Here is a 60,948-nt window from a genome sequence, read left to right on the forward strand (position 1 = left end):
TTGCCTATGTTCATATTCTGACCATTTGAAATCATGTATTTTAACTGTCTTCTGGTGGTATTAATATACAAGTTATTGGAGCAGTATCCCTGTGTCAAGCAAGAACACATTTCACAGGCACAAGTTTCTTTATATCTTTCACACCTCAGAAGTCTGATAGTATATATTATCGGGATATATTTTTTTTTTTTTAAGAATAAGAGTTTGATGGAGGATATGAATTTGTTTTGTTAAAAGTATTGTGGACACATAATCAAATAATTCACACACATACATTCACCTCCATACACACTCCAGCCTTGTAAAGACTAAGAATTGCTGCATTGACCAGAGAAAGAAAATTAACAAAAGCTATGGAGAACTCAACCCAAGTCAAGTTATTTTATCTCTTTGGCTTAAAAGAGACATTTAACAACAAATCGGTCTATTTTATCTTGTCTCTTATCACATACCTTCTCATCATCACTGTGAATCTGCCTCTGATCATAACAATCATTCAGGAGAAAGGCCTCCATGAGCCCATGTATATCTTTCTGTGTAGTTTATGTGTCAATGGATTGTATGGAACTGCTGATTTCTACCCCAAGTTGTTACTGGACCTTCAGTCAGATGTTCAGGTGATATCTTATGGTGGATGGTTCACTCAAGCCTATGTAATATACACATCTGTCATGTGTGAAATTTCTATTCTAACAGTGATGTCTTACGACAGGTATGTGGCAATATGCAGACCACTACTATACCATACCATTGTGACATCTTTAACTGTTAGAAAGTTACTCTTATTTTCTTGGTGTTATCCTTTATTTATAGCACTGATAAAGGTAGTCTGGCAGTTAAAGTAACTGTTATGTGGATCTCACATTGATAAACTCTTCTGTGACAATGTGTCTATAGTAAACCATTCATGTTTACCCATAACCATCAATCGGATTTGGGGCTATTGTATAATAGTGGTTAAAGTTTTACAGGTACTCATTGCCCTTTCTTACTGTCAGATTGTAAGGACTTGTGTAAAGTCAGCTAAGGGAAAGATTAAATTCAGACATGTGTGCCACATTTATTGACAATGGTTATTTTCATCACAGTGACCCTGTTTGATACTTTGCAAGGGTGGAATAGTAATATAAATATTACTCTAAATATGCGTAATGCAATGGCTGTACAATTCCTTGTTATACCACCTGTCTTTAACCCTGTCATATATGGACTTAACCTCCAGCAGATTCGAAGAGCAGTTTTTATAAAGTGAAATAGACATAAAAGCATTGACGTGAGAAGTTAGTTACATGATCTTACACAACAGGGAGACTTCCTGATATCAGAAGTCAACAAAAATAAAGTTAAAATCTGGCAAAACTGTTGCAAGGTTAAATGGCCCCTTATTTGTTTAATCTACCGCCCTCCTCTGGGGAAATGATTTACAAATATTCCAAGAATAGAGTAATTGTAGCAAATCAAAATGTATTGCTCACATTCACATATTTAGCAGATGTTATTGCTGGTGTAGAAAAATGCTTGTGTTCCTAGCTCCAATAGTGCAGTAATATCTAACAATACACACAAATCTAAAATAATAAAATAATGGAATAAAGAAATACAGAAATATTAGGACGTTCAATGTCAGTGTCTGGAGCATAAATATATATGATTTATACAGTGCATTTGGAAAGTATTCAGACCCCTTCCCTTTTTCCACATTTTGTTATGTTACAGCCTTATTATAAAATGGATTTTTCTTTCAATCTACACACAATTCTCCATAATAACAAAGCGACAACAGTTTGAGGGAAAGATGAACGGAGCAAATTAGAGAGAGATCCTTGATGAAAACCTACTCAGACTTGGGCGAAGGTTCACCTTTCAACAGGACAACGACCCTAAGCACACAGCCAAGACAGCGCAGGAGTGACTTCGGGACAAGGAGTGACTTCCCACTATAAAGGGAAAAGCGTGCAATCAATAGTGCAATTTTGTGACTCCTTATGGAGGTATTTACTTTCCAATGAAGAACAACAATATGCAACGCTACTCTTCAATACACACACTACATAATCAAACGTAGCCACAAGAGCATTAGTGAGGTTGGGCACTGATGTTGGGCGATTAGGCCTGGCTCGCAGTCGGCATTCCAATTCATCACAAAGTTGTTCGATGGGGACAGGGTTCTATGCAGGCCAGTCAAGTTCTTCCACACCGATCTCGACGAACAATTTTAGTATGGACATTGTATTGTGCACAGGGGTGTTGTTCTCCCGTGTGGCGCAGTGGGATAAGACACTGCATCTCAGTGCAAAAGTGGTCACTGCAGTACCTGGTTCAAATCCAGGCTGCTTTACATCTGGCTGTGATTGGGAGTCCAATAGGGCGGTGCACAGTTGGCCCAGCATTGTTCGTGTTTGGCCGGGCTATGCCGTCATTGTAAATAAGAATTTGGTCTTAACTGACTTGGCTAGCTAAATAAAATATATGTATTTTTTTTAAATTAACTTTCATGCTGAATTAGGAAAGGGCCTTCCCCAAACTGTTGCCACAAAGATGGATGTAAAGAATAATCTAGAATGTCATTGTATGCTGTAGCGTTAATATTTCCCTTCACTGGAACTAAGGGGCCTAGCCTGAACCATGAAAAACAGCCCCAGACCATTATTCCTCCTCCACCAAACTTTACATTTGACACTCTGCATTCAGGCAGGTAGCGTTCTCCTGGCACCCACTAAACCCAGAATCGTCCTTCAGACTGCCAGATGGTGAAGCATGATTCATCACTCGAGAGAATGCGTTTCCACTGCTCCAGAGTCCAATGGTAGAGAGCTTAACACAACTCAAGCCATTGCGCAGTGTAATCTTAAGCTTGTATGCAGCTGCTCGGCCATGGAAACCCATTTAATGAAGCTCCCAACTAAGTTATTGTGCTGACGTTGCTTCCAGAGGCAGTTAGGAACTAGTAGTGAGTGTTGCAACCGAGGACAGACAATTTTTACTCGCTACGGGCTGCAGCACTCTGCGGTCCCGTTCTGTGGGCTTTAGTGACCGACCACTTTATAGCTGAGCCGTTGTTGCTCCTGGACGTTTCCAATTCACAAGAACAGCACTTACAGCTGACTGGGGAAGCTCTAGCAGGGCAGAAATTTGACAAACTGACGTGTTGGAAAGGTGGCATCCTATGATGGTGCCACGTTGAAGTCACTGAGCTCTTCAGTATGGCCATTCTACTGCCAATGTTTGTCTATGGAGATTGAATGGCTGTGTGCTCGATTTTATACACCTGTCAGAAACGGGTGTGGCTGAAATAGCCGAATACATTAATTTGAAGGGGTGTCCACATACTTTTGTATATATAGTGTATTTTCCCCCACTGGGTGCTTTATTCTAAATACTCTGAAAATAAAATGATGTATATAATGTTGTGGTAACAGTACTATAAAATCATTTACATTTTAGGGGGTTGTAGAGTTATAACATATCAATGTTCTTAAGCAGGCCTCTTCCTCAGTGTATTTCTCAAAATAAATGGATCATCACAACCGCTTTTGAAGGCAATTTATTACTTCATTAATGCAATAACAAGAATATGTATGTAACAAGAAAGCATGGTTGAATGTAGCCTACACATTTTTTGTGATATAAATTGCATAAAGAAGATACAAGAATACTGAACAGAAATATCTTATTCAGAATTTCTATTTAATTGAATCATGACACAAACGTTTCTCAAATTTGAACATATATTCTCTATTCATATTCTGACAAAAGGATTGTCTATAATAACATTCTGACTGTCTTATAGGCTGTGTATAGCTTCACTTAGTAACAGTAACAGAAACAGAGAAACTTCCAAATATGAGGGACTAACCTCGCAAATGATTTACACTTGTGATTGGATAAACCTTGCATTTTGAGTTGGATTGACATATTGACTAGCCAACCATTGATTGTAGCTTTTCTGTTCCTTCCCTCTGTGATGAAGTAGTGTTATGATTTTTCTATTAGATTAGGAGGACAAAAAATATCCTACTATACAGATCTACTGTAAGGTTCTGGGTGTAGCTGGTGCAGAGGAGTCAGGCGCAGGACAGCAGAGATGAGTAAAACAAAGAACTTTACTCAAAATTTCCAAATACATGAAGTAATACCAAGCCCACAAACATCAGACCGAACTTACAATAAAACAATCACTCACAAAAACCATGGGGAAAACAGAGGGTTAAATAATGAACATGTAATTGGGTAATTGAAACCAGGTGTGTAAAACATAGACAAAACAAATGGAAAATGAAAAGTGGATCGGCGATGGCTAGAAGGCCGGTGACGTCGACCACCGAACGCCACCCGAACAAAAGAGGGACCGACTTCGGCGGAAGTCGTGACATCTACATTTTGCAGAACTATATAATTTCAGTGCCAGGGGTAGCTATGTTTGTTTTGCAACAATAGAGTAGCACAAGTGCAAGAAAAAGGTTGCCAGTTCTCTGCATTGAGTTTCTTGTGAAAGTGAACATTTTGTAGTAACTCACCTGTATTCAGCCACCCCTGGGGGATCTAGCCTTGAATGGCAAGATCCTCCAACAAAGACTTCAATCTGTACGTAAAATGCTCACATGCCATGCATGCTCACCTGCCATGCATTTTGCCTGCCATATGAGTTATGTTATACTCACAGACATCATTCAAACAGTTTAGAAAACTCCAGAGTGTTTTCTATCAAAATATACTAATAATATGCATATATTAGCATCTGGGACTGAGTAGCAGGCCATTTACTCTGGGCACCTCTGCGCACCTTATTCATCCAAGCTACTCAATACTGCCCCCAGCCATAAGAGGTTTTAACATCCAAAGAGGTTTGTGTATTGAAGGCGTGCTTTGGTGTGGGTGTTTCTTGTGCATGTCTTTGCAAGTGGGAAGCGTTTCTACATGCAAAACAGTAAAACGGTTATGGTGACTAACCTGTCTAGATAACTTGAAAACTAGTCTAAACAGCTCTGCTATGGGGACTGAAATGGTCAGAGAGGTGTTCTCTCATTTGTGTCACCCTAACCTAATGTAGCAGGCATAAAAAACGGCTGAGTGGCGTTTCTTTCTTTCTGGTCCTGACGAGAAAGAAAGAAGCTGTTGGGGGAGGTTCTCTCCTGCACTGCTAAACCAAACCAGCAAATGTGGTGGAAGAGTTAACATGGCTGGGGAAATCTTCAAAGTGACCAATGACCTGTATGGAACAAAATACAAACACATTATTGTGGCTCAAAGTAAGTACAAGCAAATACATTTTTCCAGGCAGCAGTGTAACGTATTCGCTGGGAGTCATGAAGCAGGTGAAAAAGGTGAGTTTAATGATAAGAATAAGGCAGATTAACAAAACGGAGCGTGACCAAAACCAACACTGCATTATGACTGAGGCTACTGAGGGCTAAATAAAGGTAGAGTAATCCAAATCAAATAAAATCAAAACAACAAAACAATGCAGTAAAAGAATCTATCAAAATGCCTACAAAAAAATAAGAATACGAAATAAACGTAACAAATAATTAAAGAGCCGTAGTAAAATAACAATAGTGAGACTATATACATGGGGTACCGGTACAGAGTCAATGTGTGGGGGCACCGGTTAGTCGAGGTAATTGAGGTAATATGTTCATGTAGGTAGAGTTATTAAAGTGACTATGCATAGATAATAACCGAGAGTAGCAGCAGTGTAAAGGGGGGTGGGGGCAATGCAAATAGTCTGGGTAGCCATTTGATTAAATGTTCAGGAGTCTTATGGCTTGGGGGTAGAAGCTGTTTAGAAGCTTCTTGGACCTAGACTTGGCGCTCCGGTAGCAGAGAGAACAGTCTATGACTAGGGTGGCTGGAGTCTTTGACAACTTTTAGGGCCTTCCTCTGACACCACTTGGTATAGAGGTCCTGGATGGCAGGAAGCTTGGCCCCAGTGATGTACTGGGACATACGCACTACCCTCTGTAGTGGCTTGCGGTCGGAGGCCGAGCAGTTGCCATACCAGGCAGTGATGCAACCAGTCAGGATGCTCTCGATGGTGCAGCTGTAGAACCTTTTGAGGATCTGAGGAGCCATGCCAAATCTTTTCAGTCTCCTAAGGGAGAATACTTTTGTCGTGCCCTCTTCACGACTGTCTTGGTGTGCTTGGACCATGTTACTTGATGGTGATGTGGACACCAAGGACCTTGAAGCTCTCAACCTGCTCCACTACAGCCCCGTCGATCAGAATGAGGGCGTGCTCGGTCCTCCTTTTCCTGTAGTCCACAATCATCTCCTTTGTCTTGATCAAGTTGAGGGAGAGGTTGTTGTTCTGGCACCACCCCTCCTTTTGTGGCATTGTAATCCATTATGATTTCTGATTTTTGATGTTCCTGGCCACAGATTCTCCCATCCCTATGCAGCGTACTCATGAGTCCCAGATTTTTGCCTTTCTTTGGCACGTAGGACACAAGGGAAGTGTCGGCCGTGAACACAAACTTAGAGGAATTGATAGGCCTGTTCCGTGTATTCAACAGCTGAGGTGGGAGCTCTAGTTTGGTTTTTCATACTGTTCCTACCATCGTCAGCTTCCTCTTGAGGAGCTCCTGTCCCAGCTTGTGAGAAGTAAAAAAGTTATCACAGGTGATGCTGTGGCCACGGAGTCACTGTAACACATCCAGGACAACCCACATCCCTTGGTTCTCCTCAGGGACTCCTCCATCTGGCTTCCCCGTATACACTTGCAAGTTCCACGTATATGATGAAGCAGCATCACAGGCAGCCCAGATCTTGAGTCCATATTTTGTGGGTTTAGACGGTATGTACTGCCTGAAGGGGCAGCGGCCCCTAAATGGCATAAGCTGCTCATCAACAGTAACGTTAGGGCCCAGGGTTGTAAAACAGGGGAAGGTGGTCCCCCCACTTGTCCCACACTGACCTGATTACAGCTAGCTTGTATCTCTGCCACCGAGCTGGTATGCTGTCTCAGTTATCGAAGCGGATAATCCTGGAAATAATGTGGAAGTTTTCTAGAAACGTTTTTACACTGAAAAATGATCTGCCAGTTTCTGCATCCCACAGGGATCCTGTGGATTCCCCATTGGATCCGAAAACACCAGCAAGGATGCAAAACCCAAAGTATGCATGAAAATGAGTTTGGTCCATCACCTTCCATCTCTCTCCAAAAACACGCCCTCCAGAATGATTGCAGTCCAGAATGATTTTCTGGATGGTGTCTGGGATGAACAGTTCAAAAAAATACTTTATGCCCTTCACATGAGTAACCGCGATCCGCGTCAGCCCTGGTTGCATCTTTATGACATTGGCAGCCTTGCAGGGTGGCTCATTCCTTGGGAAAGAAGACAATTTTTTCTCATCCATATTTCTCCTCCTGCAGGCTGCTGATGAGCTGGTTGCTGATGGGCTGGTCCTGGGGCTAGCTGAGGGTCAATCTCATCCTCTTCTTCCAATGACAGACTCCGAATTGACAGAGACATAAGTTCTTGGTGCTTTGTTGAAACAGCAGGCCCAGGGAGGAGGAAGACAGAGTGAAAGCACATCGCAAGACTTTTTGATTAATTTTCACTTGTTTTCACCTACACACACACTTTTCCACACTTTTATTACCCTCGGGTGGACCCGAACACCACATATGTAATATAAATGTGTAGGGGGGTGCACAGTGTACACTCAATGTAAATGTGTTATTTGACATGTTCTTCACAGAAAATGAGCCAAGGCCAGTGAGTATCAGGATGAAATGTTTATTTTGTTTTCTTTTAGTAAACATTGAAAATGGGTCCCACAGACCCGAACACCACACAAGGGTTAAGTCAATATTAAGGCTATGTGAGAGGTAATAGATTTCAGTTTCATTTAACCCATCTGAACAGTAGGCTACAGTTATCTTGACGTGTCATAGGTCTATTTGAAGTCTCCATCTTGTGACTGTCAAATTTGTATATCGCCTCACAATCCTTACACATAACATAGCTGACACTGCTATAATCCTCTTTTACCACTTCACCAAATCTTTTAAGGAAGGCTTTTGTTTTCTATTTCCTCACTTTAAACCCGCCTGCCCACTTATATAACTGCAGGGAATGAGTCAACCCGCACATCACTAACACACACACACACACACTTACGCATACACACACACTCACACACACTCTATTATCAATTTAACTGATCCAGATTAAATGAAAATGAGGATGGACCTTGCAACACAACCTGGTCAAGGGCCGGCTCTTGCCTTTTGGGGGCCCTAAGCGGGATTGGGCAGCGGAGAGAAAATTTTGCCTGCCATTTATGTCACTTATTAGCTGAGCCGGCACTGCACTAACCTAACCACCCATGGGACACTGAGAGTCACACCATGACAATTTAATTATTTGTGTCATTGGAGTTCAAGTAAACACACTGCTGTATACTGGGGGTTTTCTGCCTTTAAAAGGTATAAAAGCTCAGTGATGTGATGGTAGTTTAGTGTGGAATAGCCCACTGACACAGAACATACAGTAGACCTATGTCCACAACGGCAGTCTGGAGAAATATACCAGGTGATCTAGACTTAAATCCTGTTTTAAAAGATATATATGTAAGTATTTTGATTGATGTTTTGTCTCTTTATTCAGACAGTAAGGAAATTAGAGGGGGAGACAGGCAGGTGGGGGAATCAGTGAGAAAGGTGGACACAGGTATTGAATCCTGGTCTCTGGTGAGTTATATGTGACTTATGCCAGGGAGCATTACCACACCACAGCTCTGCAAGACTAGCATCCTGTTTGATTCTCACATTATAATTGGAGTGTATGCAAGTTTAACAGTAAAGCAAAAAATTGTAAGTTGAGAGTGTGTCAATTGTATTTGTTATTCAAAAAATGAATATTATTGAACTACAGTAGGGATGAATGACATTTGCAGTACGTTCTACTCAATGTCCATTACAACCACAGGTAACAATGTTTTTCCATGGAATCACCTTGAAGAGTAATGCTGTGGCAAAAATGCAATGAGTCTTGAAAATCAATGGTAATTATAAGAATGAAGCAATTATGAGATGTCAATAAGAGATAGATTGTTTCACCTGATAGACACTGTAATACTTATGTTGTGAACTAACTATATCTCCAAATACTTCTATAGGTACTATTGGGAAGATGATGAACTCAACACAATTCACGTCATTTATGCTAGCTGGATATAGTGATAGCGGACACTTAAGGTACTTGTATTTCATTATAATAACTGTGTTATACGTCTCCATAGTTTTTGTGAACACAGTGCTTATTGTGGTTATATGTATGGAAAGAAGCCACCATGAACCAATGTATCTGTTTCTGTGCAGTTTGTTTGTAAATGACTTGTATGGGAGCACTGGTTTGTTTCCTGCTCTCATGACTCATTTGGTTTCAGATGACCATACAGTTTCCACTGTGTGCTGTTACCTACAGATATTTGTCTTGTACACATATGGATCTATTGAATTCAGCAATTTAGCAGTCATGTCCTACGACAGGTACCTTGCTATATGTTCTCCACTACAGTATAACGTCATCATGACACCCAGCAAGGTGTGTATTTTAATTTGTGTAATATGGTTGTACTCTTTTGTAAAATTCACCATACAACTGTCTTTAACCATTCGTTTGCGATTGTGTGGAAACGTCATAGACAAAGTGTATTGTGACAACTACCTGGTAGTAAAACTTGCCTGTTCAACTTCAGACACGACAGTTAATAACATCTATGGACTCTGTGGTATTGTTATGACTGTCGCTGTCCCTTTAATTACTATTGTGTTCTCGTATATTAAGATTCTGACTATTTGTTTGAAATCTTCCATCGAGACCAGACAGAAAGCTTTCAGAACCTGTACTCCTCATCTGGCCTCGCTGCTCAACTTCTCTTTCGGCTGTTTGTTAAATCTGCTCCAGAGTAGATTTGAAAAGTCTATGAGAAATGTTCCAACTGTACTTCACACTATTTTATCAGTGTACTATCTGATGTGCCAGCCACTTTTAAATCCTATTGTGTATGGAGTTAGGATGGCTAAAATCAGACAGGCTTGTAAAAACATACTATCTGTAGGTATGTACACTTAAACATTAGTGTGACCTTTTCTGTCCTGATTGTTAGATTTTTGTGATGTTGACTTGTGTTTTGTTACAGATAGGCTAGTCGCAATAATGAATGGGGGTGAGGGTGGTAAATGTAAAACATTGAAATATTGTCATATAAATCAAATAAAAACAGCAGAAGTTCATGACTTTGAATTTCTTTCTTAAATTGAAGTATCTAAGGCTGCATTTAAGGCTGATCTTTATTATTGGCAAAATATCTGATCTGGTTGGTCAAAAGACAAATTATTGGCAAATTATCAGAATTAGACTACCTGTGTAAACACAGACAAATAAATCAAGATATGCAAAACTGTCTGGATCAATCAACAACAGTGAATAAATTGATGTAAATGTGTAAAAGGTAAGCCCACCTTATAGCCCACCTTTAGGTCCATCACTAATGGAAAATGGGCTCAGTGGGTACATTTTCAGAGAGAATTCTAGGGAAATACTTCAGCATGAAAACAAACTATATTCTGTCAGGACCAGATACCTTTATTGAGATAAAATGTATCTTGTTTTTCTGGGGTCACTGTGAGATATGTTTGACCTACAGAATGTAACAATCCAAATAGACACGTTGGTTAATGTACTCCATCCACACTTTACCATGGGGAAAGCAGAAGCCAATAATAAGACTGTAAGAAACATGTTTATTGAGTCATTAGGTACCATGTCATTAGTCCACTCCATCACCTCGTTCCCTGGGAACCAATTAATGCAGCTAGTAACCTGTAGAGACCTGAGGGGCTCCTGTAGAGTCACGGCTGGTCTTGACTGCATCCCAAATGGTACCCTATTCAACTCTGGACCTTGAAGCCACTTCCACTGCTTTTTTTCATTGTTCTCTGTCTTAACAGGGACTAATTATCAGGTCCTGTAGAACAAAAAAGAAAAGCAGCAGGACCCGGACTTCGTAGGGTAAGAGTTTAATACCCCTGATATCGGGAATAGGATGCAGTCTTGGGGGGGAAAGTGTACTGTAGGCCTAAGGAAGCCCAGAGAGGAAATAAGAGTCCTCACTTTTACCTGAACAGAAAAAGCTCTGGGCCTAGGTTCTAGACTATAGCTAGGACTTAGCATCCTGAGTTATTCTCTGTTTTCCCTGATTAGATCACATGTCCAGGAAAAACTACAGAGCCCTAACTACGTAGCCTGGGTACCAGTCTGTTTGTGCTAACATTACACTCCTTGTCATATCACACATGACAAGGAGTTGGAACAATAGCACAAACAGATCTGGGGCCAGGCTACCAACAATGACCTCTCCTCAGACTGTTGTGTTACACCCTGATTCAGACTGAAGCTAACAAGGTAGCCTGTCAACAATATCCAAGATACCTGCCAGTGGTTGGTCCAGGACTATACTTAATCTGGGTCTGGGAAACCATCCCTTTGTCAGAGGCTTTCAATTGGTTTCACTTTTTTTTATTTTAATTGAACATTTATTTAACTAGGCAAGTCAGTTAAAAGAACAAATTCTTATTTACAATGACGGCCCACCGGGTAACAGTGGGTTAACTGCCTTGTTCAGAAGGATAGATTTTTACCTTGTCAGCTCAGGGATTTGCTCCAGCAACCTTTCTGTTACTGGCCCAATGCTCTAACCACTATGCTACCTGCCACCCAACTAAACTGTGTCTTCATTGTACATGGTGCACATAAATAAGAGATCTGATATTCAGAGGTGTGGACTCGAGTAACATGACTTGGACTCGAGTCAGACTCGAGTCACAAATATGATGTCTTGAAACTCGATTTTGACTTTAACACTAATGACTCGTGACTTGACTTGGACTTGAGCCTTATGACTCGACCTGACTCCCCAAGCCCAAATATTAAAAATTATGCTATGAAAAGATGTGTGCAGCACATCAACTCTTCATTTAACGGATTACAGTTTTGAATTAGACAGCAGCCAATCAAATTGTGCCAGCTGAGAAAAAGTTGTACGTGGCAGTGCAGAGGAACGTCGGCGGGTGTATTCAGATGGAGCCCTTGGAAAGATGATACGCAAAATTATAATTTTGGGATATAAAGACGACGCTGTATTAACAAAAAACTGATTGCAACTTGCAAAACATGCGGGAAGAAAATTACAGACGGAGGTGCAAAAATATCCAACTTTGTTCGACATTTGAAGCTGCACGAAGAACGGTAACTCGTGGCTAATATAGCCGACAGCTATATATTTTATTACTTTACTAGTGTATCATGTAGGCTAACGTAACGTTAAATCAATGAGCCTCCACACAGTCAGTCAGTGCGGGAACGTGATCATTGCACCCAAGATTAAGCTACAACTGGCTAGGCAGTTGGTAGCCTAAATCCTGCCTGATGTTACTGCTGTTCCTAAAACCATTGACATACGTTAGCCTACTGTAACCACACAGATAGAGAGAGCGAGAGAGAGTGTGTGTGTGTGTGTGTGTGTGTGTGTGTGTGTGTGTGTGTGTGTGTGTGTGTGTGTGTGTGTGTGTGTGTGTGTGTGTGTGTGTGTGTGTGTGTGTGTGTGTGTGTGTGTTTTAAGGTTGGGCAATTGTGTACAGGCCTACATCGCCTGATTGCGCCCCATAGCGATCCTCGATAGTCGATCACTATTGGGGGGGGTCTTTCTCATGGCTACCCATGTATTTTCATGGAAATATAATGTTTATTTGGAAAGTAATAAATATATAGATATTTTTAAAAGCATTCATGATTTGTGTAAATGTAATATACTAACTATTACTCTTGTTAAAAATATGAAATGGTATTACATTTGGTGAAGAGCACATTATGACTTGTTTAGGACTCGAAACTCAAAGTTTAGGACTTGAGACTTGGCTTGATACTTGACGGTCTTGACTTGAGACTTGACTCGGAATGGCCTGTCTGACTTGGGACTTGACTTGGGACTTGAGTGCTAAGACTTGAGACTTACTTGTGACTTGTAAAACAATGACTTGGTCCCACCTCTGCTGATATTGTTGCCTGCCCAGCCTATTGGTGAGTTCACATTCTACTTCTACATTGTAGAATGCCAGGCCAGAGTCCCCACACATGTATTGTTTTAACAGGATCATAGGCCACTAACAAATGGATGTAGCCTGTTGCTACATCCATTTTTTGAACTTGTAAATTAATAATATATACCCATTGATTCTTAACCTCTTAAATGTAAAGTCCCAATATTTGGGGACCCTATTAGATGTTTTTATTCAATTCAGTCTGGTATGAGAACAGCAGCCCTATTGACGATGGTCGCCTCGCTTCGCGTTCTTAGGAAACTATGCAGTATTTGTTTTTTTAACGTATTATTTCTTACATTGTTACCCCAGGAACATTCCAGACAACAACATTGATGTATACGCTGATTCGGTGAGCGAGTTAATTAGCAAGTAGATCGGTGATGTTGGACCTACGGTGACTATTAAAACCTTTCCCAACCAGAAACTGAGGATTGATGGCAGCATTCGCGCAAAACTGAAAGTGCGAACCACTGCTTTTAATCATGGCAAGGTGACTGGAAACATGACCGAATACAAACAGTGTAGCTATTCCCTCCACAAGGCAATCAAACAAATGAAGCGTCAATATAGAGACAAAGTAGAGTCGCAATTCAACGGCTCAGACACGAGACGTATGTGTCAGGGTCTACAGTCAATCACGGATTACAAAAATAAAAAATAAAAAACGCAGACACCGACGCCGACTAACTACAAGAGGAGGAACAAATTGGCTGGAGTACAAACCTAGTCGCCAACCACTGTTGTATATTGTAAATTCAATCCCCTCCTTCACCACCACCACCATCATCATCATCAATCAGATCATTCAAACATGTGTGGATATAAGGCCTAGTGATAAACTTGAAGAACTTAATGTTTTGTACACTCAGTGTATATTTAATGTATTACAGTCCTTTCAAAAATACATTTGAATCGTGTTTTAATGGGGGAAAAAATGTCCCTGCTCAATGTATTCAATGTATTCCATTTCAAATTTGGCTCTAGTGCGGCTTTACTTCCAGGCTATGACGCATCTGAGAGTTCCTTCTCTGTATGTTCCTAGCTGCCAACTAGCTAGCCATTTCACATTGTCTAGACATGCCCTGTTTAATCTTCTATTCTCTAGTATTATTGTATTTATATAGAACTTAATAAACTAAGCTCCTCCCTTGATTCTTATACTTGTGAGATTGAATAGGAAAAAATGCCTGCCATGGTGTGATACGCAAATAGTCACCAATACCTGGTGAAAATTAAAGATATTCTCAGAGTCAAGGAAACCATATAGAGAAAAACAGATCCCATTTGTAACAGTGATGCCTTTCTTAAGCAGGTCATTATGGATTTTGTCTATGTGTGTCTGTGCCTGTGTGTGTGTGTGTGTGTGTGTGTGTGTGTGTGTGTGTGTGTGTGTGTGTGTGTGTGTGTGTGTGTGTGTGTGTGTGTGTGTGTGTGTGTGTGTGTGTGTGTGTGTGTGTGTGTGTGTGTGTGTGTGTGTGTGTCTCTTCACAGTCCCCGCTATTCCATAAGATGTATTTTTATCTGATTCTATTGCTTGCATCAGTTACCTGATGTGGAATAGAGTTCCACGTAGCCATGGCTCTATGTAGTACTGTGCGCCTACCATAGTCTGTTCTTGACTTGGGGATTGTGAAGAGACCTTTGGTGGTATGCATGGGTGTCCAAACTGTGTGCTAGTAATTTAAACAGACAACACTTCTTACAAAAACAAGTAGTGATGAAGTCAATCTCTCTTCCACTTTGAGCCATGAGAGATTTACATGCATATTATTAACGTTAGCTCACCGTGTACATTTAAGGGCCAGCCGTGCTGCCCTGTTCTGAGCCAATTGTAATTTTCCGAGATTAACCCATGTATCTGTTTCTATGTGCTTGGTTTGTTAATCAGTTGTATGGGAGCACTGGTTTGTTTCCTGTTCTCATGTTTTACTTACTCTTTGACACATGATATCTCCCTTCTTTATTGTTATCTCCAGATGTATGTGATGTACACATACGGTTTAACCGAATTTAGTTATTTAGTCTATTTGTTATCTTCTATGGTATAACAATATCATGACACATAAAATAATTTGTGGCAATTTTGTGGTAACGTTCTAGACAGTGTATTGTGATAACTCCTTGGTAGTCAAGCTTGCCTGTTCAAATACTATGCTGAATAACATATGGGGTCTTGTTGTCACTGTGCTTTCTTTTTCTTGTACTATATTTTCTACCATATACTCATATGTCAGAATTCTACAAATATTTTTTAAGTCTTGAAATGAGACTAAACAGAAACCATTTAACACCTGTACACCACATATAGCCTCTTTGCTGAACTTCTCCATTGGCTGTTTTTTTGTGATTCTACAGGGCAGATATGATACTGCACATCGTCCACCTATACTTTACACTATTTAATTAGTTAAAATTCTGGTATGTCCACCACTTTTCAATCCTATTATGTATAGCGTCTATGTTTTGTTTGGTCAGGGTGTGATGTGGGTGGGCATTCTATGTTGTATGTCTAGGTTGTCTGTTTCTATGTGTTTGGCCTAATATGGTTCTCAATCAGAGGCAGGTGTCAGTCGTGGTCTCTGATTGGGAGCCATATTTAGGTAGCCTGTTTGTCATTGTGTGTTGTGGGTGGTTATTTTCTGTGTCTGTGTTTCACCATACGGAACTGTCTCGGTCGTTTGTCGGTTTATTGTTTTTGTTCATTGTTCAAGTATTCTTATTAAAATGGATACTTACCACACTGCGCATTGGTCCTCCTCTTCTCATTCCAACGACGAGCGTTACAAAATGAGATGTTTTGTTACTTAATAGTTGCTATAATTGACTCTACAAATGTGTGTGATTTTGGCTGGATTTTTTTTGTGTAATATTAGGTATCTGATATTTATAATTCACCAATTAAATATGTTATTTATAACACGCATAACAATTTGTTTAACTGTCAGACTTGCTTTCTGTGGCTCTCGTGTTGATAAAATATTCTGTGGCAATCCTTCTATAGTGAAGTATTCATGTTTACCCATTACCATCAATCATATATGGAGCCATTTGTATAATAGTAGTTCAAGTTTTACAGATACTTTTCATTGTATTTTCTTACTGTCAGATTGTAAGGACTTGTGTAGAGTCAGCTAAGGGAAAGACTAAGTTCACAAACATGTGTGCCACATTTATTGACAGTGTTTATTTTCACCACAGTGACCCTGTTTGACACTTTGTAAGGGTAGGATGGGAATGTCAAAATGTTAAAGGAATTTTATTCCTATATGTTCAATTAAAACACTCTGCCCATTCATAAGAATTTGTAAGATACTTATTTGCATAAAATGGACAGAAACCAGTCTCAAAATCAATCAATCAATAGCGTTTATTCTCAAGAGTACTGATCATAGTACAATTTACATCAGGTTATATAATAATAATGACGTCATAGGTTTTAAAATGTCCTTCCTTCTCTCGGATACAATGGTAATACAGTTCAAAAACCATCTCACATTGTCTGCCACCTGTTAAACAATCTACGACCAGCCCAAGGTCTCTCCCCTCCCTGGGTAGAGACAAAATGTCCTGTAAGGAACACAGCATTCCAGCCTGTCTGATGATAACTCCATTCGTTTCTAACAAGGAACAGACAGTCCTTATTTTAATTCTTGATTAAAATTACACACATTATATTCAGCACTATGATTAGAATAATGTTCATACATCCATACAGTAACATAGTAGTATTCTGTTTAGTTATAGTTTTAAGCTAAATGTATACATAATTTAGTCATTATTCATCAAAATCCCATAAAACAATATTACACTAAATATGTGTAATGCAATAGTCGCACAATTCGTTGTTTTAACACCTGTCTTAAACCCTGTTATATAAACTCAGCAAAAAAAGAAATGTCCTCTCACTGTCAACTGCGTTTATTTTCAGTAAACTTAACTTGTGTAAATATTTGTATGAACATAACAAGATTCAAAAACTGAGACATAAACTGAACAAGTTCCACAGACATGTGAGTAATGGAAATGGAATAATGTGTCCCTGAACAAAGGGGGGGGGGGGGGGGGGTCAAAATCAAAAGTAACAGTCAGTATCTGTTGTGCCCACCAGCTGTATTAAGTACTGCAGTGCATCTCCTCCTCATGGACCACACCAGATTTGCCAGTTCCAACTGTGAGATGCTACCCCACTCTTCCACCAAGGCACCTGCAAGTTCCCGGACATTTCTGGGGGGAATGGCCCTAGCTCTCACCCTCCGATCCAACAGGTCCCAGACGTGCTCAATGGGATTGAGATCCGGGCTCTTTGCTGGCCATGGCAGAACACTGACATTCCTGTCTTGCAGGAAATCACGCACAGAACGAGCAGTATGGCTGGTGGCATTGTCATGCTGGAGGGTCATGTCTGGATGAGCCTGCAGGAAGGGTACCACATGAGGGAGGAGGATGTCTTCCCTGTAACACACAGCGTTGAGATTGCCTGCAATGGCAACAAGCTCAGTCCGATGATGCTGTGACACACCACCCCAGACCATGACGGACCCTTCACCTCCAAATCGATCCCGCTCCAGAGTACAGGCCTCAGCTGTCCATCCTGTCTCCCTGTAGCGCTGTCTTAGGCGTCTCACAGTACGGACATTGCAATTTATTGCCCTGGTCACATCTGCAGTCCTCATGCCTCCTTGTAACATGCCTAAGGCACATTCACACAGATGAGCAAGGACCCTGGGCATCTTTCTTTTGGTGTTTTTCAGAGTCAGTAGAAAGGCCTCTTTAGTGTCCTAAGTTTTCATAACTGTGACCTTAATTGCCTACTGTCTCTAAGCTGTTAGTGTCTTAACGACCGTTCCACAGGTGCATGTTCATTAATGGGAAACCGTGTTTAAACCCTTTACAATGAGATCTGTAAAGTTTTACTAATTATCTTTGAAAGACAGGGTCCTGAAAAAGGGACGTTTCTTTTTTTGCCGAGTTTATGATGATGTCATATTGCTGAGTGTACCTTTAGGTGCATAGGAAATACGCAAAATACAAAATGTACTGTAGGCATATACGAAAATATAAGCAATGTTGGAGGGTTAAATGGGCCCTAATTTATTGAAATCTATCGCCCTCTTCTGGGAGTAATTTACAAATATTTCAAAAATAGAGAAATTGTAGCACACGTCTTGAGCAGGAAATGGCTTGGAAGTGTCCTAAATTGCACCCTATTTCCTATATAGTGCACTATTTTTGTAGTACACTATAAATGGAATAGGGTGCAATTGATAGTGCAATTTTGTGACTCCTTATGGAGTTATTAACTTTCCAAAGAAGAACAACAATATGCAAAGCTACTCTTTCAATATACTGTATACACTACATGATGAAAAGTATGTGGACACCTGCTCGTCCAACATCTCATTACAAAATCATGGACATTAATATGAAGTTGGTTTTCCCTTTGCTGCTATAACAGCCTCCACTCTTCTGGGAAGGCTTTCAACTAGATGTTGGAACATTGCTCCGGGGCTGGCTCGCAGTCAGCATTCCCATTTATCCCAAAGGTGTTAGATGGGGCTGAGGTCAGGGCTCTATGCAGGCCAGTCAAGTTCTTCCACACCAATCTCAACAAACCATTTCTGTATGGACCTTGCTTCGTGCATGGGGGCAGGCCTTCCCCAACTGTTGCCACAAAGTTGGAAGCACAGAATCGTTTAGAATGTAATCATATCCTGTAGCGTTAAGATTTCCCTTGGTGGTGATCTTAGGCTCGTGTGCGGCTGCTCGGCCATGGAAACCCATTTATTTAAGCTCCCAACGAACAGTTCTTGTGCTGACATTGCTTCCAGAGACAGTTTGTAACTCGGTAGTGAGTGTTGCAACCGAGGACAGACGACTTTTACTCGCTACGGGTGCTTTATTCTAAATACTCTGAAAATAAATTATGTCAATAATGCTTGTGGTTACAGTACTGTAAAATTGCATAAACAAGATAAAAGAATACTGAACAGAAATTTCACATTCGGAATTTCTATTTAATTGAATCACTACACAAATGTTTCTCCAATTTGAACATATATTCAATATTCATATTCTGACAAAAGGATTGTCAGCGACCTTCTGGCCATCATTTTTACCAAGTTTATTCTCCTGCGCCTGACTTCCCTGCCACCAGCACTCACCACATTACAGTGTATAGCTTCAGGCAGTAACAGTAAAAGAAACAGAGGAACTCCCAAATATGAGGGACTAACCTCAAAATAGGCGGAGTCAAATGATTTACACTTGTGATTGGATAAACCTTGCATCTTGAGTTGGATTGACATATTGACTAGCCAACCATTGATTGTAGCTTTGATTGTAGCTTTGCTGGCCCTATCTATAGTCTATTCTTATTGACAGATCTGTTTCCCCTATCAGCCACTGCACGTGCTTCTTCAACTATTTTGTTTAAAATGTATTGTATAAACAGTTATGAAACACAAATAGAGTTCTAAAATAATTCCACAAGACACCAGTACCCAAAATGATAGTGTCACGGCCGTTGAAAGAACTGGACCAAGGTGCAGCGTGGTGAGCGTACATTTTCTTTATTTATATGAAAAAACGCAGAACAAAACAATAAACACTACAAAACAAACCGTGAAGCTAAAGGCTATGTGCCATAAACAAAGTCAACTTCCCACAAAGACAGGTGGGAAGAAGGGCTTCCTAAGTATGGGTCTCAATCAGAGACAACGATAGACAGCTGTCCCTGATTGAGAACCCTACCCGGCCAAAACATAGAAATACAAATAATAGAACATAGAATACCCACCCCAACTCACACCCTGACCAAACCAAAATAGAGACATGGGCATCTATCCGCGGCTCAGGTGCGGGACGCAGACCCCGCTCCACCACTGGCTCACCCCACTTTGGTGGCACCTCTGGTGCGGGGACCCTCGTCGCCGACCCCGGACTGTGGACCCTCGTCGCGGGCCCCGGACTGGAGACCGTCGCTGGAGGCTCCAGACTGGAGGCCGTCGCTGGAGGCTCCGGACTGGAGAACGTCGCGGGAGACTCCGGACTGGGGACCGTCGCTGGAGGCTCCGGACTGGGGACCGTCGCTGGAGGCTCCGGACTGGAGACCGTCGCTGGAGGCTCCGGACTGGGGACCGTCGCTGGAGGCTTCTTGCCATGACTCCTCACTGGAGGCGTCGTGCCATGGATCATCACTGGACGATTCTTGCCATGGATCATCCCTGGAGGCTTCGTGCCATGGATCATCACTGGAGGCTTCGTGTCATGGATCATCACTGGAGGCTTCGTGCCATGGATCATCACTGGAGGCTTCGTGCCATGGATCATCACTGTAGGCGTTGTGCCATGGATCATCACTGGAGGCTTCGTGCCATGGATCATCACTGGAGGCTTCTTGCCATGGATCATCACTGGAGGCTTCTTGCCATGGATCATCACTGGAGGCTTCGTGCCATGGATCATCACTGGAGGCTTCGTGCCATGGATTATCACTGGAGGCTTCATGCCATGGATCATCACTGGAGGGAGGAGATGTATGGGCAGTCTGGTATGTGGAGCTGCCACAGGGCTCACCAGGCTGGGGAGACATACAGGAGGATTAGTTCTGGGCGCAGGCACAGGACTCACCAGGCTGGAGAGACATACAGGAGGCCCTGTCCTTGGCAGAGGCACCGGATACACTGGGCCGTGGAGGCACACTGGAGGTCTCGAGCTTGGAGCCTGCACAACCCGTCCTGGCTGGATGGTTATCTTCGCCCTGCACATGCGGGGCGCTGGCACAGGACGCACTGGGCTGTGCAGACGTACCGGCGACACAGTGCGCAGAGCCGGCGCAGGATATACTGGGCTGAGGAGGCGCACTGGAGGTCCGGAGAGCAGGGCTGGCACAACCCGTCCTGGCTGGATGCTCACCCTAGCCCGGCAGATGCGGGGAGCTGGAATGTAGCGCACCGGGCTAAGAACGCGTACTGGAGACACCGTGCGCTCCACCACATAACACGGTGCCTGACCAGTACGACGCTCGCCACGGTAAGCACGGGGAGTTGGCTCAGGTCTCCAACCTGACTCCCCGGCTGCCTCTCGGCCTTCCGTGCTAGCTCCTCATAGCGTTGCCTCTCAGCTTTAGCTGCTTCCAGTTCCTCCCGTGGACGGTGATACTCCCCAGCCTGCCTCCAGGGTCCCTTACCGTCCAGTATCTCCTCCCATGTCCATGAATCCTGAACACGCTGCTCCTCCTTACCACGCTGATTGGACCATTTGTGGTGGGAAGTTCTGTCTCGGCCGTTGAAAGAACTGGACCAAGGTGCAGCGTGGTGAGCGTACATTTTCTTTATTTATATGAAAAAACGCCGAACAATAAACACTACAAAACAAACCGTGAAGCTACAGGCTATGTGCCATAAACAAAGTCAACTTCCACAAAGACAGGTGGGAAAAGGGATACCTAAGTATGGTTCTCAATAAGAGACAACAATAGACAGCTGTCCCTGATTGAGAACCCTACCCGGCCAAAACATAGAAATACAAAATAATAGAACATAGAATACCAACCCCAACTCACACCCTGACCAAACCAAAATAGAGACATAAAAAGGATCTCACTGGTCAGGGCGTGACAGTTAGCCTAAATTGCAATGCCTACAAGATGAAGGCCTATTTTTTTATTTGGATAGGCCTAAATTAAACATTGAATTATTGAAGTGATAGGCTAAAGAACTTTGGAGAATTTAGATAATTTTGAATACACTTGGATTTCAACAAACAAATGGATAAGACTGTTCTATTCTCTTTGATTTAGTTACTATTGCAACTCAGACAAATTACTGAATGGATAACATACTGACTAACTGAACTGAATCAATGATGAATAAAATGTTCAAATATGTTGGAATGACTAGTTGCACGCACCATGCATGGTCTGCACTTTATTTGGCTAGAAGGCAAATAGGCAAGCTCTATACAGACGGTATCTAACTGACATTCGCATTCTCTCAAGATGCTGAAAGAAAGAAATTATATTTCTCCACTCCTGTTACCGAGTCCAAATTTTGCCTACATTTGGTGTATCATTTTACTGCATGAAATGCTTAATTCTGTAGGAGTTAATATTAAGGTTATGTGAGAGGTTCTACAACTACAGTCTGTGTCCAGATTTCAGTTTTCATTTAACCAATCTGAACAATAGGCTACAGTTCCCTCGACCTGCCATAGTTTGTGTAGTGCCTCAATCATCACACATAACATATCTGACACTCCTATAATTATTTTTTCTCTGCCCGTTCTCAAAAGCATTTGGTGATTGGCATGTAGGCTATTTGGCGCTCCTACAGTTTGGCCCTAAAGCTTAGGCTTACACACTAATGTGATATAGCCTAAAAATAATGAAAGAAAAAACTCAATGTAGCCTATAGATAGATATAAATTGCACAGGAATTATAAATGTTTTGATGTTTTAAGGTAGGCTATTGTTTTCTATTTCCTCATTTTAAATCCGCCTGCCTCTCGGATATAACTGCAGGGACTGAAGCTAATGAGTCAACCTTCGCATCACTAACACACACACTCTCTCTCTATTATCGATGTAAGATCAAATGAAAACAGGGATGAACCATGCAACACTCCCCGGTCCAGGGGGGACCGGGGAGCCTTTTGGATGACCTAAGGGGGATTTGGCAGCGGAGAGAAAATCGTGCAGGCTACTTATTTTTCTTATTGGCTGAGTGCACTAACCTAACCACCCATGGGACACTGAGAGTCACACCATGACAATGTTATTATTTGTGTTATTGGAGTTCAAGTAAACACACTGCTGTATACTGGGTTTTTCTTCCTTTAAAAGGTATAAAAGCTCAGTGATGTGATAGTAGTTTAGTGTGGAATAGCCCACTGACACAGAACATACAGTAGACCTACTGTATGTCCACACAACGGCAGTCTGGAGAAATATACCAGGTGATCTAGACTTAAATACGGTTTTAAAATATAAATATATATGTATATGTATCTATATTTATGTATTTTTATTGGTGTTTTGACTTTATTCAGACAATAAGAAAATCAGAGGAGACAGGCAAGTGGGAGAAACAGTGAGAAAGGTGGACACGGATTGAACCCTCTAATGGTAAGATGTATGTGACTTATGATGAGGAGCATTACCACACCACAGCTCTGCATGACTAGCATCCTGTTTGATTCACACACTATGATTGCAGTGTTTGTAAGTGTAACAGTAGAGCAAAGACCGGAAAACTGTAACTGTGTCAATTGCATTTGTCCATCACAGCCACAGGTAACAATGTTTTTCCATGATGATGCCTATGGGGGTAATCACTTTGAATAGTAATACTGTGGTAATAATGCAAAGAGTTGATAATCAATGGCAATTCTAAGAATGAAGAAATGTTGAATCAATAAGAGATTAATAATTTCACCTGATGGACACTGTTTTCCTTCACTTGTGAACTAAATATATCTACAAATATTTCTATACTATTGGGAAAATGATGAACTCAACACAATTCACGTCATTTATGCTAGCTGGATATAGTGACATTGGACACTTAAAGTACTTGTATTTCATTACAATAACTGTGTTATACGTCTCCATAGTTTTTGCAAACACAGTGCTTATTGTGGTTATATGTATGGAGAGAAGCCTTCATGAACCAATGTATCTGTTTCTGTGCAGTTTGTTTGTAAATGACTTGTATGGGAGCACTGGTTTGTTTCCTGCTCTCATGACTCATTTGGTTTCAGATGACCATACAGTTTCCACTGTGTGCTGTTACCTACAGATATTTGTCTTGTACACATATGGATCTATTGAATTCAGCAATTTAGCAGTCATGTCCTACGACAGGTACCTTGCTATATGTTCTCCACTACAGTATAACGTCATCATGACACCCAGCAAGGTGTGTATTTTAATTTGTGTAATATGGTTGTACACTTTTGCAAAATTCAGCATAATACTGTCTTTAACTATTCGTTTGCGATTGTGTGGGAACATTATGGACAAAGTGTATTGTGACAACTACCTGGTAGTAAAACTTGCCTGTTCAACTTCAGACACGACAGTTAATAACATCTATGGACTCTACAGTATTGTTTTGTCTATCGCTTTCCCTTTAATTACTATTGTGTTCTCGTATATTAAGATTCTGACTATTTGTTTGAAATCTTCCATCGAGACCAGACAGAAAGCTTTCAGAACCTGTACTCCTCATCTGGCCTCGCTGCTCAACTTCTCTTTCGGCTGTTTGTTAAATCTGCTCCAGAGTAGATTTGAAAAGTCTATGAGAAATGTTCCAACTGTACTTCACACTATTTTATCAGTGTACTATCTGATGTGCCAGCCACTTTTAAATCCTATTGTGTTTGGAGTTAGGATGACTAAAATCAGACAGGCTTGTAAAAACATACTACCTGTAGGTATGTACCCTAAAACATAAGCTAAACATTAGTGTGACCTTTTCTGTCCTGATTGTTAGATTTTTGTGATGTTGACTTGTGTGTTGTTACTGATAGGCTAGTCGCAATAATGAATGGGGGTGAGGACGGCAAATCAGATGTGTAAAACTTTTGCCAATTTATGAAATAATGTCATATAAAAAAAAATTCGCTGAAGAAGTTCATGACTTTGAATTCCTTACTTAAATGTAATTAAGTAAGGCTGCTTTTACATAGCAAGCCCAATTCCGATCTTTGTTATTGGCAAATGATCTGATCTGGTTGGTCAAAAGACAAATTATTGGCAAATGATCAGAATTAGACTGCCTATGTAAACGCAGCCAAATAAATCAAGATATGCAAAACTGTCTGGATCAATCAACAACAGTGAATAAATTGATGTAAATGTGTAAAAGGTAAGCCCACCTTATAGCCCACCTTTAGGTCCATCACTAATGGAAAATGGTCCCAGTAGGTACATGATTGTTTGACGTTTTCAGAGAGAATTCTAGGGAAATACTTCAGCATGAAAACAAACTATATTCTGTCAGGACCAGATACCTTTATTGAGATAAAATGTATCTTGTTTTTCCGGGGTCACTGTGAGATATGTTTGACCTACAGAATGTAACAATCCAATAAGGCTCATGAGGATGGATGTATAAAACACATTGTTTAATATACTCCATCCACACTTTACCATGGGGAAAGCAGAAGCCAATAATAAGACGGTAAAAAACGTTTTAATTGAGTCATTAGGTACCAAGTCTACTGTAATGCAGCTAGTAACCTGTAGAGACCTGAGGGGCTCCTGTAGAGGCACGGCTGGTCTTGACTGCATCCCAAATGGTACCCTATTCAACTCTGGACCTCGGAGCCACTTCCACTGCTTTTTTTCATTGTTCCCCTCTAATCAGGGACTGATTTAGACCTGCAACACCAGGTGAGTGCAATTAATAATCCGGTAGAACAGAAGACCAGCACGCTCCGGAGCTCATATGGTAAGAATATAATACCCCTGATAAAGGGAATAGGGTGCAATTTAGGGGGGACACCTTCTGTCATCCCCTCTGGGAGTGTAGGACCTGAAAGTGTACTAGAGAGAATATAGTAGACGGTTGCTGTAAAAAGTGTGTTTTTCTGTGTCCTTTGGTTGTCCTCTCGTTGATCTCTTAATGACATCCTCTCCGTTCTCACGATATTTAGTGTGTCATTATGTAACTTGATAGTGCACCTGTTCCTTTGAAGTTAAACACATGTTTGAAGTCTAAAGTAATGGCCTGGTGATTGATGTGTAGTGACCTTGTTGAACTTAAAGAAATGTGTTTGAAATAAAATATGTAAAAAGTATTTTCCGGGGAGGCCTGAGTTTTAACTTTTGAACAGTTCAAACAGTTGGGAAGTTTTATAGTGAACTTGTGGAACTGCTGTGTAGTGAGCTTGTGACCCATTGTAGAATGAACAGGAAACAGTCATTTCTGGTTAGGTTTACCTGAGTATAAGTAAATCTTACATGCTGACCACACCGCTTGCATCATGTGCGTGAGCGTTGCAAAATAAATGTACACATACAATCATTATTGGACCCACACTGCTCGCGCGCGCCAACGAGCGTCTGCGTTGCCAGGCACTAAAATAGAAGTTGCTTCTATTTGTGGCGCAGAACGCGCTGAAAGTCCTGCCTCTCCCATCTCCTCATTGGCTTTTAAAAGCATATGCCCATGTGCCATCTCCTCATTGGTTATACCCACGTGGGTGATTGAAAGATGAACGGAGGTTGGTTGTGGTAATACACATTATGAAAGTTAGTTGCAAATTGCCATATAAAGTCCAAAGAAGAAAAAGCCTGGAAGGAGGAGAGATGACATGAAACAATTCAGTTGTTTCATGTTTCATGTGTAGATTAATTGTTGGATTAGAGGACCTTGAGCATTTCAGATAAAATAACAACTCAATATGTATATCCCAGGACAAATTAGCTAGCAACAGCAAGATAGCTGTCTAAATAGGACAAATTAGCTAGCAACTGCAAGCTAGCCAAATTGCCATAAATGTTTAATGCTTTTCGACCTGTTCCCAAATGAATATAATTGGTTCAGAGTTTGTTTTGATATTTCAACCTGCTTGTCGTGATTGCGGGGGGACAAAATCAATTTGCGCACAATGGCAGATGCACACGCTCGTCCGGTTCGGGCATGGTGTTAGCCTTGTCCTGGGAACACTATGAGCGAGGATAAACCACAGAAAACTTGTGGGAGGTTACAAGCAGACGAGGACCATGCTCGTTAAACTATTTTACAAGGAAGGAAGATAAAACACTTTCCAAAAAATAAATATAAACATGTATTGGGTAGTAATGTGTAGTATTGTGTAATAATAACATGTATGATCTATATAGAGGTTTAGTAATAAACATCAGTATCAGAGTTTAATATTAGTCAACTTTAGTAAACTTGCATAGTAAACTTTAATAATTGTTTAAATGTCTGTACTAAAGGTTTTGTAGAAAATAAAAGGTTTGAAAGAACATTTAATTGACCTTCAATTAAATAAATATCTCTCTCCCTCTGTCTTTCCCCTTGGGTGGGTGTGTGTGGGGCTTGGTTACATGGGGTGGTGTCAGGTTACAAGCGGACACACTAAATATTGTGAGAACATCCGGAGTGGATGTCATTAAGTGGTCAATGAGAGCACAACCAAAAACCAAAGGACACAGAAAACCCATCAATCACTTTTTGACAGCAACCATCGTAGTTAGTCCTCTGTATTCTCTTGTACTGTATTCTCTTTTACTGTAGGCCTAAGGAAGGCCAGAGTGACACTAAGGATCTTCACTTTTACCTGAGCAGGAAAAGTTCTGGGCCTAGGTTTTACACTACAGCTGGTACTAAGGCTTCTGAGTTATTCTCTGTTTTCCCTGGTTAGATCACATGTCCAGGAAAAACTACAGAGGACTAACTACGTAGCAGATTGTTTGTGCTAACATTACACTCCTTGTCATTCCATACATGACAAGGAGTTGGAATGATAGTACAAACATATCTGGGGCCAGGCTTCCAACCAGGACCTCTCCTCAGACTGTTGTGTTGCACCCTCATTCAGACTGAAGCTAACAAGGTAGCCCCTCAACAATACCCAGTGCCAGGCCAGAGTCCACACACATACATTGTTGTAACAGGATCATAGGCCACTAACACAGCCTGTTGCTACATACATTTTTGGACTTACAAATGTATAATATATACCCAGGGCCTCCCGAGTGGCGAAGTGGTCTAAGGCACTACATCTCAGTATTAGAAGCGTGACTACAGATCCGGGTTCAATCCCGGGCTGTGTCGCAGCCAGCCGCAACTGGGAGACCCATGAGGTCTCAATTGGCCCAGCGTCGTCCGAGTTAGGGGAGGATTTGGCCGGCTGGAATGTCCTTGTCCCATTGCACTCTAGCGACTCCTTGTGGCGGGCCGGGCTCATGCACGCTGACTTAGCTGTACAGTGTTTCCTCCGACACATTGGTGAGGCTGGCTTCCGGGTTAAGCGAGCAGTGTGTCAAGAAGCAGTGTGGCTTGGCGGAGTAGTGTTTCGGAGGACGAATGGCTCTCGACCTTCACCTCTCCTGAGTCCGTACGGGAGTTGCAGCGATAGGACAAGACTGTAACTACCAATTGGATATCATGAAATTGGGGAGAGAAAAAATATTATAATAAATGAATAATAATATATACCCATTGATTCTTAAAAAATATGCTGGTATGTGTTCACTACACCACTTGCATTTCTAAAGTCAATATGGACAGCGCCCGGTGCTGAAAATTGAGTAGGCAAATTAACAAATAAGAGGGCTTTGTTGGGGCACTATTTAAGAAATATGAGGTACGGTAGGCTTACTGATTTGACAGACGCAATGATTTTATCCATATACTTGTCAGTAGGCCTATAGCTATTTCCTTCAATACTGTCACCATGCACTCCTTAAATAGGCCTACCTCCTTTCTGTGTTGGACTCGGGCCTCATGTCTGGTGTGGAAAATTATCCTCTGAAAGTACCATGCATGGATTCATAATGACATTCTTTACAAACAAGACACACTGGTTTGGCATTGGAGAAATATGCTACGATGAATAGGCTATCTTTTAATCGATTTGGTAGGCCTATTAACATAGGGATTTTACTTCGGTATTCAGATCGAAATGATTATGTTACTATCATTGAATTGATTAGCCCACTAACCATGTGTTAAATGTGTAGTGTAGCACACACTGTGTAGGGCTATGAATTGGGCAGCTAGTAGGCTCTTTGCTAATAGGCAATAACTATGTTCTGGCACGCCGACTAGCTACAAGCTGAGGAACAAATTTGCTGGAGGCCAAACCTAGTTGCTAACCCCTGTTGTATATTGTAAATTAAATCACCCCCTTCACCACCACCACCACCACTATCATCATCATCATCATTCAGATCATACAAACGTGTGGATATAGGCCTAGTCGTCATCTTGAAGAACTTGTGGTTGTCTCGGTGAAGTGAAATTACTTTGTTGTTCACCAGTGCGCTCTGATGAGGAAACAACATGCAAAGTAGCCTAACAACATCACTCACAAATGGCACAGATTTTTTCGCTATATTGCACTGGTCCTCTTAAATTTTTTATTCCAGGTTGCATATCAAAGTATTTAAGGGCATATCGAATGGTCTGCTCTGCCCATAACAGTCAAGAATGGTCCACCACCCAAAGAACATCCATCCAACTTGACACAATTGTGGGAAGCGTTGGAGTCAACATGGGCCAGCATCCATGTGGAACGCTTTTTACAACTTGTAGCCCTGACAAATTTAAGCTGTTCTGAGCGCAAAAGGGGGTGCAACTCAATATCAGTAAGTTGTTCTTCATGTTTTGTGCTCAGTGTATATTTAAAATGCATTTAAATTGTGTTTTAATGGGGAAAAAATTCACCCTGCTCTATGTGTTCAATGTATTCCATTTACAATTCGGCTCCAGTGTGGCATTACTTCCATGCTATTATGATGCGTCTCTGTATGTGTCACGACTTCCGCTGAAGTCGGTTGCTCTCCTTGTTTGGGCGGTGGTCTGCGTCGCCGGTCTTCTAGCCATCATCGAGCCACTTTTCCTTTTCCGTTTGTTTTGTCTTGTCTTCTCACACACCTGGTCTCAATTTCCCTCATTACATGTTGTGTATTTAACCCTCTGTTCCCCCCATGTCTTTGTGCGGAATTGTGTATTGTAAGTGCATGTCCACGTTTTCTCTGGTGCGCGACGGGTTTTGTACCCATTTGTTTGTGGTTCTGGTTACCGGTAGTTTTATGAATAATACTGTTCCGTTGATTACCCAGTTTTGCTCTCCTGCGCCTGACTTCCCTGCCGCCAGTTACGCACTCCTATACAGAATTCCACACCGCTAATGGAGTCAGCAGGAGCAGATGCCCCTGGTATAGGGGTGTCGTGGCGTTGTATTAGTTAATGTGACGACTGTTGCTCATCGAATGATTAAAGGTTTCTAATTGCGTGATTAAATGAATCAAGCAATTATTAACTTATTAACCTGGGGCACCATGGGAAAATTTGTTTTATTGAGTTTCTATTTCCCAAATTAACTCAAAGAATATCAGAATATCGATTTTACAACAGTCGCCAATTAATCAGTTTCCTCTACAGTCTCGTTCTGAACGTCGCATAATCCGGGAATCTGCACGGACCCGGGTCTCACCAATGAGTTCGTACCACACCAATCTTAGTTGATTATTTATTTACTAGAAAGCTAAAATTATGATGAAAGATACACCTACACAAAAACACATTCTAGGCTATTGATTAGAACTTAGTATAACGGGCCAACACACTATGGCGCGTGTTACCCAAAATGGGGATTTAAAAGAGAGAGAGAAAAAGAGAAAGTACACGAGAGAAATATACATTTGGGTGAATTTGTCAGCTATGCTTATTCTAACCCTAGCCTTGCCCCAAACTGCCGCTCTTATGGGTCAGAATATAATGATGTAATTACGTGTGGAAGGTCTCCGTGGATTCCCCGCGTGGACCGTTCAGGCTGCTCAATGACGCACTTCTCCGGCGCAACTCTCTAGTTGTCCTCACGATGTCAGTGTCCTTTTTGGCTTACTGGCCTGTTCCCTTGCCCTTGCTCTGGAAGGGGTCTTCTGAGGACAGACAGCTCTGTAGCTCAGAGCTCACAGCGTAAAAATGAAACAGTGTAGATTCGATGGGGAGTGGAGGCTAGGTGTTTCGGCTTGAATTCACCCGCTTAGACACAGCTACTCATCCGTAGCTTGGGTAGAAAAATATTTCTTTGTCTTCAAACTTGTGTTGCGTTTTGGGTTCGTTGACTTTTTAGACCTTGGCTGCAGCTCAGGTCACTTAGTCTGATATGTTAAGTCTTCACTCACAGGTTTTATACCCTCGGGTCAGAAGTGGGCGTAACCGCCTTTAGGGCAATTCTCTGGGCGTACCAAGTTAAGAGGCAAGGTCTAGATTTTACTCAAATCCAATTTTAGACAACTAACTTCACATTTCATCTTTACCAAAACATTCTCTCTGATTTGGACATTTTCCACACAACGTACAATGTATAAACATCAAACATATACTAGGAAAACTCTTAACGTTACAATGTTTTCGTAATAACGTAATCTATTAACCTTTAATAACAAAACAAAAATGACATACATTTTCATATTCCATCTATCGTCATGACCACCATTGTGGCTGACGGAAACCATTGTTCCAAAGTCCCTTTATTGCATGTTTAATGTTCTGAGGGTGGTTCTCCATATTGAGGGGACACCGTAATGTTGTGTGGCCGAAGATTTACCAGGGGCGTGAGGGGTCATAAAACCCCCACATCTTCAGACCCCTAGATCTCTCCTCCTCTGTTGGAGTTGAGAGATAATCTGTAGGGTTGTGGTCTCCTGTAACCTGACCTGATCAGGACAGTCATGACAGTGGTGGAGGAGCGTGTCCGGGAGCACGCGGCGATGCTCCACCATCTTGGCACCGCCATGTACCGCGTTGTCCAAACAATGGACCGCTGGGAGAGACAAGGAGTTCCCCCCCCCCCCTGGTCCCAGTGGGATTCGTCTCGCCCTTCCCCGGGAGTACGACGGGACGGCTGCAGGCTGCCAGGAGTTCCTGTTGCAGCTCTACCTGTACCTGGCAACCGTCCACCCGGCTCCTTCGGGCCGTGAGAGGGTGTCCGCCCTCGTCTAGTGCCTCTCTGGGAAAGCCCTGGAGTGGGCCAACGCCGTGTGAGGAGAGGGAGATGCGGCCTCCATCTGAGGCAGGGGACGAGGAGCGTATATTGATGACATTCTGATATACTCCGCTACACGCGCCGAGCATGTGTCCCTGGTGCGCAGGGTGCTTGGTCGCCTGTTGGAGCATGACCTGTACGTCAAGGCTGAGAAATACCTGTTCTTCCAGCAGTCCGTCTCCTTCCTAGGGTACCGCATTTCCACCTCAGGGGTGGAGATGGAGAGTGACCACATTTCAGCCGTGCGTAATTGGCCGACTCCCACCACGGTAAAGGAGGTGCAGCGGTTCTTAGGGTTTGCCAACTACTACCGGAGGTTTATCCAGGGTTTTGGTCAGGTAGCGGCTCCCATTACCTCACTGCTGAATGGGGGCCCGGTACGTTTGCAGTGGTCGGCTGAGGTGGACAGGGCTTTTGGTCACCTGAGGGCTCTGTTTACCTCGGCTCCCGTGCTGGCCTATCCGGATCCCTCTTTGGCGTTCATAGTGGAGGTGGACGCGTCCGAGGCTGGGATAGGAGCTGTGCTCTCTCAGCGCTCGGGCACGGCACCGAAGCTCAGCCCGGCGGAGCGAAACTATGACGTGGGGGACCGGGAGCTGTTGGCAGTCGTCAAGGCCTTGAATGCATGGAGACATTGGCTTGGGGGGCTAAACACCCTTTCCTCATCTGGACTGACCACCACAATCTGGAGTACATCCGGGCAGCGAGGAGACTGAACCCTCGTCAGGCAAGGTGGGCCATGTTTCACCCATTTTGTTTTCACCCTGTCCTACAGACCAGACTCCCAGAACGTGAAGGCAGACGCACTGTCCCAGCTGTATGACACAGAGGAGCGGCCCATGGATCATACTTCTGGCCTCCTGCCTGGTAGCTCTGGTGGTGTGGGAGCTGGACGCGAACATTGAGCAGGCGTTGCGTACAGAGCCCGCTCCCATCCAGTGTCCCGCTGGGCGTCTGTACGTCCCGTCTGCTGTCCGTGACCGGTTGATCTATTTGGCCCACACGTCACCCTCCTCTGGTCATCCTGGGATTGGTCGGACAGTGCGCTGTTTGAGCAGGAGGTACTGATGGCCTACCTTGGCTAAGGACGTGAGGGTTTATGTTTCCTCCTGCTCGGTGTGCTCCCAGTGTAAGGCTCCTAGGCACCTGCCCAGAGGGAAGCTACACCCCTTACCCGTTCCACAACGGCCGTGGTGGTGGATTTCCTTACCGATCCCCCCCCCCCCCCCCCCTCACAGGGTAACACCACGATCCTGGTCGTTGTGGATCGGTTCTCTAAGTCCTGCCGTCTCCTCCCTCTGCCCGGTCTCCCTACGGCCCTACAGACTGCGGAGGCCTTGTTTACGCATGTCTTCCGGCACTACGGGGTGCCTGAGGATAAAGTGTCTGATCGAGGTTCCCAGTTCACGTCGAGGGTCTGGAAGGCGTTCATGGAACGTCTGGGTCAGCCTTACCTCAGGTTTCCACCCCGTGAGTAATGGGCAGGTGGAGAGAGTAAACGAGGATGTGGGCAGGTTTCTGCGGTCTTATTGCCAGGACCGGACGGGGGAGTGGGCGGCGTTCGTGCCCTGGGCAGAGATGGCACAGAACTCGCTCCGCCACTCCTCCACTAACCTCTCCCCCTTCCAGTGCGTACTGGGGTACCAGCCGGTTCTGGTGACTTGGCATCAGAGTCAGACCGAGGCTCCTGCAGTGGACGACTGGTTCAAGCACGCGGAGGAGACATAGGAAGCTGCCCGTGTTCACCTTCAGCGGGCCGTGCTGCGCCAGAAAAACAGGGCAGACCGTCACCGCAGTGAGGCCCCTGTGTTCGCACCGGGGGACCGGGTTTTGCTCTCGACCCGAAACCTGCCCCCTCCGCCTGCCCTGCCAGAAGCTGGGCCCGCGGTTTGTGGGGCCATTTAAAGTCCTGAGGAGAGTGAACGAGGTTTGTTACAGGTTACAGCTTCCCCCCGATTACCGTATTAACCCCTCGTTCCATGTGTCTCTCCTCAGGCCGGTGGTGGCTGGCCCGCTCCAGGAGTCTGAGGTGCGGGAGGTTCCTCTGCCCCCTCTGGACATCGAAGGGGCCCCGGCATACTCCGTTCGCTCCATACTGGATTCGAGGCGTCGGGCGAGGGGCCTTCAGTACCTCGTGGAGTGGGAGGGGTACGGTCCGGAGGCGAGGTGCTGGGTTCCGGTCGAGGACGTGTTGGACCCTTCAATGCTGCAGGAGTTCCACCGTCTCCGTCCGGATCGCCCTGCGCCTCGCCCTCCGGGTCGTCCCCGAGGCCGGTTTCGGCGCGCTGCTGGAGCCGCGCGTCAAGGGGGGGTACTGTCACGACTTCCGCCAAAGTCAGTTCCTCTCCTTCTTCTAGCCATCATCGAGACACTTTTCCTTTTCCATTTGTTTTGTCTTGTCTTCTCACACACCTGGTCTCAATTTCCGTCATTACATGTTGTGTATTTAACCCTCTGTTTATTGTAAGTGCATGTGCACGTTTTCTCTGGTGCGCGACGGGTTTTGTACCCATTTGTTTGTGGTTCTGGTTACCGGTAGTTTTATGAATAAAACTGCTCCGTTGATTACCCAGTTTTGCTCTCCTGCGCCTGACTTCCCTGCCGCCAGTTACGCACTCCCTTACAGTATGTTCCTAGCTGCCAACTAGCTAGCCATTTAACATTGGCTAGAAATGCCCTGTTTAATCTACTATTCTCTATTAATTACTGTATTTCTATAGAACATAAGAAAGGCATTTGAACCCTCTGGAGGGCCTGTTACAAAAATGGTATCTGTTTTTCTCTATATGGTTTCCTTGACAGTTATTGGTGACCATTTGCACATCACACCATGGTAGGCGTTTTTTTAATTCAATCTCACAAGTATAATAATCAAGTGAGGAGCTTAGTTTAAGCAGGTCATCATGTATTAGAAATGGTCGGTCTTAATTTTGGATTTAACATACTTTACATGTAATCAATTATTTTGCATTTGAATGTAATAAATCATATGACTGCAGGATGCAAAGTATAATATTGTTTGATTTAGGCTATGAATTATGTTATGAGGAGAAATGTAAAGGCATCTATATTAGTGAGTATAGATGTGGGCAAATCTATCACTGAATCAAGAACAAGTTAACTTCTACTTGGTCACCATCCCGGATCCGGGAGCATCCTCATCAGTAAAAAAGCTGACTAGCATAGCCTAGCATAGCGCCACAAGTAAATACTAGCATATAAATATCATGAAATCACAAGTCCAAGACACCAAATGAAAGATACACATCTTGTGAATCCAGCCATCATTTCCGAATTTAAAATGTTTTACAGCGAAAACACAATATAGCATTATATTAGCTTACCACAATAGCCAACCACACAACCGCATTCATTCACCGCAAAGGTAGCGATTGCAAAAAAACAGCAAAAGATATAAAATTATTCACTAACCTTGACAAACTTCATCAGATGACAGTCCTATAACATCATGTTACACAATACATATATGTTTTGTTCGAAAATGTGCATATTTAGCAGTACAAATCGTGGTTTTACAATGTGAATACTTAGCCAAACTGCACAAAATTATCCGGATATATTTCTGACACTCACCTAATCTAATCAAAGAACTCATCATAAACTTTACTAAAAAATACATGTTGTACAGCAAATGAAAGATACACTAGTTCTTAATGCAATCGCCGTGTTAGATTTTTTTAAATAACTTTAGTACGACATACAGCTTACGTTATAGCGAGACAGCGCCTGCAATGAGGGCGGAAAATAGAACTAAACATTTTCCACAGAAATACGAAATAACATCATAAATGGTTCCTACTTTTGCTGAGCTTCCATCAGAATCTTGTACAAGGAGTCCTTTGTCCAGAATAAATCGTTGTTTGGTTTTAGAATGTCCTCTTCGCCTGTCGAATTAGCAACCATAGCTAGCCATGTGGCGCAAACGTGCCCAACTTCACTTGACGCAAAGAAAAGAAAATTCCAAAACTCGCAATAAACGTTCAATAAACTGATACAACTCGGTTGAAAAAAACTACTTTATGATGTTTTTATCACATCTATCAAATAAAATCAAAGCCGGAGATATCTAACGTGTATACCGAAAGCTTTTCAGAAGGCAATCTGGGGTTCCTTCTCGCGCCTTCAAAGACAATGAAATTTCTAGTCACGTCATTCCAAAAGCTCTTGTTCGGCCTCAGATCAAGGTAGACACCCCATTCCACCTCCCACTGCCTGTTGACATCTAGTGGAAGGCGTATGAAGTGCATGTATATCCATAGATTTCAGGCAAATTAATAGGAAGGCCCTGGAACAGAGCCTCGATTTCAGATTTTTCACTTCCTGTCAGGAAGTTTGCTGCAAAATGAGTTCTGTTTTACTCACAGATATAATTCAAACGGTTTTAGAAACTTGAGAGTGTTTTCTATCCAATAGTAGTAATAATATGCATATTGTACGAGCTAGAATAGAGTACGAGGAAGTTTAATTTGGGCACGATTTTTTACAAAGTGAAAATAGCGCCCCCTATTGAGAAAAGGTTAACCGCTCAACACAGAAAAGCCGCATGTGCGCACTCCCTCAAATCGTTTGGAGAAAATATCCTTTCAATTTTATTCAGATTTTTTCAATTGTATTCTTCATACCATAAAATATTATAATGCCACGGAATTCTAAACAAATCTGCTAAATCTGCTTAACTAATGTAAAAGTCTTGAAATGAGACTAAAAAGAAAGCGTTTAACACTTGTATACCACATACAGCCTCTTTGCTGAACTTCTCCTTTGGCTGTTTATTTTTGATTCTACAAGGCAAATATGATACTGCACATCTTCACCTATATTTTACACAATTTTAATTTTCTAATATGTTCAACACTTTTCAATCCTTTTATGTATGGCGTTAGGATAGTTAAAAGTACTTTACCCTAAACATAATCAGATTTTTGTCATATTAAATGGTGTGTTTTGTTACTTATATTTGCTATAACTGACTCTACAAATATTTATGATTTTGGCATAATTTCTCTGTAGCCCAAACACAGGCATACAGTTGAAGTCAGAAGTTTACATACACTTAGGTTGGAGTCATTAAAACTTGTTTATCAACCACTCCACAAATTTCTTGTTAACAAACTATAGTTTTGGCAAGTCGGTTAGGACATCTACTTTGTGCATGACACAAGTCATTTTTCCAACAATTGTTAACAGAGATTATTTCATTTATAATTCACTGTATCACAATTCCAGTGGGTCAGAAGTTTACATACACTGAGTTGACTGTGCCTTTAAACAGCTTGGAAAATACCAGAAAATGATGTCATGGCTTTAGAAGCTTCTGATAGGCTGATTGACATCATTTGAGTCAGTTGGAGGTGTACCTGTAGATGTATTTCAAGGCCTACCTTCAAACTCAGTGCCTCTTTGCTTGACATCATGGGAAAATCAAAAGAAATCAGCCAAGACCTCAGAAAAATATTGTAGACCTCCACAAGTCTGGATCATCCTTGGGACCAATTTAAAGCACCTGAAGGTACCATGTTCATCTGTACAAAACAATAGTACGCAAGTATAAACACCATGGGACCACACAGCCATCATACCGCTCAGGAAGGAGCGAGAAGGAGTTCTGTCTCCTAGAGATGAACGTACTTTAGTGCGAAAAGTGCAAATCAATCCCAGAACAACAGCAAAGGACCTTGTGGAGATGCTGGAGGAAACAGGTACAAAAGTATCTATATCCACAGTAAAACGAGTCATATATCGACATAACCTGAAAGACCGCTCAGCAAGGAAGAAGCCACTGCTCAAAAAACGTCATAAAAAAAGCCAGACTACGGTTTGCAACTGCACATGGGGACAAAGATCATACCTTTTGGAGAAATGTCCTCTGGTCGGATGAAACAAAAATAGAACTGTTTGGCCATAATGACCATCATTATGTTTGGAGGAAATAGCGAGAGGCTTGCAAGCCGAAGAACAACATCCCATCCGTGAAGCACGGGTTGGCAGCATCATGTTGTGGGGGTGCTTTGCTGCAAGAGGGACTGGTGCACTTCACAAAATAGATGGCATCATGAGGTAGGAAAATTATGTGGATATATTTGTCACGAACCGGCTCAAAGTCCGTAACAAGAAGGGAGACAACGTGGAGTTAAGGAATAACAAAAATATATTTATTAACTGAAATAACCCAAATACAATTAACAATGGTGTGTGTAGTCAGTAATCAGTAGTGTAAGTGAGTGGTTGCGTGCATAAATATGATCATGAGGGGTGAAAGACGCCAAAGCAAACAAACATCACCCAACTTATTGTGGGAAGCTTGTGGAAGGCTACCCGAAACGTTTGACCCAAGTTAAACAATTTAAAGGCAATGCTACCAAATACTAATTGAGTGTATGTAAACTTCTGACCCACTGGGAATGTGATGAAAGAAATAAAAGCTGAAATAAATCCTTCTCTCTACTATTATTCTGACATTTCACATTCTTAAAATAAAGTGGTGATCCTAACTGACCTAAAACAGGGAGTTTTTACTGGGATTAAATGTCAGGAATTTTGAAAAACTGAGTTTAAATGTATTTGGCTAAGGTGTATGTAAACTTCCGACTTCAACTGTACATGTTTAACTTCCATCCTCTAAGGCCAGGAGCAAAACAATGTATGAATTAATGGTTGGATCAGAATCCCCGTTATAATCATTGATAATTAAGTAAAACCAGAAGTCCAAATCCCTATCTCCATCCACGGCTAATTTAGGAAAGGGACAATTTTAGCTACCTAGCTAGCCACCGGTGGACAACAACACAACGAGATGCAACAATTCAAGTTGTTTGTGTCAATGACATATGCTTTCAATGCAATTTGATAGGAGTGATGCCAAAATACAAGCTGGCTTCCCTTGACACTTTTTTTGGTGCGCCAGGACCATTCACAGTTAAGCTCACTCAGTTTAGCTCAATGTTGATTGGCAAAATGTTTATCAAGGGAGGCCAAATGTTTGCTGGCTTCCCTTGCAATCCCTGCTACGGGTGGCAACAATGTCATATTAGTTTGGACCGGACAGCATCAGATAGATGGCCTACATGTCACATCTTCTCCTGCTACTCCCCTCCGGTGTACAACGTCGCCAGAATACTAACCACCGGTCCTGGGATTCATCATTACGCGCACCTGTCAATCATTATGATTTACACCTGGACTTCATTACCTTCATCATTTCCTCCCCTTTATATGTCACTCTCTTATGTTTTCTCACCAGTTGGTATTGTCCTTGTGTACCGGCGTTTAGCCACATGGATTTGTCTCGTTCCTGGTTTTGTTGTTTTATTAAACGTTTCACCTGCTTCCCGACTCACAGCGCTGGCGCTTCGCACGCTGTTCCGAAGAGGTCTGCGAGAGGAGGGTCAGACAGAACTGGCATGTCGGTACAACAACCGCACCCTGGACGCACTCATTGCGATGGCCACCCGCCTGGATAACCTTCTCCGGGAGCGTCGGCATTCTCATCACTTCTCTCCCTCCTTCGGCGAGTACTCGCGATCAGAGCCTCAACCCAAGGAGGTAGGGGTCACAACGCAGACGGATACAGCTGGGGCTATGTCTGTACTGTGGGCAAGGAGGGCACAAGCTCCAGCGGTGTTCGGTACGTCGGGATCCACTAGAGCAGAGGGACAGTCACGTGATGTTTCATCCCCTGGACCAGGAGTGAGTATTCCAGATTCAGCTCTTCCTACTATACTATTTTTGGTGTCCATCACTCTGACTGACTTTCCCTTATGTACTGTGTCAACCACTTTAGTGGATTCCGGCGCTGCAGGGAACTTTATGGATCAGACCCTTGCCTCCTCCCTCAACATTACCATCTACCCGCTTTTCTCTCCTTTTCCTGTTCAAGGTCTCGACTGTCGGCCATTAGGATCTGGGACCATCACACACATCACTCAACCACTCACCCTCACCGTGGAGTCCAATCACCAGGAGAGCCTCTCCTTCTTCATGACGTGCACCAGTTCACAAAATCATCCTCTGCCTCCCTTGGCTCCAACCCCATAACCCTACCATCTCATGGTCGAGGATGAAAATCCCAGACTGGTCACCTGAATGCCGGAATACCTGCTTCCCTGTCCCCTGTGGTTCCATGTCTGTTGAGAGTCCCATGGTTGTTCTTCAGCTCAACATCCCAGAGGAATACCAGGACCTAAAGGAGTTATTCTCCAAGACCCACGCTACTTGTCTCCCTCCTCAACACCCCTGGGACTGTGCCATTGACCTGTTTTCCAGTGCTGCACCTTTGTGCAGACGCATCTACCCTCTGTCTGTTGCTGAGACCCAGGCTATGGAGGATTACATTCAAAAAGGCACTCCAACAGGGTTTCATCCGCACATCCACATCCCCTGCGTCGGCTGGTTTCTTCTTCGTTGCCAAGAAGGAGGGATGATTACGCCCCGTATCGATTACTGAGGACTCAATGACATCACCAAGAAGTATTGGTACCCTCTCCTGTTGGTGCCGTCAGCCATCGAGCAGCTCCACGGGGCCCAGTTCTTCACCAAACTGGAACTGCGGAGTGCCTACAATCTCATCCGCATCCGGGAGGGGGATGAGTGGAAGATGGCGTTCAGCACAATGTCTGGTCATTACAAGTATTTGGTTATGCCCTTTGGCTTAGCCAATGCTCCGTCAGTGTTCCAGGCATTCGTCAATGAGGTGTTCAGGGACATGATCAGACAGCAGGTGATTGTATACATCGATGACATCCTGATATTCTTGACCAACCTGAAAAATCACATCACCCACGTTCGAGCAGTCCTGGAACGCCTCTTGGTCAATCACCTGTTCGTCAAGGCAGAGAAGTGCCAATTCCACCAGAGGGATGTATCCTTCTTGGGTTACCAAATCAGCCCGCAGGGAGTAAGGATGGAGGACAAGAAGGTAGATGTGGTAAGGTCAACCACCATCAAGGGGTTACAGCGGGTTTTGGGGTTTGCCAACTTCTACCTCCTCTTCATCAGGAACTGCAGCGCCGTCGCCGCCCCTCTCACCTCCCTCCTCAAGGGTGGGCTTCATAGGCTGGTGTGGTCTCCAGCAGCCGACGAGGCCTTTCGTCTCCTCAAGGGGTGTTTCACCTCCGCCTCCTTGCTAAAACACCCAGATCCCACGTTACCTTTTGTGGTTGAGGTAGACGCATCTGAGGTGGGCGTGGGAGCAGTTTTGTCACAAAGACAGTTTAACCTATTGAAATTGTATCCATGTGCTTTTTTCTCCAAGAAACTGTCCTCCGCAGAGAGGAATTATGATGTCAGTGATCGGGAGCTCCTGGCGATGAGGTTGGCATTAGAGTGGAGACACTGGCTGGAGGGTGGTAAGGAACCATTCGTCATCCTCACTGACCATCGGAACCTAGAGTGCATACGGACAGCGAGGAGACTGACTCCGCGCCAAACCAGGTGGGCACTTTTCTTCACCAGGTTCGACTTCACTCTGACCTATCGCCCAAGTTCTAAGAACATCAAGGCCGATGCTCTGTCCCATATCTACGATTCAGGAAAAGTTCCTGTCCAGAGGACACCCGAGTCGTGGGTCTAGTGGTTTGGGACGTAGATGTGGACATCCGCCAGGCTCTAGTGAAGTAGCCCGCACCCCGGAAATGTCCTCCCCAGCGCATCTACGTTCCAACAGGGATTAGAGATTGTCGTCGCTGGACATCCAGGTATTTCTCGCACCATCCACTCCATCGCTGAGAAGTACTGGTGGCCCACCTTGGTGCAGGATGCACTCGGTATGTCAACTCCTGTTCCGTATGCGCTCAAACCAAGTTCCCCCGGAATGCTCCAGCAGGGAAGCTCCTGCCGCTTCCCGTGCCTCGGTGACCTTGGTCACATCTATCCATTGACTTTGTAACTGATCTTCTTCGATTAATCCCTCTTCCTGGTCTCCCCACTGCTCTCCAGGTCCCAGAAGCACTCTTCCAGCAGGTCTTCCAGCATTATGGCCTTCCAGAGGACATCGTCTCCGGCCATGGCCCTCAATTCACATCACGAGTTGAGGTCCTTCTTGGAGAAGCTCAGGGTTACGGTCAGCCTCACTTCCGGGTATCGGCCTTAGTCAAACGGGCAGGTGGAGAGGATGAACCAGGAGCTGGGGAGGTTCCTGAGGAGTCACTGTCAGGACTGGCAGGGTGAGTGGGCACGATTCCTTCCCTGGGTAGAGTACGCCCAGAGCTCCCTACGTCACTCCTCCACTGGGTTGACCCCCTTCCAGTGTGTTTTGGGTTTCCAACCGGCCCTGGCCCCATGGACACCGGGCCAGACCGCGGCTCCTGTGGTAGATGAGTGGTTCCGGCGCGCAAAGGAGGTGTGGAGTGATGCGCACGTAAGACTCCAGCACGCCGTCAGAAGGAACATCATCGTCAGAAGGAACAGGCAGGCCGCCATCGCAGTGAGACCCCTGTGTTCCATCCTGGGTACCGCGTCTGGCTCTCTACCAGGAACCTCCCACTCCTCCTGCCCTGCAAGAAACTGAGCCCCCAGTTTGTGGGGCCGTTCTAGGTTCTCCGGAGAGTCCACGAAGTGACATACAGGTTACAACTACCCAGTCACTATCGTATCTCACCCTCTTTTCATGTCTCCCTTCTCAGGCCGGTGGTTCCTGGTCCCCTCGCGGATACTGTCCCCCACGACACAGCTCCACCCCACCCCTGGACATTGAGGGGGTCCGGCATATGCTGTCAGATCCCTACTGAACTCCCGACATCATGGGGGTCGGTCCCAGTATCTGGTGGACTTGGAGGGGTATGGCCCAGAGGAGCGGTGTTGGGTTACGGTGGAGGACATTCTGGACCCCAACATCATCCGTGATTTCCACCTTCGCCACCCGGACCGACCCGCTCCTCATCCTTGGGGTCGTACCTCTGGACGGTGTCATCCTGCGGCTGGAGCCGCGCATCAGAGGGGAGGTACTGTCACATCTTCTCCTGCTTCCTCCCCTCCGGTGTACGAAGTCGCCAGATTACTAACCACCGGTACTGGGATTCATCATTACGCGCACCTGTTAGTCATTATGAGTCACACCTGGACTTTACCTTCATCATTTCCTCCCCTTTATGTCACTCTCATGTTTTCTCACCAGTTGGAATTATCCTTGTGTACCGGCGTTTAGCCACATGGATTTGTCTCATTCCTGGTTTTGTTGTTTTATTAAACGTTTCACCTGCACCTGCTTCCCGACTCACAGATCCGTTATTACCCTACACACAGAGGGGCGCTGTTTCGCTCGCTCAGATGCTTTCTCCGATGAGATACATTCAGCCTCTTATGAATTGAAGGAAAATTCTGAAATACAGAGAAAAATAAATGATTTCTCTTTTTCTTGGTAAATTTTTGGGGAGAAGCCCGGCTTCCCTTGGCATCCATGACTACACACCACTCCTGGGAAGCCAGGCCCAGCCAATCAGAATGAGTTTTTCCCCACAAAAGGGCTTTATTACAGACAGAAATACTCCTCCCCAGCTTCTTGATACGCCATACCTGTCAAGTGGATGGATTATCTTGGCAAAGGAGAAATGCTCATTTAACAGGGATATAAACAAATTTGTGCACAAAATTTGAGAGAAATATGCCTTTTGGGCGTATGGAACATTTCTGGGAACTTTTATTTCAGCTCATGAAAAATGGGATCAACACTTTATTAACCTCACTAGGGTATTTGGGACGGTAGCGTCTCACCTCGTCAACAGCCAGTGAAACTGCAGGGCGCCAAATTCAAAACAACAGAAATCCCATAATTAAAATTCCTCAAACATACAAGTATTTTACACCATTTTAAAGATACACTTGTTGTAAATCCAGCCACAGTGTCCGATTTCAAAAAGGCTTTACGACGAAAGCACACCAAGCGATTATGTTAGGTCAGAGCCAAGTCACAGAAAAACACAGCCATTTTTCCAGCCAAAGAGAGGAGTCACAAAAAGATCTTCATCAGACGACACTCATAGGACTTCATGTTACACAATAATGTATGTTTTGTTCGGTAAAGTTCATATTTATATCCAAAAATCAGAGTTTACATTGGCGCGTTATGTTCAGTAGTTCCAAAACATCCGGTGATTTTGCAGAGAGCCACATCAATTTACAGAAATACTCATAATAAACATTGCTAAAAGATACAACTGTTATGCATGGAATTTTAGATCCACTTCTCCTTAATGCAACCACTGTGTCAGATTTCAAAAAAACTTTACGGAAAAAGCACACCATGCAATAATCTGAGTACAGCGCTCAGAGCCCAAACAACCCAAACAGATAACCGCCATGTTGTGTAGTCAACAGAAGTCAGAAATAGCATTATAAATATTCACTTACCTTTGATGATCTTCATCAGAATGCACTCGCAGGAATCCCAGTTCCACAATAAATGTTTGTTTTGTTCGATAATGTCCATCATTTATGTCCAAATACCAAATTTTTGTTCGCGCGTTTAGCCCAGTAATCAAAATTCATGAGGCGCGATCACTAGGTGCAGACGAAAAGTCAAAAGGTTCCGTTACAGTCCGTAGAAACATGTCAAATGATGTATAGAATCAATCTTTAGGATGTTTTTAACATAAATCTTCAATAATGTTCCAACCGGAGAATCCTTTTGTCTTTAGAAATGCAATGGAACGCAAGCTAACTATCACGTGAACGCGCATGGTCAGCTCGTGGCTCTCTGTCAGACCTCTGACTCAATCCCCTCTCATTCGCCCCCACTTCACAGTAGAAGCATCAAACAAGGTTCTAAAGACTGTTAACATCTAGTGGAAGCCTTAGGAAGTGCAATATGACCCCATAGACACTATGTATTCGATAGGCAAAGAGTTGAAAAACTACAAACCTCAGATTTCCCACTTCCTGGTTGGATTTTTTCTCAGGTTTTTGCCTGCCATATGAGTTCTGTTATACTCACAGACATCATTCAAACAGTTTTAGAAACCTCAGAGTGTTTCCTATCCAAATCCACTACTAGAAGCATATTCCAGCTTTTATGGCTGAGTAGCAAGCAGTTTAATTTGGGCACGCTTTTCATCCAAAATTCCCAATGCTGCCCCCTACCCTAGAGAAGTTAATTGAGTTTGTATTTTTGTTCAGTATAATAAAAAATTAAAAAAATATATGTAACGGCTGTCGTAGTCGTTCTCCTCCTCAGACGAGGAGGAGCATGGATCGGACCAAGATGCGGATTGGTAAGTATTCATGTTTTAATGGGAAAACAACAAACACTACAAAATACAACAACCAACAACCGTGACTAACCTGAAACAGTCCTGTGTGGCCCAAACACTGACACAGGAACAAACACCCACAAAACACAAGTGAAACCCTGGCTGCCTTTGTATGATTCTCAATCAGGGACAACGATTCACAGCTGTCTCTGATTGAGAATCATACCAGGCCGAACACAAAATCCCAACATAGAAAATCAAACCTAGACCAACCCACCCAACTCACGCCCTGACCAACTAAAACAAATACATGACAAAGGAAAACAGGTCAGGAACGTGACAATATAACCTTCATTCCAGAGCCTGGGTGCCGAGCAGTTATGCCAAATTGGCCACTGGTAACCATACCAGCCTACTGTAGTTTAATTCATACCAAGTAACACACAGGCATAGACAACTCAGCTTGAATAGACCTGCTAGTCATTGAAAAAACATTTTATGATGGAGATAAGTCATAGGTTTAAATATCATCTATGGTATTGAAAAATCTACATCTCCTTCCCGAAATAATAGTAGCACCAATCCATAGGCAAGCTTGCTCACTGTCTAACAATAGTGGATAGGCAAAATGAACCTACTTTTCATTTGTAGCCAAAGGCATATCCCATCTAAATGTTTCTGAGTGCTGTGAGATCTTTTATTTCGGCAAACAGTGCTTTTGTCACCCAGACTTATTTAGCTTATCTTCCCAATGTTAAAACAGGAATGGCCAATCTTCCTCCTGGAAAGCTACTGGGTAGCCTACCCTATAGACTTTTGTTTCAGCCCTGCTCTAACACACCTGATTCTACTCATTAGCTGCTCATCTTGACTTTGATTAGCTGAATCAGGTGTGTTAGAGCAGGGCTGTAACAAAAGACTACCTAGCTCTAAAGGATAATATTTTAATTTGCTAATAAGACATAATTTGTTGATGATAAAGTAATGTGTTAAAAGGTTAATTATAAGTATAAATTAAAACATAATGGTGATACCAAACACTTTATTGTGATGTATGGTTTCATACAAAAAAACTGAAACAATGTTCCTCCCTTATTCCTCCATTGTGATTACAGTACAATTCATCAACCATCACAACTACTCAGAGGCCTGGGAAGAGGTAGAACTGCTTTGTTAGAGTGACTCGGTCTTTGGTTGGCATCTGTCCGCTTTTTCTCATGTGGGTCTTTTCAAAGCGAACCATGACCTGTATGGAGGAAAATACAAACATGTTATTGTGGCTCAAAGTAAATCAAAGGTGATCAATTATTCCATACAGCGCAATGAGGAAAGAACATTGTCAACTGTTCTGTTTCCAGATACTTGCCTTCCTGAATAACTCTTCTATATGATCATCACAGGCATAGGTGTTGAATGTCTCCATGATGTGTTGGACAAAAAAGGTGCCCATCTTTGGATCTCTGTAGGACTTAGTATCTGAAAGGGCAGGGAATGTAATGAGGGTTTACAAACAATATAATGCCTGAGAATGTGTTAATATGACCCACTAACCTGGTGTACAGGACAGGAGGGAGATGAAGTCCTTTTCGTTGTGCTCCCTCCAGATTGAGTCACTCTCTAACTCCAGGTCATGGCTGGGCCCAGGCACCGTGTCACTGACCCAAACAAGCCCATCATTGTCTGAAACAACAGGCAAATCCTCTTTAAAATGGAGGCATTCTCCTCAAGTTAAAGTCAGTACAAAAGGTTTACATACATTTTGGAAAAACAATACTTTTTTTTCAATGAAAGGATTACCTCCCCTGCAGGCCTGAATGAGGATGACTTTGGGTTTGTTAACCAGTGCTTTGCAGTTATCTGTATTCAGGTGTGTGAAGATGTTGGTGATGGGAAAGACATCAGGTTTAGGTTCCCCTTCCTTGTAGTGGACACCCATGATGGCTCCCAGCTCCCCGTGAGACATCATCACCACGAAGACACTGTCTGACAATAAGTGCTCCTCACGTTTAGAGAATGCTTTCACAGCCTCGTCCATCTCCTGCAAGAGCACACTGAGTCAGTCACAGTGGAGACAAACCATAGACTAAGGAAACATGTAGACATTCTTCTGGAAGCAGGAGAGATGTTTCCTCCCCCTGTGTACCTGTCCAGACAGGTTTCTATGTTTCACCACATCATATCCCAGATCCCTGAGAAGCCTCTCTATGTTCTCCTCGTCCTTCACTGCACCTCGTCTCAGCATGCTCTTATCATCAAACTCCACGTTGTTTATGAGCAGGGCCAGGCGCTTCCGACCAGACTTATCCATTGGAGGGTAAATCTTATAGCGCAAAGCAATGACAGGTGCAAAGGTTATTTAACAGAAATACAGCCTAGCAACAATTCAACTCAATCAAAATATGTGGAGAAATTGGTCCCAATTTACAAGTCGTGCTAAAACCACTCTGTAATAATAGTGTAGGTACACATTGTTACACAGTTATTGCAGTTTGTGAAACTACAAATTTAAACTTTGATAGTTTGTTTACACTGTAGGACTATACTTTCACGCCAAGACTTATTTTTTAAATATTTTTTATTTATTTATATTAACTCAAATGACTGTGTTTCCTAAACTGTGCCACAGGTAACCCCAGGGGTTCGAAAGCAAGCTCATTGGTCTAATAAGAGAACTATAAACTCAGAAGCTAATTCTATTGGGGCACTCAGAAAACCGATACATGTACACTGATCTATCCTTTGACAACCAAGTGGAGCTTGAACCTCGCAACCCTTCCTCTGAAGAATGTCCTTCTTAAAGTCACTGGTGCTGGGGATGAGGTCAGAGGACACCTGGTGCTCCTCCTGCTGTGATAACTGGGGCGATGATGGTGCTGCAGGGAAAACGTAGCATGTTACATTTAATTTACAGTATCTGCAAAGTTTTTTAAAAATCTTATCAAGTCTAAGAGAAGTTTGGGATTGTGACAGATCTCACTGAATGGTGTATCAGTTTCACTCACTCATCTTGGCCGGCTGCCTGGGGTCCAGACCCAATTTGTCATAAAGTCCAGGATCTCTCTTCTGAACTCGGGCAATCATCTTCTCACTGGCTTTGCTCCCTTTGTTCCGCACCATATCGATGAGGCATCGTGCCTGCTTTGTCTTAGTGCTGTTCTCCTCCTTCACTGAGTCTGTTTCTTCATCGTTCAGCACCTGGTCCTCCAAAAGGTCGTCCAGGAGCTGCTTGATCACTGGCTTTGACACACTGTCTATGAATGTCTTCCGAGCATTGAAGAGTACCTTGTCTGGTGAAAGTAAATAGGATTAAATCAGAGCTACAATTTAATCATTGTTGGAGCAATGTCTAAGTCTTATGCATCTGCTTTGTAATTGTGCATACAATGTATTATACATTCCTATTCATCCTTTAAAGTGGAAATCTGCAGCTCGAACAATAACAAAGTTACACCCTGCCACTGATTTGGTAAACAGCTGAGGGATAGGGCTGGTGAAATGTAACCACTCTCAAACTCATGGACAGAGCTATGGATGCAAAGACTGACCATCCATGATATCAACATTATAGTTTTAACCATGTTTTGAGGCTATACAGTGTTTGTTAACATTTACATTGTTAACACACAAATGGATAAACCAAGTTTATATTTTGATGGGTAGGGCAATTGAACTAAACTCATGAGTCATCTATAAGTTATATTCTTCAAGAATCAATGGGTATATCATAAATGTAATACAGACAGACACACATAGCCCTAAAGGACACCGAGGGCTAAGATACACACACACACACACACACACACACACACACACACACACACACACACACACACACACACACACACACAAAGAGAGAAAGATAAACAAATTATCACACACGCACGCGCATTATTATCAAATTAACTGTTCCCGATAGAAAAAAAGGGGGATAGACCGTGCATCGTGCAGGTCAGTCTTGAGTTCGAAGGCTATAGCGAAAGTGAAAGTATGCATGCTGTAGAAATGCAAAACAATTGCCCAAAATTACAACAAAAACATTGCAATATTCTTTATATTTATATTTGTCAGAGTAGTTCAAATAAATACCATGTTTGTTTCAACTTTTTTACCTAAGCAAAACAGCCGATAATGTTTACATTTTAATGATTTACCTGCCATTCCTTAGATGAAGTGGATGAAGCTATGCTCTTCTTTCTGCCAGCTATTTCGGATAGGATAAAGATATGCCTATGCGTTTTCTTCTGTCGTGTTTTATTTAGGCACCACTGTCTGTCTGTCTTCAGTATTGATCATGTGGTAGTAACAACAATGTATGTTCTGTGTCCCAGGTTACAGATGGAGGAGGCAGCAGCATACGCTAACAACCACCAGGGGGCAGCCCAGTCCCAGCCTGCCATCGCACCCTTCAGCAAATTTGAAGAGAGGAAAACCAAGGAGATATCACGGAAAGTCAACACAATGACTAAGTTTTTCACTCCCTCAGCAAAGACACCACCCAAGAAAGGTAGGATCCATGTATATGAGATAGGGTTTACCGTTTATAGTGTTTTGTTTCTCTGCCTAATGTTGGAGCACAGTTCCTCTTTCCCCCCTCTTTCAGAACTCTGCTCCACTAACCCCCCCCCCCCCCCCCCCCCCCCGTTACTGTGGAGAAGGTCACATGGGGAATCCAGCTACAGTTCCCTAGATGTTCAACCCTCTCCCTGACCCAGTCTGTAATACCTATATATTTCATGCAGACCACCATATTCCCTGTGCCCACGAACGCCAAGGTTACCTGTCTAAATGACTATCGCCCCGTAGCACTCACAGCTGTAGCCATGAAATGCTTTGAAAGGCTGGTTATGGCTCACATCAACACCATCATTCCAGACACCCTGGACACACTCCAATGTGTATACCGCCCCAGCAGATCCAGAGATGACACAATCTCTATTGCACTCCACACTGCCCTTTCCCACTTGGACAAAAGGAACACTTACGTTAGAATGCTGTTCATTGACTACAGCTCAGCATTCAACACCGTAGTGCCCTTGAAGCTCATTACTAAGCTAAGGTCCCTGGGACTGAACACCTCCCTCTGCAACTGGATTCTGGACATCCTGACGGGCCGCCCCCGGGTGTTGAGGGTAGGCAACAACACATCCGCCACACTGACCCGCAACACGAGTGCCCCTTAGGGGACTGAAAAGATTTGTCATGGGCCCTCGGATCCTCAAAAAGTTATATAGCTACAGCATCGAGAGCATCTTGACTGGCTGCATCACTGCTTGGTATGGCAACTGCTTTCATGTGGAACCATGCATTTGATGAGTAGCAAAAAGGGACTAGCTAAAATCAGATTGCAGAAGGATGTTTTGTGAAATCACAACTCCGCAAGCTGTGCTGGTAAAGTATGACATGAAAAAAGACCCACCCTTATTTTCTCCACTTCCCATCCAAAGGCTGGCTGAAAGCCAGTCTTTTATATCCACCACCTATGGAATATTGTACATACACGCAGGCATATCATTCCCTCCATTATCGGTGTCCTCCACCCTCCTAAACTCTGTCCCTGGCGAGGCCCAGTCGACCCCCAGCCCCTCAGTGAGCCGCAAGCCCTTAGAGACGGACCGCACCACACGAGAGTTCATCGACTTCCTCAAGACACTGAAACCTGGTAGGGAGATCTTCAAACAGTGCCGGGCCTTCACAGAGAGCACGGCCTGCAAGAGGGTGAGTAGTACACTACAATAGCACCAGGGGCTTCTGAATGTGGAGAGCCTGATGAGTCCCATGGGGGTTACCTCTATTCATTCACCCCTCCGGCTTGGGTTTGGACCATTTCACTTCCTCATCGTAGAACAGAAGGATGACAAAAACAAACGCAAAAAACAAACATTTGGTTATTCACTCAATGCTCTGGAGTAACATCAGCGTGAACTCAGCGTGAACTCGCCCTTAAACTTGAAATGAAGGACAATATACGACAATCCCTTCAAGCTAATAGTGCGCTGGTTCCACAGGACCTGGGTGCTGATGAGCTGTCTGAGTGTGTTTAGGACTTCTACCAGAACCTGTCAGACCGCCTGCAAACACACTTCGAAGGTACACCTCTCCTTTCCTCACCTCTAATACTCTAATACCAGATCATTAAGGATATCTTGAAACAGGGGCTTGATGATAAAGTTGCAGGTGAGAATGAACACACTCTGATCCTTTCTGAGAGCTATCTATAGGTGGGCCTTGAATGACTCACATTTACTGTTTTCCCGTCTGTTACCGTGTTGACCCCAGGGTCGTCGGAGCGCGTGGAGAGTGCGATGGACGAGGTAGAGAGGTACATGATGACACGTCTCTACGATGAGGTCTTTTGTCCTGAGACCACAGACGATGAGAAGAAAGACCTGGCTGTTCAGAAGAGAAACAGGTAAAGACAATGAAACTGATATGATACCGAGTATGAGCATTGAAGCTGCTGTATGCCTCCTTGTGCATCTGTTCACTAAAGTGTGTGTGTGTGGGTTGCAGGGCCTTGCATTGGGTCACCATTGAGATGCTGTGTGCCCCTGTGGATGAGGAGATTCCTGAGGTGTCTGATAATGTGGTCAAAGCAATCACAGGTCAGACTTTAGCCTGTATTAATTAGTTTTTAGTTTTTTTACAAAGAGACCCCAACACTGACTGAACATGCATGTGATGTATAATGTTATCATAGCACATTAACTACCACTCTGTTCCACCCTGACTTCCTGTAGACGTGATAGAGATGGACTCGAAGCGTGTGCCCAGGGACAAGCTGACCTGCATCACTCGCTGCAGCAAGCTGTCACGTTCCTGACCTGTTTTCTGTTGTTTGGTATGTGTTTATTGGTCAGGGCGTGAGTTTTGGGTGGGCAGTCTATGTTTTCTGTTTCTATGTTGGTTTTGGGTTGCCTGGTATGGCTCTCAATTAGAGGCAGGTGTTTGACGTTTCCTCTGATTGAGAGTCATATTAAGGTAGGTTGTTCTCACTGTTTGTTTGTGGGTGATTGTCTTCCGTGTCAGTAGATGTTACCACACGGGACTGTTTCGGTTTGTCTGTTCCTGTTCGTGTGTTCTTCGTTTCATGTAAGTTCGTAGTTTAGGTCTGTTTAGTTCGTGTTGTTATTTTTGTAATCTTTCCAAGTGTTTGTTTTTCGTGTCTCGTCGTTTGATTTAATAAATCATTATGTATTCACAACCCGCTGCATATTGGTCGAATCACTACTCCTCCTCTTCGTATGAAGAGGAGGAGGAATGCCGTTACACAAGCACATATTCAATGCCATCAAGACCACCAAGAAGGAGGCGGCATCTGCTGATGACTTCCTGCCCACCCTCATCTACATCGTCTTGAAGGCCAACCCTCCGCGACTGCAGTCCAACATTCAGTACATCACCCGCTTCTGTAACCCTAGCCGCCTCATGAGCGGAGAGGACGGATACTACTTTACCAACCTGGTGAGAGGGCTGTGTACGCAAAGCAAACAGACAGACAAGCTGTACCAAACAAAGTCAAATACACATACACTGTACACATATTAAGAATATAATTTGTGATTCCCCTAACCCCCCTCTTTCTCCTCTCTCTCTGTCCCTCTACAGTGCTGTGCGGTGGCCTTCATAGAGAAGCTGGATGGCCGGTCTCTGAACCTGAGCGCTGAGGAGTTTGAGCTCCACATGTCAGGCCGGGCGTCCCCCCAGCGGCCCCAGGCTGCCCCCTCCCCCCCCAGGCAGTGCTGCTTTCAGCGAGATGAACGAGCGTCTGGACCTGCTGACGGGGCTGGGCGTGAGGCAGGAACGCGTCATGGAGGGAGCTCGCCGCCTGGAGAGTGACCTCATCGACTGGAGGGACGGGGTGGAGCACAAAGTGCAGGATGTGTTGGAGAGGTTCCCCCTGGAAATGCACCCCTCCGCCTCTTCTGCCATAGACGCTGACAATGTGGAGAACGACTTCCTGCCTCCTCCTCTCCAGCCCCAGTTGTTTGCCGGCTGACCCCCAACATCCCACTACCCTGACCCTCTGGACTTGTTACTCTCTCTCTCTCCACCCTGGAAAGTGGCTCCTGTTCTTATGCACATATAGGTTCCCTGTAATGGATCAAAGAAGTGTAACTCCAACCCTCCCCATTGTATGCACACTTAAAATAGATGCATGCAGTCGCCTGTACCCCAATACTCTTAAATAGACCACTTTCTTGGTCGGTCTTCAGCACTGATTAGTAAGAGTACCAGATAGGTTCATCGATGGTCATGAAGGAAAGGAAGCTTTTTAAGACTGTTGGGACACAGACCATTGATCTTGTCCCCTGTATTACTCCTGACTGAATCCAAGTCTGAGTACAGAAGCCCTGGTGAGAGGCATCTGTTAGAATCATGTGTATGTAACCACAACCAAATTTCCCCTGAAGATGTCTATAAATAAGTGTGTGTGTATATATGTAAATGCCAAACCTGTTCAGTCATGCGCTCAGTTTAGAGAAGTGATTTTTATTTATTGTGTGGATATTAATTATTGGATGCAATAAAGACACAATTCTTGTAAAGTTGACATTAGCAGTCATTCTAAATCCTATACAATAGTCTTGCATAGAGAACAGTTACATGAGTAATTGTATTATTTGTTTCAACATTTTCCAGGTTTATTTGAGGCTTTCAGGCTACAGTCTTCTGAGAGGGGATAAGGATGTTTGGCCTATTAAAATGGCTAGATTGATACCATAGTTCAAATTGTACATTTTTCCTATAAGAAAATAATGATTTGCAGTTCAGAGTATAGAAGATACTAAAAGTCCCTACACTCTAGTTTGACCGCTGAACAGCTGCTTCGTCAGAAGAAAGTCTTCAGGTTCTCAGTAGCCATATTTAGTATGGTTTTATCTAAGTAAAGTACTTTTAGTAAGTGCTTTAATTTACAGTGGAGTATTTTATTTGTACAAATGTTTTGTGGGTAAATGTTGCCAAACAGAATAGCCATAACAATGTAGATCTCAGCTCCATGTAGTAACCATTCATTCAGGGTCAGATGGATATATGAAGGAACAGTAGACATTGTGTTGGATGAGTAGTGTCTTTGATGCAACAAGAAAGTACATTTACATCCTACCTATATATTTGATCTTTTTTTTATCCTGTTTAATTTTATCACATTTGTAACTATCAGATACAAATGCTCGCCAAACCCTGGTTGCTAAAATCCCATTCAATCCAATTTAAACACTAACTGAAATAACTAGGCATTGGATAGCACACAATCAATGATCAGGTATTTTTGAAAAAGCTATGTAAAAATATATATCTGTACAACCATAGTTTTGTTTTTGTATGGAGTAGCTCAACATTGTCTTGTATTTAATGTAACTTATTGAGACAGTGTTGTTTTATAGTGTCCATGGGTTTGTTGTGTTGATGAACAAGAGAACTCAAAAGCCGTTCTGTGTCTAGAGGGCTTTGTCACCACTGTAACATGACTATCTAGGGTAAGTAGAAAAAAAGTAGAGCAAGCAAAGGTGTGTTTGCAATGTACACTGAGTGTACAAAACATTAAGAACACCTGCTCTTTCCATGACATAGAATGACCAGGTGAAAGCTATGATCCCTTATTGATGTTAAATCCACTTCCACGGGAGGAGACAGGTTAAAGAAGGATTTTTAAGCCTTGAGACATTGTGTATGCGTGCCATGAATGGGCAAAACAAAATATTTAAGTGCCTTTGTACTGGGTTTTTCACGCTCAACAGTTTCCCATATGTATCAAGAATGGTCCAACATCCATAGGACATCCAGCCAACTTGACACAACTGTGGGAAGCATTGGAGTCAACATGGGCCAGAATCCCTGTGGAACGCTTTCAACACCTTGTAGAATCCATGCCCTGACGAATTTAGGCTGTTCTGAGGACAAAAGGGGATGCAACAAAATTTTAGGAAGGCGTTCCTAATGTGTTGTACACAGTGTATACTTTATATTGATCTGAGTACTGTGACACAGCTTCACAATTATATACTTGCTGGGCTGGCAAACTTATTGATCATGCATTATGAAATCAAACTTGTTTTGGTGCAAGGTTCACCTTCTGCCAGAGCCCTTTTTTAAATCTTTGTTATCTTGTATTTTGAAGCTGTAGCATTATTTGAACATTTCACAAGTGCTTACTGTAGCTAGATGTTAAAAAAAAACAGCACACATGAGGTTGCCTCCCAGAGCTTTGGTAATTCCCTCATTCCTAAAAAGGAACTTCCCTAAAGTTATTGAAGATGCCAGGAAGAGCCTTATGCAATAAAGGGAAGACAATGTTTCTTTCACATCGTATTTTTTGCAATCGAAACAGGAAACTAGTCTCATTTCCCCTGACAATATATAAAGATTGTACTGTAGTTATCCCCATCAGAAGCACAAACAGAACACTCAACATGAAGCTCTTACTGAGCCTCCTTGGTGAGTTCCTTTCAGTCCACTTAAAGAGATTACAGATCATTATTTATGTGTATAGATGATCACTGATTGATTGATTGACAGAATGATCACCAATTTTATTGTTGGTTATTTTAATGATTAATGGTTATTTCTTGTTTCAGTTGTTTCAACACTACCTCAATTGGCTGAGCTACAAGGTATTTAGTAAATACATTTCTCTCTGGCTGCGTTTACACAGGCAGACCCATTCTGATCTTTTTACCAATTATTGGCAAAGATCTGATCTGATTGGTCAGCAATACCAATTCGTGGCAAAAGATGTGGGCTAACTGTGTAGTCAGCCATCATAGGCCTCTGAGATTTCAAATCCTTCTCTTCAAACCAGTGTTGTGTAATGTCATCATATGAAATACAGTATGTAAATTGTCTATTTTCATGAGTACGTAATAGTTATACAATGCTGAACATTAGTTGCCTTTTGTGATGTTAGGTGATCGTGTAAATAAGACCAAGTTGCTGTTCATGCTCAGAAGTTATGCTTATTTTGTCCTCAAGTCTGACTCTAGTAGGCTGCGTTTACACAGGCAGCCCAATTCTGATATTTGTTTCACTAATTGGTCTTTTGAGCAATCAGATCAGCTCTGAAACAGATCTGATGTGAAAAGATCTTATGTGATTGGTCAAAAGATCTTATGTGATTGTTCAAAAGACCAATTATTGGATAAAGATATTAGAATTGGGCTGCCTGTGAAAACGCAGCCATAGTAGTCTACTCAAAATGGTAGAAAGACTTACCTGTCAACATTTCTTCACAGTCCTCCCCACCAGCGCTCCGCAGAGAGCCGTGGCTGAGCTAGTCAAGGGGGTACCCTGGATCTTCTCAGGGGAGACCGTGCATCTGAAGTGCAGTGTTCCTGGGAATGTGTCGGCCGAGTGGAGGTACCGGTGGTTCAGGGGGGGCGAGCAGCTCCAGGAGTCTGAGTACTTTGTCCTGTGGAAGGCCAGGCCACAGCAGAGTGGGAAGTACTACTGCCAGGGCCTGAGAACCACATGGATAAGCACACAACACACCCTCCACAGCCTGCCCATAGAAATAGAGGTGGACGGTAAGAGAACCCCTATCAATATTGAACCATGACGACATCTAGTTTGGTTGTCCTTCTGTTATCAGTCTGTATTAGCCAACTCCTTTCTTGTTGTCACGCCAAACGTGTAACAATAGCAAAATAAGCAGAAACAGACTGACAACCAGGCTAAGTTACACCTGTATCATACCTGACCATAGAGGGTAACTGTCAACAGGCCAGACAGGGACTACGCCACCCCGTTAACTAAAATCACTTACTGCTCTTTGCCAGGTGGGTGGGCCATCCTGCAGGCCCCGCCCCTGCCCATGCTGGTTGGAGAGACAATGACCCTGACGTGTCGTGTCCGTGACAACCCTAGACTGACAGAGGTCATACTCTACAAAGACGGGGTGGAGCTTCAGAGACAGCCTGGCCCAGAGCTGCGTGTCACCAACCTTACCCTGCAACACCACGGATCCTATTGGTGCAGAGCATCCTGGGATGGACGGAGGGAAACCAACTCTGTGATCTCAGTGGCTGCTCCAGTGTCCATCATAGGTGAGGTTGAGTGACTGGTGTGGTTTGTAATTTTGAGTTTGTGCAGGGTGTGGAATCATATTTCAAAGTTGATTTACCCTTATCATTCCATTATCATCACTATCATATGGTCATTGAATACCAGTAGGTATGTGAGGAATATTTTTCAGTATTAATGCTCTATATTCTCCCCTGCAGAGGTTCTGACAGAGCCCATATTGGAGATTGTGCCCAATGACCCTTTGATCCATGAAGACCGTATGCTCCTGGTGTGTCAGGTCCAACTGAACGCCCGTGGGCCGGTTCCACACATCCACTACTACTTCTACCAGGACGGGCTGAGTCTGGGGCCTGCCTCTTCCCAGGACATAGTTACAGTACTGAAGGACTCAGGCCAGTACTGGTGCAAAGCCAGCGTTCCTACTCTGGGGCTGAAGAGGCTCAGCGAGCCCTTAGCTTATGGGCGAGTGACAGGTGAACACTCAGAACACATGAGAAACCAGAAAAGAATAGTAAAGAGGCAGTCCCCCTTTAGGACGCGTCATAATGTGGACCAGTGGCGTCAGTTCAGTTAAACCTAGGGTATGGCAGGGTGGGGGGACAGCTTCTCTCTGAGCAACGCTCCGTATGATCCTAAAGCCACCTAACCAACATGCTAAACAGCCGGTGCATTTTAATTGGGATTGGAAGGATTTTAGTCTTCTTTTTTGCAGCCTACTTTAATTTTTTTGGTCTTGAGCTAGGGTACGGCGACTGCCATACCCTGACATTCCCAACTGACGCCGACTCTGTGTTAACAGGGAAACATCAGGGACCAGTTGTCTCTCTCCATCCCAGAGCTCCATCTCATCCAGATCCTATGAAAGGAACTCCCCAGACCACCACCTCTATCTAGCCTTCTAAGCCCCCTACCTTCCCCGATGTATCCAGTGATTCTCCAAACACACTGTCCTGTGATGTTGTTGGTTCAGATGATGGGACAATGGTGTGGAGGGACTTCTTTTGAACAATACTAGATCAATGTACATTATCACTATCAGTTTCAGAATTAGACCCTTTTGAACCAACTTAGTTGCATCCCCAGTTTACCCATTCATATGCCTCCAGAACGTACTTGTGTTTTATAACATTCCTTATCTAAATTAATTAATAAATGACTCATTAATAGAATGTTATTTGTCTTTTAAGTTGTGAATGAAACAATGAATTGTATTTGCACCGTCGATTGTAAACTCAATCCAAATAAATCCAGTCAAAGGCAAACATTTACTTATTGATTTTATTTCAAAAGTGTACAAAAGCTCATAATGCAGTGATACAATATACTGATTCATTTAACCTAACCTGGGAAACATTATGTGATTAGTATTCCTCAAATAATAAACTTTAAACTACACCAGTGCTATCAGTCTTACTGGCATCGATTTTCATTCTACCAGATTGACAGTCTTGTAAAGATGTCCTTATGTTCTTGGGTCTATAGAGGGAGTATGAAAGAGAGATGGGGTGAATGCTGCAATTCAAATCATATAGAGGTGTTTTACAGTGCCTGGTACTGTGGTGGCATAGTGGGCTCCATTGTCATGCGTTGTCTGTGTAGAGCAGCAGCCCAGAGGGGCTGGTCTGTGGGGTAAAGTATGGGTAGTGTGAGGTGGAGTATGGAGGAGTTCCAGTAGAGATTGTTTAGGTATTGTGGAGGTACAGTAGAGTTGATTGTATTAGATATCAGATCGTTTGTCAGGGCTTGTCAGCGTAGAGCAGGAAGCCAGAGAAAGTGCTGTCGTCATCACTGCTGGCGTAGACTCCATTCCAGTCCCTCAGTGTCTCCAGCCATACCTGGTCCCCCGCCGCCAGCTGCGGCAGCACCAGGCTGGACGCCTGGTCGATGTCCTGCCCATACAGAGAGTCTCGCGTCCGCACCTTCCTCACCCCATTGACTACCAGGGCGGCACGCAGGGGCTTGTTCCGCACAGTGATGTGGTAGGAGAACATGTAGACCCCCCCATGGGCACAAGTGAAACTGTTGGAGGAGTTGTAGTGGTTCTCTCCGTTGTAGAAGACCTTGTCAAAGCGGACGGGGAAGCCCGATGGAGGGAAGGACTTACTGGGGGAGAGGCCCACACTGAAGGCTGAGTGTTTCTGAATCACCCCGTTACCCTTCGCCCCTCTGATCCCCCGAGGGCCCCTGTCCCCTCTCATTCCGGGGGAGCCTCTGTCACCCTTTGGCCCAAACATTCCCCTCCCTGGTGTCCAGGCAGCTCTCGCACCCCTGGCTCACCTTGAGCCCCTGGGGGTCCTGGATCCCCCTGGTCACCCGCCACACCAGGGGAGCCCTGCATGCCATCCACCCCAGGAAGGCCCACCTGTCCCTGAATACCTGGAGGCCCAGGGTCCCCTCTATAGCCCTTCAGTCCTCTCTCCCCAAATGTCCCACACTCCCCTTTGTCCCCCTTGTCCCCCTTCAAGTATTGTGCCCCAGCCAGTCCTGGGGGTCCGGTTGGGCCTTCTATTCCAGGTTCCCCTCTCTCACCCTTAGTCCCATTTTGGCTTTCACCCTTCTCCCCCCAGTCACCTTTGACCCCAGGAGGCCCTCTGTCACCTTTTTCACCTTTAAAGCCAAATCCACCTGCAGGGCGCAGAGCACAGTGTAAGTGGGCCGTCTCAGCAACTAGGCCCAGACAGAATTTATGAGGAAGATATTAATTGATTTTACATGTTTGATTTAATAATCCTTTATGGAAGCTGGAACAGGTACAGGTAGCCTTGTTTCATGATTTCTTTGCCTGTATGTGCCTATATGTGTTAAAAGGATTGGCTGGTTCTCCGCTCTCTCCTTGTTTTCCTGGGATACCCGAAGTTCCTGCCATTCCACGGTATCCTTGGTTACCTTTAACTCCTGGGAAAGGGAGATAGATAACAGACAACTTTGAATAATCAATAAATCTACTGTTAGCTCACACAGCCAGGAAAGTGTACATATCTCGAATAAATAATGTATCGTTTCTCTTTTGTGTTCACCTCTGTCTCCTTTTGGCCCTGTAGTTCCATTTGAACCAGCCAGTCCAGGAGAGCCTCTGGGTCCTCGCTCCCCCTCTTCTCCAGGTGAACCTGGGAGAAAATAGTTTCAACAAGATATCAAAATCCATGGGTCACCACTACAGTATACTGGTATTGTTAAAGGTCCCTATGTTGTTATAGTGATTTCAATACCTGGTAGTCCTCTGCCCCCTTTTGGCCCTCGAGGGCCCTTCTCTGGTAGACAGCACTCACAAAAGTTGAAGTAGCACTCGTTATAATCCAGGGTGTAATTATCATGCCCAACACCAGGGGGCCCTGTGGTTTCAGTATAGTAATCCTGGTAGGCATCACTGGGGTAGGTTGTGGTCTCTGTGGTAACCAGGGGGTAGGGATCCATGGGATCTGATTTCACCACTGATTTCAGTGTCTTAAGGATGATGGTGGTTAGGGGCTGCATGGTAATCTGGGGCTGCTCGCGGTAAGGCATAGGCTTCTTGGTGTATTGGTACTTTGGTCGCTGAGTGGTCTTCGTTGATACACTGGTCACTGTGAATGACATCACTGCCACTGCCAAGAGGGCAGAGTGATAGGAGAGCATCCTGATGTTTGACAAGAATCTAAGGAGGGAGAAATGGAGAAACTGCCACTTCTCATACACTGATGTAGCATCTCTGTATGTAAGCATACTACTTACTACAGCCTCTGCCAAGATGTCTGGAGCTTTATGGCACAGGAGATAGTGAGCTTGCCCTGTCACTGCATGGTTTTTGGTTTAAAAAAGCATTATTTCAGAACTGATTATATTAGGTGTATATCCCACATTAATATTTACAGTAGCTCAAAGCAACGTATTTTCGACTCATTT

At 43.6% G+C, this 60,948-nt stretch overlaps 6 protein-coding genes and 1 pseudogene across 7 annotated transcripts; 5 read left to right on the forward strand and 2 right to left on the reverse strand.

Moving 5' to 3' along the window:
- Positions 1-353: 353 nt before the first annotated feature.
- On the forward strand, positions 354-1,252 carry LOC120018613 (olfactory receptor 1D2-like). Its single transcript, XM_038961816.1, has 2 exons — positions 354-824; positions 1,046-1,252. The coding sequence occupies exons 1-2, from the start codon at positions 354-356 to the stop codon at positions 1,250-1,252; spliced, it is 678 nt and encodes a 225-aa protein (XP_038817744.1).
- A 7,885-nt stretch (positions 1,253-9,137) lies between these two features.
- On the forward strand, positions 9,138-10,082 carry LOC120018614 (olfactory receptor 11A1-like). Its single transcript, XM_038961818.1, has one exon. It carries the CDS (start codon positions 9,138-9,140, stop codon positions 10,080-10,082), a length of 945 nt encoding a protein of 314 aa, XP_038817746.1.
- A 13,531-nt stretch (positions 10,083-23,613) lies between these two features.
- On the forward strand, positions 23,614-39,898 carry LOC120018615 (olfactory receptor 11A1-like). The gene is made up of 3 exons (XM_038961819.1): positions 23,614-24,544; positions 39,204-39,488; positions 39,741-39,898. Exons 1-3 carry the CDS (start codon positions 23,614-23,616, stop codon positions 39,896-39,898), a joined length of 1,374 nt encoding a protein of 457 aa, XP_038817747.1.
- A 5,448-nt stretch (positions 39,899-45,346) lies between these two features.
- Positions 45,347-49,365, reverse strand: LOC120018779 (caspase-1-like). Its single transcript, XM_038961984.1, has 8 exons — positions 49,197-49,365; positions 48,048-48,332; positions 47,809-47,918; positions 47,189-47,365; positions 46,843-47,083; positions 46,597-46,725; positions 46,412-46,521; positions 45,347-46,291 (listed from the first exon to the last, which is right to left on the reverse strand). The coding sequence occupies exons 1-8, from the start codon at positions 49,201-49,203 to the stop codon at positions 46,187-46,189; spliced, it is 1,164 nt and encodes a 387-aa protein (XP_038817912.1). The 5' UTR covers positions 49,204-49,365; the 3' UTR covers positions 45,347-46,186.
- Positions 49,366-49,455: 90 nt separating this feature from the next.
- On the forward strand, positions 49,456-53,041 carry LOC120018780 (annotated as a pseudogene).
- Positions 53,042-55,417: 2,376 nt separating this feature from the next.
- On the forward strand, positions 55,418-58,328 carry LOC120018781 (high affinity immunoglobulin gamma Fc receptor I-like). 2 transcript variants are annotated; one of them, XM_038961987.1, is made up of 6 exons: positions 55,418-55,482; positions 55,623-55,658; positions 56,277-56,567; positions 56,820-57,086; positions 57,264-57,539; positions 57,866-58,328. In XM_038961987.1, exons 1-6 carry the CDS (start codon positions 55,458-55,460, stop codon positions 57,958-57,960), a joined length of 990 nt encoding a protein of 329 aa, XP_038817915.1. In that variant the 5' UTR covers positions 55,418-55,457; the 3' UTR covers positions 57,961-58,328. The 2 variants fall into 2 exon arrangements, with proteins under 2 accessions (XP_038817915.1, XP_038817914.1); XM_038961986.1 differs by having other exon boundaries at positions 57,264-58,328.
- Positions 58,329-58,802: 474 nt separating this feature from the next.
- Positions 58,803-60,642, reverse strand: LOC120018616 (otolin-1-A-like). Its single transcript, XM_038961820.1, is given in 5 exon segments — positions 58,803-59,305; positions 59,308-59,685; positions 59,884-59,961; positions 60,084-60,173; positions 60,276-60,642. Coding segments are annotated over 5 exon segments (1,416 nt in total).
- Positions 60,643-60,948: the final 306 nt, after the last annotated feature.

This window comes from Salvelinus namaycush, chromosome 23, assembly GCF_016432855.1.
Source record: "Salvelinus namaycush isolate Seneca chromosome 23, SaNama_1.0, whole genome shotgun sequence".
NCBI lineage: Eukaryota > Metazoa > Chordata > Actinopteri > Salmoniformes > Salmonidae > Salvelinus > Salvelinus namaycush.

Coding starts and splice junctions, on each gene's coding strand:
- LOC120018613 (XM_038961816.1), top strand. CDS start 354: ATGGAGAACTCAACCCAAGTCAAGTTATTTTATCTCTTTGGCTTAAAA. Junction 825..1,045: donor TATTTATAGCACTGATAAAG/GTAGTCTGGCAG, acceptor GATTAAATTCAG/ACATGTGTGCCACATTTATT.
- LOC120018614 (XM_038961818.1), top strand. CDS start 9,138: ATGATGAACTCAACACAATTCACGTCATTTATGCTAGCTGGATATAGT.
- LOC120018615 (XM_038961819.1), top strand. CDS start 23,614: ATGATGAACTCAACACAATTCACGTCATTTATGCTAGCTGGATATAGT. Junction 24,545..39,203: donor TAAAAACATACTACCTGTAG/GTATGTACCCTA, acceptor CCCGACTCACAG/CGCTGGCGCTTCGCACGCTG. Junction 39,489..39,740: donor ACAAGCTCCAGCGGTGTTCG/GTACGTCGGGAT, acceptor TTCCTGTTCAAG/GTCTCGACTGTCGGCCATTA.
- LOC120018779 (XM_038961984.1), bottom strand. Junction 47,084..47,188: donor ATAGAAACCTGTCTGGACAG/GTACACAGGGGG, acceptor GTGCTCTTGCAG/GAGATGGACGAGGCTGTGAA. Junction 46,292..46,411: donor TAGAAGAGTTATTCAGGAAG/GCAAGTATCTGG, acceptor TCCTCCATACAG/GTCATGGTTCGCTTTGAAAA.
- LOC120018781 (XM_038961986.1), top strand. CDS start 55,458: ATGAAGCTCTTACTGAGCCTCCTTG. Junction 55,483..55,622: donor GCTCTTACTGAGCCTCCTTG/GTGAGTTCCTTT, acceptor TTCTTGTTTCAG/TTGTTTCAACACTACCTCAA. Junction 55,659..56,276: donor TCAATTGGCTGAGCTACAAG/GTATTTAGTAAA, acceptor ATTTCTTCACAG/TCCTCCCCACCAGCGCTCCG.